This window comes from Electrona antarctica (assembly GCF_951216825.1).
Source record: "Electrona antarctica genome assembly, contig: scaffold_503, whole genome shotgun sequence".
NCBI lineage: Eukaryota > Metazoa > Chordata > Actinopteri > Myctophiformes > Myctophidae > Electrona > Electrona antarctica.
In genome coordinates, this window is record NW_027638567.1 from 1 (window position 1) to 60,000 (window position 60,000).

The following is a 60,000-nucleotide window of genomic DNA, read 5'->3' on the forward strand; positions in this document are numbered from 1 at the left end:
GACTGGGCCTGGCGTCGTCATGAAAGTGGGCAGGACTGCGACACTCTATAATGAACTTATACTGTGTGATAACATGTTTCAAAAAATCTCAAATAAAAACTAGACTAAAATGTTAGGAAGGGACTAGTGGACAAGAGATCCAGTATAAGTCATTTTACACTTGGTTTCATGCTGAAAATAGCAGACCTACAAGCTCACAACGCGTCGCAGTGTGACCATCCTGGGGCTCAGAGGTCCATCCTGGGGCTCAGAGGTCCATCCTGGGGCTCAGTGGTCCATCCTGGGCCGTGGCTCAGCGGTCCATCCTGGGGCTTAGAGGTCCATCCTGGGGCTCAGCGGTCCATCCTGGGCCGTGGCTCAGCGGTCCATCCTGGGGCTCAGAGGTCCATCCTGGGGCTCAGAGGTCCATCCTGGGCCGTGGCTCAGTGGTCCATCCTGGGGCTCAGAGGTCCATCCTGGGGCTCAGTGGTCCATCCTGTGGCTCAGAGGTCCATCCTGGGCCATGGCTCAGCGGTCCATCCTGGGGCTCAGCGGTCCATCCTGGGCTGTGGCTCAGCGGTCCATCCTGGGGCTCAGAGGTCCATCCTGGGCCGTGGCTCAGTGGTCCATCCTGGGGCTCAGAGGTCCATCCTGGGCCGTGGCTCAGCGGTCCATCCTGGGGCTCAGCGGTCCATCCTGGGCCGTGGCTCAGCGGTCCATCCTGGGGCTCAGAGGTCCATCCTGGGCCGTGGCTCAGCGGTCCATCCTGGGGCTCAGCGGTCCATCCTGGGGCTCAGAGGTCCATCCTGGGCCGTGGCTCAGCGGTCCATCCTGGGCCGTGGCTCAGCGGTCCATCCTGGGGCTCAGAGGTCCATCCTGGGCCGTGGCTCAGTGGTCCATCCTGGGGCTCAGAGGTCCATCCTGGGGCTCAGAGGTCCATCCTGCGGCTCAGTGGTCCATCCTGGGGCTCAGATGTCCATCATGGGGCTCAGAGGTCCATCCTGGGCCGTGGCTCAGCGGTCAATCCTGGGCCGTGGCTCAGCGGTCAATCCTGGGCCGTGGCTCAGTGGTCCATCCTGGGCTGTGGCTCAGTGGTCCATCCTGGGCCGTGGCTCAGTGGTCCATCCTGGGGCTCAGAGGTCCATCCTGGGCCGTGGCTTAGTGGTCCATCCTGGGGCTCAGAGGACCATCCTGGGCCGTGGCTCAGAGGTCCATCCTGGGGCTCAGCGGTCCATCCTGGGCCGTGGCTCAGTGGTCCATCCTGGGGCTCAGCGGTCCATCCTGGGCCGTGGCTCAGCGGTCCATCCTGGGGCTCAGCGGTCCATCCTGGGGCTCAGCGGTCCATCCTGGGCCATGGCTCAGCAGTCCAGGCACCTCGGCTGGCAATCCAGTCTGGCAGTGTGCCGCGGGTTCGACTCCCAATCCAGTCTGGCAGTGTGCCGCGGGTTCGACTCCCGATCCAGTCTGGCAGTGTGCTGCGGGTTCGACTCCCGATCCAGTCTGGCAGTGTGCCGCGGGTTCGACTCCCGATCCCGACGGCCTTCACCGCATATCACCCCCCCCCCCCCCCCCCATCTCTCTCCCTATTTTTGTCCGTCCATAAAAAATGTAAAATAAAGGCGAAAGCCACAAAAAGAAAACATTGAAAAAAAACCCCAAAAAACAAACAACACTGGATGGATGTGAGAACTTGCACACCTTCAGCTCGTCCTTCTCCCCGTTGTCCTTGATGAAGACCTTCTCCAGCTCATGGTTGATGCCCTCCATGCTGCTGGGGACCCTGGAGATGGAGGGCTTCGGCACCGTGACGTTGGTCAGCGGCATCATCTGGACCGACCTCCACAGGCAACACTGCTGAGGCAGAGGGGATACGACACGTTAGCATCTTAGCTTATCATCTGGGCCGACCTCCACAACGCTGCTGAGGCAGAGGGGATACGACACGTTAGCATCTTAGCTTATCATCTGGGCCGACCTCCACAACGCTGCCGAGGCAGAGGAGATACGACACGTTAGCATCTTAGCTTAGCATCTGGGCCGACCTCCACAACGCTGCCGAGGCAGAGGAGATATGACACGTTAGCATCTTAGCTTATCATCTGGGGCCGACCTACACAGGCAACGCTGCTGAGGCAGAGGGGATACGACACGTTAGCATCTTAGCTTATCATCTGGGCCGACCTCCACAACGCTGCCGAGGCAGAGGGGATACGACACGTTAGCATCTTAGCTTATCATCTGGGCCGACCTCCACAACGCTGCCGAGGCAGAGGAGATACGACACGTTAGCATCTTAGCTTAGCATCTGGGCCGACCTCCACAACGCTGCTGAGGCAGAGGGGATACGACACGTTAGCATCTTAGCTTAGCATCTGGGCCGACCTCCACAACGCTGCCGAGGCAGAGGAGATACGACACGTTAGCATCTTAGCTTAGCATCTGGGCCGACCTCCACATGCAACGCTGCTGAGGCAGAGGGGATACGACACGTTAGCATCTTAGCTTAGCATCTGGGGCCGACCTCCACATGCAACGCTGCTGAGGCAGAGGAGATACGACACGTATAATACTATAGGATTGCCGTGTTAAAATGAGATATAGTGTGTATGTCACGGAATTTTCTATTGAACGTGAACGTGGATGGTTGGCGTACCGTGAACTATCACCAGAGGGCGCTAGCGTCCTATGATTTAACTCCATTCAGGACGGGAGGGAGCCCCTTTTGGTGTTTTAAACATTATGATATATTTTAGCTGTTGAAAAATAGCAGATCTACAAGCTCATAGCGCGGCACCGAGTGCCGCACTACGTGAATGTAATGCACAATCTATGTAAAGGTGTGTGAATGTGTGTATGAATGGGTGAATGTAATGCACAATCTATGTAAAGATTGTGCATTACATTCACCCATATCTACTATGACTCTGCTGTGTCCTGGTCTAACCACTGGGTGTCACTGTTGGAGCGTGGTAGACATGACATGAGTCAGAATCATCACATGCTGTTGCTTTATGATCCATGAAAAGAATCCCCCAAAAATTGTTAAAGATACTTTAAATTAAAAAAGTAATTGAAAAAATGCGGCCACCTCACGTATTAGAAGGACAGTATCAGTCACGTATTAGAAGGACAGTATCAGTCACGTATTAGAAGGACAGTATCAGTCACGTATTAGAAGGACAGTATCAGTCACGTATTAGAAGGACAGTATCAGTCAGATTTGATGAATCACTCATGGTTAAAATGGAGTTTGAAGTTACACTGTGTACACGTGCGGTATGTGTGTGTGTGTGTGTGTGTGTGTGTGTGTGTGTGTGTGTGTGTGTGTGTGTGTGTGTGTGTGTGTGTGTGCATGCGTACCTCTTAGAGCTGCTCGGTGCTGCCCCCAGGAGGCAGAGCGCTGGTGTGACCTCCTCTGATGTCTGTCTGTTCACCCCAACACCAGGAGACTGTAACCCAAGAGGAGAATTAGCAAGAGAGGCCAACTTTGCTTTACTTCCTGTATCTGCGTGAGGTGGGCGGTAACATTATTAGGAGACAGGAAGAATGTTGGAGTCTATTCATTTCCAATGGGAGAATGAACGTGAACACAGCTTCTGAACAATTCCTTAACTCCATGGTCACTGAACTAAATACTGGACCAAATCATCACAAGGCACACAATATTTACAAGATATTCATAGTAAAATGGCTTCTTTTAGCGAGACAAATCAGGAGAAAATCTACTTTGTTAATGAGATTTCTTTATCCCAGTAACAAACTCTCGCGAGATTTGAGATGAGTCCGGAAGCCTCTCTCTGTCCATCTGCAATTTCACAGACAACACATAGGGGGCTCTGACCCCATATTTAAGATGATAATATGTGAATATTATAATGTGAAATGAATGGACATATTTAAAACGATTAGAAATTATCCTTATGTGCCCAAATTAGAGCTGGCATACTTGGTCTGCATATTGAGACAGGCAGATATGTAGGCACGGAGGATAGATTATGTGTAGTCTGTGTGATCTAAAGGAAATTGAAAATGAAAAGCATTTAGTTTTTTATTGTCCATTCTACAACTCTATTAGGGAGAGACTTTTTAATGAATCATGAATTTATATGGTTGGAGGTCTTCGAGAAACTAAAACGACTATTTCAAAAGTACACCTTGTCAGTTGTTTTCAATGTACTTTGTTAAATGACTTGTCAGTGTTGTTGTCTTCTTCTTCTATCGGGTTTCATGGCGGTTGGCAAACCTAAATGGTGCATTACCGCCACCTACTAGACTGAGTGTGGAAACAGTGTTGTTGTCAGGGGGGGAGGGTGGGGGTCGGGGAGAAGCAAACCACGGCTACTATATTTAGGAGACCATTTTGTAGGCTTTGTGTACCATTTCGCCTCTAGTGGCTCAAATGAAGTTGGCCCATCTTCATACATAAACCATCTTTGCTGTAACACATAAACTACAATGAACTACAACACCCATAAACACATAGACAATGTACTACAACACCCAGGATATTGTAACACATAAACTACAATAAACTACAACACCCATAAACACATGGACAATGAACTACAACACCCAGGATACTGTAACACATAAACTACAATGAACTACAACACCCATAAACACATGGACAAACAGGACAATAAACTACAACACCCAGGATACTGTAACACATAAACTACAATAAACTACAACACCCATAAACACATGGACAATAGACTACAACACCCAGGAGACTGTAACACATGAACTACAATAAACTACAACACCCATAAACATATGGACAATAGACTACAACACCCAGGAGACTGTAACACATAAACTACAACACCCATAAACATATGGACAATAGACTACAACACCCAGGAGACCGTAAGACATAATGATTAAAACATTGAGATGAGGTCGAGGTGTTTAATCATCCCGAACCTCGAATGACGTCACATTGTAGGCTCTACAGAGACGAACAGACCTTATTTGGCAATCCTGGTCTCTATACTGCCTCCCCCTGGCCAGCCGGGGCACCTGATGGAGGGAAAAGGAACTGGTCTCTATACTGCCTCCCCCTGGCCAGCCGCGTTTCTGACTTTCTGACTGAGGCTAAGACACTGATTGTTTTTGATTTTTATGTCATGTGAAAGCAGGGAATCATAGTTTCAAATTGACATATTGGTTGATTTGGAGATATGGCTTAATAGAGTAATGTCTTGCGGAGAAACAGCGAGTTGAGAAAACACGCTTGAAATGTTCACTTCTGTGGTCTGAGAGGCTAAATGTCATCAGATGGTGATCCGTGGCTCAAATGGGTCTGAGAGGCTAAATGTCATCAAATGGTGGTCCGTGGCTCAAATGGGTCTGAGAGGCTAAATGTCATCACATGGTGGTCCGTGGCTCAAATGGGTCTGAGAGGCTAAATGTCATCAAATGGTGGTCCGTGGCTCAAATGGGTCTGAGAGGCTAAATGTCATCACATGGTGGTCCGTGGCTCAAATGCGTCTGAGAGGCTAAATGTCATCAGATGGTGGTCCGTGGCTCAAATGGGTCTGAGAGGCTAAATGTCATCACATGGTGGTCCGTGGCTCAGATGGGTCTGAGAGGCTAAATGTCATCACATGGTGGTCCGTGACTCAAATGGGTCTGAGAGGCTAAATGTCATCACATGGTGGTCCGTGGCTCAGATGGGTCTGAGAGGCTAAATGTCATCACATGGTGGTCCGTGGCTCAGATGGGTCTGAGAGGCTAAATGTCATCAGATGGTGGTCCGTGGCTCAAATGGGTCTGAGAGGCTAAATGTAATCAGACGGTGGTCCGTGGCTCAGATGGGTCTGAGAGGCTAAATGTCATCACATGGTGGTCCGTGGCTCAGATGGGTCTGAGAGGCTAAATGTCATCACATGGTGGTCCGTGGCTCAGATGGGTCTGAGAGGCTAAATGTCATCACATGGTGGTCCGTGGCTCAGATGGGTCTGAGAGGCTAAATGTCATCAGATGGTGGTCCGTGGCTCAGATGGGTCTGAGAGGCTAAATGTCATCACATGGTGGTCCGTGGCTCAGATGGGTCTGAGAGGCTAAATGTCATCAGATGGTGGTCCGTGGCTCAGATGGGTCTGAGAGGCTAAATGTCATCAGATGGTGGTCCGTGGCTCAGATGGGTCTGAGAGGCTAAATGTCATCAGATGGTGGTCCGTGGCTCAAATGGGTCTGAGAGGCTAAATGTCATCAAATGGTGGTCCGTGGCTCAAATGGGCGATGGACGGACGGAGAGCATAAACTGACCGACACAACAGAAGGTGTGATAATAGCACAATATAAAACCACATATCCATCCCTCCATCACATATAGCAGCGTATAACCTCTCTCTCTCTCCCCTCCCCCTCCCCCCGGTCTACTGTAGCGTTCATAATGAGCCAGCCAATCGTGTTCCTTCGTGCAGGTTATTTATAGTAACCATGGGTGTTTATGTATCCAAGACGAGGGGGAGGGGGGAGGGGGGGAGGGGCTGCAGCATCATCACCAACGCTCACATGATGATATCATCCACACATCACTAAACACAGAGCGAACTTTGCTTCTGGGGGGGGTCTCTGGAACAACATATTTTCAGATGTTGGTCGGCAGGCAATTACATATAATCTTTGGGGTCCTTGACATGAAATTGTTTGAGCACCACTGACATAGAAACATCAGGATTTAGAAGCCTTTTTTCTGGCGGTTGAAATTTAAAAAAAATCTTAATCTGTAATAAAAATAATCTGTAATTGTCCTCCGACCCCCCCCCCCATCTGAAAATATGTTATTCCAGGGACACCCCTTCCTCAGAAGCAAAGATTTTAGTTAAAACGTTCGTTTTCACAGACCTACAAGCTCGTAGCGTGACACTAGCTTGTAGATCTGCTATTTTTCAATAGCTAAAGCATAAACGGGTTAATTTGCTGCTCAGGAGACTGTGGCGAGTGGAGACCAAATGGACCCTGAACGCTGTTCAGAGCAAAGACTTTACTCACAACGTGAGTCGTGAGTTGCTGTGATAGGAGAAGGATATCAAACGGAACACAACCACCCTAAAGACTAATCATTGTGTATATTCCTGCACTATACCTGCATCCAGTGATCTTGGTACAATATAGAAATTGATCTATTGAAGATTCTGACGTTCAAAAGTACATATATTTTGTTTTGATTGTATTGCTGTATTGTTGTATTGTGCTTTCTGCTTTGGCAATGTAAACTTATGTTTTCTCATGCCAATAAAGCCCTTTGAATTGAATTGAATTGCAACGGTATTACCATAACACAGACTTTACTAGTTAGTGCAACGGTATTACCATAACACAGACTTTACTAGTTAGTGCAACGGTATTACCATAACACAGACTTTACTAGTTAGTGCAACGGTATTATCATAACACAGACTTTACTAGTTAGTGCAACGGTATTATCATAACACAGACTTTACTAGTTAGTGCAACGGTATTATCATAACACAGACTTTACTAGTTAGTGCAACGGTATTACCATAACACAGACTTTACTAGTTAGTGCAACGGTATTATCATAACACAGACTTTACTAGTTAGTGCAACGACACAGATTACCATAACACAGATTCATAAATAAACATCAACTGATGCCAAATGAAATACCAATATTACTATAGCAGAACACTGCCTGCCTGCCTGTCTGCCTGCCTGTCTGTCTGCCTGTCTGCCTGCCTGCCTGTCTGCCTGCCTGTCTGTCTGTCTGCCTGCCTGCCTGCCTGCCTGTCTGCACACTCTTAAAAAAAAATGATGATTGCAAAGAAGTGGCTTCTGCATCTGTTATGATTATGAAAAATATATGACGATGCTTATTATTATTATGGCTCCACACACACACACACACACACACACGGGGGGGGGGGATCTGACCCCATTTAAAAGGTAGCTAGCAGCAGCACAGAGCTAGCCTCCTCCTCCATTCTACCTCTATGGCCTGCAGTGCTAGATGTAGCATCGATGCTAACTGACAGCAGAGCACCAACACAACCATCTATACGTGGATGGATGGATGTTGTTGTTATTTCCATCCATCCATCCGTCCATCTCAATTCAATTCAATCTCAAGGATTTTTATTGGCCTCATTGTATTAATAAACATAACGTTTACATTGTTGCCAACGCCAATAATGTGTCGAATTATATATATATATTTTTTTTAAACCGTTGAAATTGGATACAATGTATACAGCGTTGCGTTGGTGTTGTTATTATGTCACTTATAGCAGCCATTGACTCAGTCAGTCATTCATTCATGGTGCTTTATTTACCTTGTATAGCCGAGAAGATGTGGAGGTGTTGCCGGGAGGCAGGGTGCTGGTACCGGGGAAGGCAGTCCGTCGGCCCGGGGCAGGGAGGCTGCTTGTACCGGGGAAGGCAGTCCGTCGGCCCGGGGCAGGGAGGCTGCTTGTACCGGGGAAGGCAGTCCGTCGGCCCGGTGCTGAATGATGGATGGATGGACCGGTGCTTATAAGTTCCGACGGTAAATCCACCGAACGACCGGATTCCGTGCGCGCGTCGTAGCAGCAGCCGCCACGCGCACACACACGCACGCACAGCAGGAGGGACTGAGTGAGGAGGATGCTGGTCCTCCTCTGAGGAGGAGAGGAGAGGAGAGAGGGGAGAGGGGGAGAGGAGGGGAGAGGAGGAGGGGAGGGGAGGGGGGAGAGGAGAGGAGAGAGGAGGAGGGGGGGGAGGGGAGGGGAGAGGAGAGGAGGAGAGGAGGGGGGGAGGGGAGGAGAGGAGAGGAGAGAGGGGAGAAGGGGAGAGGAGAGGAGGAGGGGAGAGCAGGGGAGGGGAGGGGAGAGGAGAGAGGAGGAGGGGAGGGGAGGGGAGAGGAGAGGAGGAGAGGGGGGGAGGGGAGGAGAGGAGAGGAGAGAGGGGAGAAGGGGAGAGGGGGGGAGGGAGAGGAGGAGGGGAGGGGAGGGGAGAGGAGGGGAGGAGGGGGGGAGGGGAGAGGAGGAGGGGAGGGGAGAGGAGAGGAGATGAGGAGGAGGGGAGGGGAGAGGAGAGGAGAGGAGAGGAGAGGAGAGGAGAGGAGGGGGGGAGGAGGGGAGGGGAGGAGGGGAGGGGAGGAGGGGAGGGGAGGGGAGAGGAGGACAGGGGATAGGGGAGGAGAGGAGGAGGGGAGGGGAGAGGAGAGAGGGGAGGACAGGGGAGAGGGGAGGAGGGGAGAGGAGAGAGTACCACGGGTTGTTGTGGTTGTGTGTGTGTGTGTATGTGTGTGTGTGTGGGGGGGTCAGCACCACCCAATTGGTGGCACCGATATGTTTCTGATCAATGACCAGTAATCGATCATCAGTCATTTTTAAGGGGTGCTACTGCTAGCCCCTCCTATATACAGCTTTGAGGGGGCTTGCCCCTCCTATATACAGCTTTGAGGGGGCTTGCCCCTCCTATATACAGCTTTGAGGGGGGCTAGCCCCTCCTATATACAGCTTTGAGGGGGCTAGCCACTCCTATATACAGCTTTGAGGGGGCTAGCCCCTCCTATATACAGGAGACATTAGGTCTTAATGTCCGCCAAACATTAGTGGCGACACAAACATTAAACGCCATCGACGATGAAGGGAACATGTACGTCATGTATTGTAAGTATTGTAGACCAGTGGTTCCCAAACTTTTTCATGTCAAGGACCCCCACATTGACACTAATTGGCCCCGCGGACCCCCATTTGAAAAGACATGCCAAGGACCCCCATAAGAGAAGATTTGTACGGCTCTAGCAGTGATTCTCAAACATTTTCACCCCCAGTTTGACATGCATTAGTCTATGGGACCCCCAGTTTGACATGCATTAGTCTATGGGACCCCCAGTTTGACATGCATTAGTCTATGGGACCCCCAGTTTGACATGCATTAGTCTATGGGACCCCCAGTTTGACATGCATTAGTCTATGGGACCCCCAGTTTGACATGCATTAGTCTATGGGACCCCCAGTTTGACATGCATTAGTCTATGGGACCCCCAGTTTGACATGCATTAGTCTATGGGACCCCCAGTTTGACATGCATTAGTCTATGGGACCCCCAGTTTGACATGCATTAGTCTATGGGACCCCCAGTTTGACATGCATTAGTCTATGGGACCCCCAGTTTGACATGCATTAGTCTATGGACCATTTAATGGCATTTCTATCTCTAGGACCCCCAGTTTGACATGCATTAGTCTATGGGACCATTTAATGGCATTTCTATCTCTAGGACCCCCAGTTTGACATGCATTAGTCTATGGGACCATTTAATGGCATTTCTATCTCTAGGACCCCCAGTTTGACATGCATTAGTCTATGGGACCATTTAATGGCATTTCTATCTCTAGGACCCCCAGTTTGACATGCATTAGTCTATGGGACCATTTAATGGCATTTCTATCTCTAGGACCCCCAGTTTGACATGCATTAGTCTATGGGACCATTTAATGGCATTTCTATCTCTAGGACCCCCAGTTTGACATGCATTAGTCTATGGACCATTTAATGGCATTTCTATCTCTAGGACCCCCAGTTTGACATGCATTAGTCTATGGGACCATTTAATGGCATTTCTATCTCTAGGACCCCCAGTTTGACATGCATTAGTCTATGGGACCATTTAATGGCATTTATATCTCTAGGACCCCCAGTTTGACATGCATTAGTCTATGGGACCATTTAATGGCATTTCTATCTCTAGGACCCCCAGTTTGACATGCATTAGTCTATGGGACCCCCATTGAATGGCATTTCTATCTCTAGGCTCCCAATTTATATTGTAAAATCAATGTTAATTTAACTCTGAGTGTACAAATGGAACCAAATGGACCCGTTAGGGTCCATTTGGTTCCATTCGTACACTCTCAGAGTTACAGACCCATAAGGGTCCATTTGGTTCATAGCTATCATTTAGCTGGGGACCCCCTGGAACTCCCTCAGGTACCCCTGGGGGTCCCCGGACCCCCTGGAACTCCCTCAGGGACCCCTGGGGAACTCCCTCAGGGACCCCTGGGGGTCCCCGGACCCCCTGGAACTCCCTCAGGGACCCCTGGGGGTCCCCGGGACCCCTGGAACTCCCTCAGGTACCCCTGGGGGTCCCCGGACCCCCTGGAACTCCCTCAGGTACCCCTGGGGGTCCCCGGACCCCACTTTCGGAACCACTGATGTAGACGAGCCAATCACATGAATTGTTGTTCATGAGATGTATAATGACAAGAGTGCCCCTCACTTCACAGGGGTGTGATTTCATATATATATATATATATATATATATATATATATATATATCGAACATATTCTATTAAGTCAACGAAGTCTTGACTCCAAAGCCAGCGCTCACTTCACATTTGAATAAAGTTGGGGATACCTCATAATAATAATCTGTATTTTTATTTCATAAACGTGATCATTTCTCCACAGTGGTTGCCAATTAAAGGCATAATAATAACAGAAATCAAACTAATTATACCCACTTTAAAAAGGGAACGAGGGGGGGGGGGGGGGGGGGGGGTGTCTGGGTAAGGATGTGAGCGATTCTTTGCAAAGCATATTCAAGGGTTAGGGTTAGGGTTATTCAAAGCATATTCAAGGGTTAGGGTTAGGGTTAGGGTTATTCAAAGCATATTCAAGGGTTAGGGTTAGGGTTAGGGTTAGGGTTATTCAAAGCATATTCAAGGGTTAGGGTTAGGGTTATTCAAAGCATATTCAAGGGTTAGGGTTAGGGTTATTCAAAGCATATTCAAGGGTTAGGGTTAGGGTTATTCAAAGCATATTCAAGGGTTAGGGTTATTCAAAGCATATTCAAGGGTTAGGGTTAGGGTTATTCAAAGCATATTCAAGGGTTAGGGTTAGGGTTATTCAAAGCATATTCAAGGGTTAGGGTTAGGGTTATTCAAAGCATATTCAAGGGTTAGGGTTAGGGTTATTCAAAGCATATTCAAGGGTTAGGGTTATTCAAAGCATATTCAAGGGTTAGGGTTAGGGTTATTCAAAGCATATTCAAGGGTTAGGGTTATTCAAAGCATATTCAAGGGTTAGGGTTATTCAAAGCATATTCAAGGGTTAGGGTTATTCAAAGCATATTCAAGGGTTAGGGTTAGGGTTATTCAAAGCATATTCAAGGGTTAGGGTTATTCAAAGCATATTCAAGGGTTAGGGTTAGGGTTATTCAAAGCATATTCAAGGGTTAGGGTTAGGGTTATTCAAAGCATATTCAAGGGTTAGGGTTATTCAAAGCATATTCAAGGGTTAGGGTTAGGGTTATTCAAAGCATATTCAAGGGTTAGGGTTATTCAAAGCATATTCAAGGGTTAGGGTTAGGGTTAGGGTTATTCAAAGCATATTCAAGGCACAGAAAGTTCTTCTTGTAAATTAAGCAATGCAGATGCTGTGTCTTGACCCTTACGGGTCCATTTGGTTTCATGTTACGCTCATCATTTAACATGGGGACCACCTGGAAACCCCTCAAGGACCACTGGTGGTCCCCGGACCACCTGGAAACCCCTCAAGGACCACTGGTGGTCCCCGGACCACTGGTTGAGAACCACTGAACTAAAGACAAGCATAACTAAAAAGGAAATAAAAAAAGAGAAAGAAACAATAAAAACACAGTCTCACTACAGCCTCTTAGTTCTATCATCAAAACACAGTCTCACTACAGCCTCTTAGTTCTATCATCAACAACGTAAGGAAAACGATCATGCAACCAACAGCCAGAACCTCACAGAGAAACACCACTCAAACGATAAGAAGCAAAGAATGGAAACAGAATTGAAACGCTGAAAACAAGACACAAACACCATGCATCAGAAACAGAAAGGGTTAACCTCGTACAGTGTAGCATCAGAAACAGAAAGGGTTAACCTCGTACAGTGTAGCATCAGAAACAGAAAGGGTTAACCTTGTACAGTGTAGCAGAGTCCTGAAACATGTGGGTTTTTTTTTTTACAAATCATATAGAGCAAACCAAGTGACTCAATAAAACCACTTGAGCCCTATTTAAAATATAAATAAAACTAGAAAGGTCGCAATATTTAACATTTTCAAAGTGTGGTTGCCGCAATCGCTTACATAGGCCCCTCCTAGTGACTCAGTAAAACCACTTGAGCCCTATTTAAAAATATAAATACAATTAGCCGTTCTAACTTCTACAAGCTCACAACTCGTCGCATCGGCTATTTAGAGAGAGAGAGAGAGAGAGAGAGAGAGAGAGAGAGAGGTTGTCCAAACTTCGATGTGCTAGTTGGTGCCTTGCATGGTTTCCGCTGTCATCGGTGTATGAATGTGTGTGTGAATGGGTGAATGTAATGTACAATCTATGTAAAGCGCCTTGGATAAAGGCGCTATATAAATGCACCATTTGTATAGATCGGCGATTTTCACAATGTTTATCCGTGGAACCGAGTCAAACTATAAATGTAAGTTCGAATATGATTATTTTGAGGGCGTTGCAGCTTGAAAATGTTGAGATGGAGAACCACCTACACAACTGATAAGAGTTGTTCCGATGCCGGGTCGGGTCGATACCACCCTCAAATACTCGTACTCGGTACCGGCCCCGATACTCTGACCCGAGCCAAAAACATCCAATTGACACTATACTGTAGGCTGAACGAATGCAACGGGAGCAAGTCTGACCCAACACTGACCCAACACTGCAGCACATCGCCCAAAAACAGCCGATCTACAAGCATACATGACAACTGACAAGTGTAGATCGGAGATCCATCTGATCTATAGATCCATCTGCATCTATGAGGAAAAGGCGGTAAAATAAGTGGTTACTCAACATAAATAAAGTACTCGTATCGGTGAGTGCTAAAAATGAAGTACTATTTTTAGTCGGTCTGGAAAAAAATGGTATGGGGACAACATTAGGTTATCAGTAGACCGCTGAAGGTTATCAGTAGACCGCTGAAGGTTATCAGTAGACCGCTGAAGGTTATCAGTAGACCGCTGAAGGTTATCAGTAGACCGCTGAAGGTTATCAGTAGACCGCTGAAGGTTATCAGTAGACCGCTGAAGGTTATCAGTAGACCGCTGAAGGTTATCAGTAGACCGCTGAAGGTTATCAGTAGACCGCTGAAGGTTATCAGTAGACCGCTGAAGGTTATCAGTAGACCGCTGAAGGTTATCAGTAGACCGCTGAAGGTTATCAGTAGACCGCTGAAGGTTATCAGTAGACCGCTGAAGGTTATCAGTAGACCGCTGAAGGTTATCAGTAGACCGCTGAAGGTTATCAGTAGACCGCTGAAGGTTATCAGTAGACCGCTGAAGGTTATCAGTAGACCGCTGAAGGTTATCAGTAGACCGCTGAAGGTTATCAGTAGACCGCTGAAGGTTATCAGTAGACCGCTGAAGGTTATCAGTAGACCGCTGAAGGTTATCAGTAGACCGCTGAAGTGGTTATCAGTAGACCGCTGAAGGTTATCAGTAGACCGCTGAAGGTTATCAGTAGACCGTAACATTAGGTTATCAGTAGACCGCTGAAGTGGTTTCATAGAAGTTCACCTATTATTAAACATGAATCAATACATTAGGTTATCAGTAGACCGCTGAAGGTTATCAGTAGACCGCTGAAGGTTATCAGTAGACCGCTGAAGGTTATCAGTAGACCGCTGAAGGTTATCAGTAGACCGCTGAAGGTTATCAGTAGACCGCTGAAGGTTATCAGTAGACCGCTGAAGGTTATCAGTAGACCGCTGAAGGTTATCAGTAGACCGCTGAAGGTTATCAGTAGACCGCTGAAGGTTATCAGTAGACCGCTGAAGGTTATCAGTAGACCGCTGAAGGTTATCAGTAGACCGCTGAAGGTTATCAGTAGACCGCTGAAGGTTATCAGTAGACCGCTGAAGGTTATCAGTAGACCGCTGAAGGTTATCAGTAGACCGCTGAAGGTTATCAGTAGACCGCTGAAGGTTATCAGTAGACCGCTGAAGGTTATCAGTAGACCGCTGAAGGTTATCAGTAGACCGCTGAAGGTTATCAGTAGACCGCTGAAGGTTATCAGTAGACCGCTGAAGGTTATCAGTAGACCGCTGAAGGTTATCAGTAGACCGCTGAAGGTTATCAGTAGACCGCTGAAGGTTATCAGTAGACCGCTGAAGGTTATCAGTAGACCGCTGAAGGTTATCAGTAGACCGCTGAAGGTTATCAGTAGACCGCTGAAGGTTATCAGTAGACCGCTGAAGGTTATCAGTAGACCGCTGAAGGTTATCAGTAGACCGCTGAAGGTTATCAGTAGACCGCTGAAGGTTATCAGTAGACCGCTGAAGGTTATCAGTAGACCGCTGAAGGTTATCAGTAGACCGCTGAAGGTTATCAGTAGACCGCTGAAGGTTATCAGTAGACCGCTGAAGTGGTTATCAGTAGACCGCTGAAGGTTATCAGTAGACCGCTGAAGGTTATCAGTAGACCGTAACATTAGGTTATCAGTAGACCGCTGAAGTGGTTTCATAGAAGTTCACCTATTATTAAACATGAATCAATACATTAGGTTATCAGTAGACCGCTGAAGGTTATCAGTAGACCGCTGAAGGTTATCAGTAGACCGCTGAAGGTTATCAGTAGACCGCTGAAGGTTATCAGTAGACCGCTGAAGGTTATCAGTAGACCGCTGAAGGTTATCAGTAGACCGCTGAAGGTTATCAGTAGACCGCTGAAGGTTATCAGTAGACCGCTGAAGGTTATCAGTAGACCGCTGAAGGTTATCAGTAGACCGCTGAAGGTTATCAGTAGACCGCTGAAGGTTATCAGTAGACCGCTGAAGGTTATCAGTAGACCGCTGAAGGTTATCAGTAGACCGCTGAAGGTTATCAGTAGACCGCTGAAGGTTATCAGTAGACCGCTGAAGGTTATCAGTAGACCGCTGAAGGTTATCAGTAGACCGCTGAAGGTTATCAGTAGACCGCTGAAGGTTATCAGTAGACCGCTGAAGGTTATCAGTAGACCGCTGAAGGTTATCAGTAGACCGCTGAAGGTTATCAGTAGACCGCTGAAGGTTATCAGTAGACCGCTGAAGTGGTTTCATAGAAGTTCACCTATTATTAAACATGAATCAATACTTTAGGTTATCAGTAGAGCGCTGAAGTGGTTTCATAGAAGTTCACCTATTATTAAACATGAATCAATACTTTTTGGCAGGTAAATACAATGTCGGGACATGTGGAGTTTGCTTTGGAGTTGCCCAAACTGCAAGTGCACATTTGAGTGAGGAGTCTGCTATAAACACAACACCAGACGGAGATATATAGCTAGATAGCTGTAAACACAACACCAGATATATAGCTAGATAGCTGTAAACACAACACCAGATATATAGCTAGATAGCTATAAACACAACACCAGATATATAGCTAGATAGCTATAAACACAACACCAGATATATAGCTAGATAGCTATAAACACAACACCAGATATATAGCTAGATAGCTATAAACACAACACCAGATATATAGCTAGATAGCTATAAACACAACACCAGATATATAGCTAGATAGCTATAAACACAACACCAGATATATAGCTAGATAGCTATAAACACAACACCAGATATATAGCTAGATAGCTATAAACACAACACCAGATATATAGCTAGATAGCTATAAACACAACACCAGGTGTATAGCTAGATAGCTATAAACACAACACCAGATATATAGCTAGATAGCTATAAACACAACACCAGATATATAGCTAGATAGCTATAGACACAACACCAGATATATAGCTAGATAGCTATAGACACTATTCCCGGTCAGTGGACTTCAAAATAAGATGTTTTTTCTTTTTGTATTACTATAAATATTATTCTCTGGTATCGGCTAACACAGAAATGATGGGATCGGATCGGAAAGGAAAAAAGTGTATCGGGACATCCCTACTCATTATTACACATGAATCAATACATTCACCAGACGTTTTACAAACATTTTGTCACAAACAAACAAACAAATTGGTGTAGAAATTAATCATTAATCATTCCATCCAAACAACAAACAAAATTTAAAATGTATCTTATTTTTGGCAAGTATAACTGTTATAGTAGGGTAGGGACTGTATTTAGTTGAATCAATTAATTGATTAGTTGTTAATAAATGAACTAAAGTACAGATACCAAGTATGCTGTCCTGATGCATTGAACTGAATATGAACTGAATATGACGACATTGAATATGACGACATTGAATATGACGATGACGTTGAAACGACATTATACATAAACACAATAAATACGATAGATGCTTGAACACAAAAAAACAAAATAAAACACGCCAACGTTGTGTTAAACTGGAAGGCCGTGTTAATGAAACAAAAAACAAATCACATTCATTTCCAAACCGACCAAACCGTTTGGTTTGCGGAGCAGTGAGCAGCCTGGACTTAAACGTGGAGAGACTGCCTTATTATCCCCAAACTGCTTTTACTTTTTTGAGTGGTGCAGCCACAGTACAGTACAGCACAGCACAGCACAGCACAGCACAGCACAGCACAGCACAGCGCAGCTGCGCAGCGCAGCGCAGCGCAGCACAGCACAGCACAGCACAGCACAGCACAGCGCAGCGCAGCGCAGCTGCGCAGCGCAGCACAGCACAGCACAGCACAGCACAGCACAGCACAGCACAGCACAGCACAGCACAGTACAGTACAGTACAGCACAGCACAGCACAGCACAGTACAGCACAGTACAGCACAGCACAGTACAGTACAGCACAGTACAGTACAGTACATTTCATCACAATCTACTCCAGCCAATTGAAGTGACTATACTATAGTAACTTGAAAATGACTGAAAAATACATGATGTTTACTGTAAGCTTACATCGATTTTTGGAAATTATGAATCGATTTTGAATCGTTCATAACGGGAATCACGATTCTAATTCGAATCGATTTTTTTGCGTTGAACAAATTCGTTTAGAAATCCACAGTCGTACACACCACATCTCCAGTAGATAAAGAGTGCTGGGGTTGCGCCCCGAAAATAGCAGATCTACAAGCTCTCAACGTAAAGTAAAGAGTAAAATAATGGTTTGTTTTTGGAACCAGAACCTTCAAGATCTCTTCCAGATCCGTCAACAAGGCCTGCCGTAGCACTGGAAACATATGTGCGTGACATTTGTTTTTAAAAACACTGTTTTATCATATAGGAAAACTATTGGTGGAGAGATTTGTCTAACAGTTAGACAAATCTCTCCACCAATCACAGCTAAGCATAACATGGGTTAGACTCTAACCCATGTTATGCTTAGCTGTGATTGGACCATAGCAGTTTGGGGAGGGGCTTAGCTATAGGTCAATTTAACAGGCTTTTACTTTGAAAACCCAGAAAACCACAACGATTGAATCTGCAGAAATCTCTAATCGCCGTCGCTTACGCGATCACACTTCAGCGCACAGAGTTGTCCTCCAGGGGGCGCTCCTGGCCGCACAGCAGAGTTCTCCCCCAGGGGGCGCTCCTGGCCGCACAGCACAGAGTTGTCCTCCAGGGGGCGCTCCTGGCCGCACAGCACAGAGTTGTCCTCCAGGGGGCGCTCCTGGCCGCACAGCACAGAGTTGTCCTCCAGGGGGCGCTCCTGGCCGCACAGCACAGAGTTGTCCTCCAGGGGGCGCTCCTGGCCACACAGCACAGAGTTGTCCTCCAGGGGGCGCTCCTGGCCGCACAGCACAGAGTTATCCTGTTGACCATAGACATATATACATAGACGCCCCTTCCGGCTCTGAGGCGTGTGTCACCATTGAAGGCACTATTTTCCCGACATTCCTTGCGAAGAATAGCGGAAGCAAAGCGGAAGCTTGTCAAGCTTCCGCGTGCGTAACATAAGTCCCGGAAAAGACGCGCTGTGATTGGCCAGTAGTCACTTGAGTGACAGCGAGAGACATGGAGGAGTCACATGAGTGACGTCACTTGGGCAGCGACGCAGTCGCCTTCAGCAAATGCCTTCAGCACTTCTAAATAAGAAAGCTGCGGAGAACTGTTGCTTTGTGTTCACTCTTTAATGTTTTCTGTTAGTAATCTAATCCCCCCTGCCATGTTGTATTGTTAATAACTTTGTTGTTTGTGTTTGTTTGTTTGTCTTGTTTTGTAATGTATATTGTCATGACTGTTATAAAGATTTGTTAAAAAAAAAAAAAAAAAAGCCTTCAGCACTGCACTTCCGCCTTCATTGCGATACACGTCGCTCCAATGAACTGCAGCGGCAAATGAGGCATCTATTTCTTAATATCTATGCTGTTGACCATAATATGCAGACGGCGGCCATCTTGCCATCAGAGTTTGGAAGCGCTCATTTTCAGCAAAGCAACGTCCCGCTGCCTCCTGCATTATGTGCACATTCAAACCAGGCGGTACGCAATGGGCCGCTGAGTGATATCTAACGAGCGCTTCTAAACTCCAACAAAAAGAATCACCTGCAAGGACAGGAAGTAGCTCATAACAACATGTCTACGGTGGATGTTATGAAACAAACACCTTATGCTGATGGAAAGAGGATCATTCTAGCTTTTTATACAGCTGCAATGTTGGTGAGTTTGACGTTGTTTAATACGGTGGTTCCCAAACTTTTTCATGTCAAAGACCCCCCAAATTGACACTAATCAGCCCTGCAGACCCCCATTTAAAAACATATGCCAGGGACCCCCATAAGAGGAGAATTTTACGGCTCTAGCAGTGATTCTCAACACGTCTAATTTCAAGGACCCCCAGTTTGACATGCATTAGTCTACGGACCCCCATTTAATGGCATTTCTATCTCTGGGACCCCCAATTTATATTGTAAAATCAATGTTAATTTAACTCTGAGAGTGTCCTAACGGGTCCATTTGGCTCCATTTGTACATTTCCATTTGTACACTCTCAGAGTTACAGACCCATAAGGGTTCATTTGGTTCCTAACTATCATTTAGCTGGATACCCCCTGGAACTCCCTCAAGGACCTCTGGGGGTCCCCGGACCCCACTTTGGGAACCACTGGTTTAATTCAATCAGATCAGGACTTTTCTGTTTGGATGTATGGGGCTGTCAATGTTTGGATGTATGGGGCTGTCAATGTTTGGATGTATGGGGCTGTCAATGTTTGGATGTATGGGGCTGTCAATGTTTGGATGTATGGGGCTGTCAATGTTTGGATGTATGGGGCTGTCAATGTTTGGATGTATGGGGCTGTCAATGTTTGGATGTATGGGGCTGTCAATGTTTGGATGTATGGGGCTGTCAATGTTTGGATGTATGGGGCTGTCAATGTTTGGATGTATGGGGCTGTCAATGTTTGGATGTATGGGGCTGTCAATGTTTGGATGTATGGGGCTGTCAAAGGGAAGTTGCACCGAATTACCACCCTGCCATTAACTTATATATATATATATATATTATGTCAAGATGGCTGCGGTGTGCCATGCGGCCACTAGGGGGCGCTACTGGCTGCACAGCACAGAGTTCTCCAGGGTGAAGTCGTAGTGGAAGCTGGCCAGGTTGTGGTTGAGGTCTCGGGACAGGGCGTCGACCCCCCCTCCCCCCCACAGGACCCCCCCTCCCCCTCCCCCCTGCATCAGGGCCAGAATGTGGGGCGCCAGGCCGAACGGGACGTCCGTCAGGAGGTCCGGGAGGGGCCCGCCTCCGGGGGGCGCGGCCTGGGCGGGGTCAGTGGGCGGGGCCTGCAGGGGGGCCGGAGGAGGAGGAGGAGGAGCGGCTGGGGCGGGACGAGCTGGCGTGGCGTAAGGTGACTGCAGAGAAACAAACACACACACACACACACACACACACACACACACACACACACACACACACACACACACACACACACACACACACACACACACACACACACACACACACACACACACCACACACACACACACACACACACACACACATTTTTTATACCAGGATTTTTGCAACCCATAGTTTCACCCAGTTTAATTTACATTACTACTAATATTACAATTACTACTGTAATTAGACATACCACCAGTCCTACAGTCATCAGTCAGACACCCTGTACCCAAAACACCACCCGAACCCCATAACCGCACACAGCCGGACGCCACGGGGGACTTTTAACCTGCCACGGGTTAGTTTCAACCCGCCACGCATGTCGGAAGCCACGGGTAATATTTAACCCGCAGCACGGGTGTTTTTTTAACCCGCAGCACGGGTGTTTTTTTTAACCCGCAGCACGGGTGTTTTTTTAACCCGCAGCACGGGTGTTTTTTTTAACCCGCAGCACGGGTGGTTTTTTTAACCCGCAGCACGGGTGGTTTTTTAACCCGCAGCACGGGTGTTTTTTTAACCCGCAGCACAGGTGGTTTTTTAACCCGCAGCACGGGTGTTGTCGCCTGTAGGACTGTTGGTGTGTCTGACCAACGTATGCACCCCCTGTAAACCTGGGCTCTACACTCCCTCTGCCAACCTGGGGAGAGCAACGGACTGACCTCATGCTTCCTCCTATGCGTGAGGAGTCCAAGCCCGCTTCTTTTCACCTGACAGGAGGGGGAGAGAGTTTCCCCGGCCGGACGTAGCGCGTGGAAGGAACACGTCATTCCGACCGGTTCCTTTCCCCTCCATCAGGCGCCCCGGCTGGCCAGGGGGAGGCAGTATAGAGACCAGTTCCTTTCCCCTCCATCAGGCGCCCCGGCTGGCCAGGGGGAGGCAGTATAGAGACCAGTTCCTTTCCCCTCCATCAGGCGCCCCGACTGGCCAGGGGGAGGCAGTATAGAGACCAGTTCCTTTCCCCTCCATCAGGCACCCCGGCTGGCCAGGGGGAGGCAGTATAGAGACCAGTACCCTTCCCCTCCATCAGGCGCCCCGGCTGGCCAGGGGGAGGCAGTATAGAGACCAGTACCCTTCCCCTCCATCAGGCGCCCCGGCTGGCCAGGGGGAGGCAGTATAGAGACCAGTTCCCTTACCCTCCATCAGGCTCCCCGGCTGGCCAGGGGGAGGCAGTATAGAGACCAGTACCCTTCCCCTCCATCAGGCGACCCGGCTGGCCAGGGGGAGGCAGTATAGAGACCAGTACCCTTCCCCTCCATCAGGCGACCCGGCTGGCCAGGGGGAGGCAGTATAGAGACCAGTTCCCTTACCCTCCATCAGGCTCCCCGGCTGGCCAGGGGGAGGCAGTATAGAGACCAGTACCCTTCCCCTCCATCAGGCGACCCGGCTGGCCAGGGGGAGGCAGTATAGAGACCAGGATGATTATTTTACTTTACCTTGTTTGGCAGAACGATGACGTTGCCGGAGCAGGACGACAGCGATGTGTTCATGTTCTGCTTCTTCCTCCTCTGTTCCTCCACCGTCTCTCCTACACAGAGGACACACATTATACCGGTCACACATTCCCTCACTACACCGTCTCTCCTAAACAGAGGACACACATTATACCGGTCACACATTCCCTCACTACACCGTCTCTCCTATACAGAGGACACACATTAAACCGGTCACATGTTCCCTCACTACACCGTCTCTCCTATAGAGGACACACATTAAACCGGTCACACATTCCCTCACAACACCGTCTCTCCTAAACCGAGGACACACATTATACCGGTCACACATTCCCTCACTACACCGTCTCTCCTAAACAGAGGACACACATTATACCGGTCACACATTCCCTCACTACACCGTCTCTCCTAAACAGAGGACACACATTAAACCGGTCACACATTCCCTCACTACACCGTCTCTCCTAAACAGAGGACACACATTAAACCGGTCACATGTTCCCTCACTACACCGTCTCTCCTAAACCGAGGACACACATTATACCGGTCACACATTCCCTCACTACACCGTCTCTCCTAAACAGAGGACACACATTATACCGGTCACACATTCCCTCACTACACCGTCTCTTACATAGGACACACATTAAACCGGTCACACGTTCCCTCACTACACCGTCTCTTACAGAGGACACACATTAAACCGGTCACGCATTCCCTCACTAGACAGTCTCTCATATAGAGCGTCGCAGTCCCGCCCCCTACCATGGACCAGGAAATGAATCCCAATGCATTTTTATTATATTTATTTAAATATGGTTACGCCGCGGACAAAGCCAACTGGAGTCGTGACAACTCATGACAACACAAACAATATTTTGGACCAAACAAATAATTACAAAGAAGAAAAACAAAACAAAAAAAGTGTTGTAACCTGCCGTTCTTCTTTCTAATAATTTTTTCGGCCCCAAAAATTTTGTTTGTTGTCATGATTTGTCACGACTCGAGTTGGCTTTGTCCGCGGCGTAAACGTCTTTAAATAAATACTTTCTGAAATGTCTATGAGGAAAATGAACGGAGAATCATTTCCTGGTCCATGGTAGGGGGCGGGACTGCGACGCTCTATAGAGGACACACATTAAAGCGGTCACACATTCCCTCACTACACCGTCTCTTACAGAGGAACACACACGACAATAGAGCCCTACGGGCTGTGTACAGTATGACAGACAGTACAGTAACCATGCTGTGTACAGTATGACAGACAGTACAGTAACCATGCTGTGTACAGTATGACAGACAGTACAGTAACCATGGTGTGTACAGTATGACAGACAGTACAGTAACCATGCTGTGTACAGTATGACAGACAGTACAGTAACCATGCTGTGTACAGTATGACAGACAGACAGTACAGTAACCATGCTGTGTACAGTATGACAGACAGTACAGTAACCATGCTGTGTACAGTATGACAGACAGTACAGTAACCATGCTGTGTACAGTATGACAGACAGTACAGTAACCATGCTGTGTACAGTATGACAGACAGTACAGTAACCATGCTGTGTACAGTATGACAGACAGTACAGTAACCATGCTGTGTACAGTATGACAGACAGTACAGTAACCATGCTGTGTACAGTATGACAGACAGACAGTACAGTAACCATGCTGTGTACAGTATGACAGACAGTACAGTAACCATGCTGTGTACAGTATGACAGACAGTACAGTAACCATGCTGTGTACAGTATGACAGACAGTACAGTAACCATGCTGTGTACAGTATGACAGACAGTACTCTAACCATGCTGTGTACAGTATGACAGACAGTACAGTAACCATGCTGTGTACAGTATGACAGACAGTACAGTAACCATGCTGTGTACAGTATGACAGACAGACAGTACAGTAACCATGCTGTGTACAGTATGACAGACAGTACTCTAACCATGCTGTGTACAGTATGACAGACAGTACAGTAACCATGCTGTGTACAGTATGACAGACAGTACAGTAACCATGCTGTGTACAGTATGACAGACAGTACAGTAACCATGCTGTGTACAGTATGACAGACAGTACAGTAACCATGCTGTGTACAGTATGACAGACAGTACAGTAACCATGCTGTGTACAGTATGACAGACAGTACTCTAACCATGCTGTGTACAGTATGACAGACAGTACAGTAACCATGCTGTGTACAGTATGACAGACAGTACAGTAACCATGCTGTGTACAGTATGACAGACAGACAGTACAGTAACCATGCTGTGTACAGTATGACAGACAGTACTCTAACCATGCTGTGTACAGTATGACAGACAGTACAGTAACCATGCTGTGTACAGTATGACAGACAGTACAGTAACCATGATGTGTACAGTATGACAGACAGTACAGTAACCATGCTGTGTACAGTATGACAGACAGTACAGTAACCATGCTGTGTACAGTATGACAGACAGTACAGTAACCATGCTGTGTACAGTATGACAGACAGTACAGTAACCATGCTGTGTACAGTATGACAGACAGACAGTACAGTAACCATGCTGTGTACAGTATGACAGACAGTACAGTAACCATGCTGTGTACAGTATGACAGACAGTACAGTAACCATGCTGTGTACAGTATGACAGACAGTACAGTAACCATGATGTGTACAGTATGACAGACAGTACAGTAATCATGCTGTGTACAGTATGACAGACAGTACAGTAACCATGCTGTGTACAGTATGACAGACAGACAGTACAGTAACCATGCTGTGTACAGTATGACAGACAGACAGTACAGTAACCATGATGTGTACAGTATGACAGACAGACAGTACAGTAACCATGCTGTGTACAGTATGACAGACAGACAGTACAGTAACCATGCTGTGTACAGTATGACAGACAGACAGTACAGTAACCATGCTGTGTACAGTATGACAGACAGACAGTACAGTAACCATGCTGTGTACAGTATGACAGACAGACAGTACAGTAACCATGATGTGTACAGTATGACAGACAGACAGTACAGTAACCATGCTGTGTACAGTATGACAGACAGACAGTACAGTAACCATGCTGTGTACAGTATGACAGACAGTACAGTAACCATGCTGTGTACAGTATGACAGACAGTACAGTAACCATGCTGTGTACAGTATGACAGACAGACAGTACAGTAACCATGCTGTGTACAGTATGACAGACAGTACAGTAACCATGCTGTGTACAGTATGACAGACAGTACTCTAACCATGCTGTGTACAGTATGACAGACAGTACAGTAACCATGCTGTGTACAGTATGACAGACAGTACAGTAACCATGCTGTGTACAGTATGACAGACAGTACAGTAACCATGCTGTGTACAGTATGACAGACAGTACAGTAACCATGCTGTGTACAGTATGACAGACAGTACAGTAACCATGCTGTGTACAGAGGTCAGGATTATGTGTGCTCAACGCCTGCCGGTCCGTCCTGATCACATTAATGGATTAGAACGCTTCAACTAAGACTCCTGGGAGAACAGCGTTATATTATCATTAAAACACATTTCACATTTTTGTGGGGGCTCACTTTCAATACCCCCCCCCCATGTCGACTTAAGCCTCTCCAACTGATCCAAAATGCCGCAGCTCGTTTGGTCTTCAACCAGCCAAAACTATCACATGTCACCTCCCCCACACACACACACACACACACACACACACACACACACACACACACACACACACACACACACACACACACACACACACACACACACACACACACACACACACACACACACACACACACACACACACACACACACACACACACACACACACACACACACGCTCAGATCAGCTAACACAAGGGAAGCTGTCCGAACCTTGGCTGGAACAGCCGGGACAACGCTCCACTTGTCCCAGACTCTTCTCCCTTCTGGCTCCCAGACTGTGGAATGAAATCCCCATCGCAGTCAGAACTGCAGACTCACTCACCGTCCTAATCCCAATCTGCCGCCATAATCTGAAGACTCACCTCTTCAGACACAACCTTAAGCCCGTAGCACTAGCGCTACGGGGGGTAGCGTGTAGCGTCTCAGTAAACTATAGGATCATAGAATGCAGAGAGACAGTGTAGCGTCTCAGTAAACTATAGGATCATAGAATGCAGAGAGACAGTGTAGCGTCTCAGTAAACTATAGGATCATAGAATGCAGAGAGACAGTGTAGCGTCTCAGTAAACTATAGGATCATAGAATGCAGAGAGACAGTGTAGCGTCTCAGTAAACTATAGGATCATAGAATGCAGAGAGACAGTTTAGCGTCTCAGTAAACTATAGGATCATAGAATGCAGAGAGACAGTGTAGCGTCTCATTAAACTATAGGATCATAGAATGCAGAGAGACAGTGTAGTGTCTCAGTAAACTATAGGATCATAGAATGCAGAGAGACAGTAAACTATAGGATCATAGAATGCAGAGAGACAGTAAACTATAGGATCAAAAATCTCCGCTCATACCAAAAACAAAAAAGGTGGACTACTAAGTATTTATTTACTGAAATCAGAGGTAATAATAACAACATATAACCTTACCGGCTTGTCAAAACAATGTTTTGCCATTTGTGAATACGTTCAAGTTTCATGTCATGTTCATATTGCTTAATGTATTTTTTATCTATAATTTTTTTATCCCACGATTTTTGTAACTTTTTTCATTATTATTATCTAATGTGATCCTGGGCTCTACACACCCTCCGCCAACCTGGTCCCCATATATGGGGGACATGGGGAGAGCAACGGACTTGAACTCATGCTTCCTTCATGCCCGAGTGTTCAAGTTGCTCCTTTACACCTGTCAGGGGGGAGTTTCCCTGGTTGGACGTAGCGCGTGGAAGGAACGCGTTATTCCAACCAGTTCCTTTCCCCTCCATCAGGCGCCCCGGCTGGCCAGGGGGAGGCAGTTTAGAGACCAGGATTACTGCATGTTTTTTGTGAGGGTACGTACCCTAGGGGACACGGGGAGAACATGTGAGGGTACCTACCCTAGGGGACACGGGGAGAACATGTGAGGGTACCTACCCTAGGGGACACGGGGAGAACATGCAAACTCCACACAGAAAGGCCCTTTCGGCAACCCCGCCTCGGGTATGGGCACCGATGACGCGGAGGAGGAAACACGCCGCCAGCACCCATAGCGGACCTTCTAGCTGTGAGGTGACAGCACTACCGACTGTGGGAATGGAACCCAGGAACTTCTAGCTGTGAGGCGACAGCACTACCGACTGTGGGAATGGAACCCAGGACCTTCTAGCTGTGAGGCGACAGCACTACCGACTGTGGGAATGGAACCCAGGACCATCTAGCTGTGAGGAGACAGCACTACCGACTGTGGGAATGGAACCCAGGACCTTCTAGCTGTGAGGCGACAGCACTACCGACTGTGGGAATGGAACCCAGGACCTTCTAGCTGTGAGGCGACAGCACTACCGACTGTGGGAATGGAACCCAGGACCTTCTAGCTGTGAGGAGACAGCACTACCGACTGTGGGAATGGAACCCAGGACCTTCTAGCTGTGAGGCGACAGCACTACCGACTGTGGGAATGGAACCCAGGACCTTCTAGCTGTGAGGAGACAGCACTACCGACTGTGGGAATGGAACCCAGGACCTTCTAGCTGTGAGGCGACAGCACTACCGACTGTGGGAATGGAACCCAGGACCTTCTAGCTGTGAGGCGACAGCACTACCGACTGTGGGAATGGAACCCAGGACCTTCTAGCTGTGAGGAGACAGCACTACCGACTGTGCCACCGTGCCCCTGATTAATGTCTTGATTCTGTTCCAGTTGTGTTCTGTTTGTCGGCCAACATGGACCTCCTCACAGTTTTGTTTTAGTCGACTAATACTATGACGAAAAATGTTTTGTCGACTACCTTTTCTCACTGACGAAAACTACATAAAAACCAAATAAAAACTAAGCCATGATGACTAAAACTATGACTAAATATACTGTTGATTTTGTCAATAAATAAAAACTAGACTAAAATGTTAGGAAGGGACTAGTATAGTATAAGTATAATGACTTATACTCCAGTATAAGTCATTTTACACTTTGTTGCATGCTGAAAATAGCAGATCTACAAGCTCACAGCAAGTGTAAAATCAGCCATTACGACAGCAAAACAAGGCCCGCCAAAACACATTTTAGTCGACTAAAATCTCATGATATTTAGTCGACTAAAACTAGACTAACCTAAAACATTCCGGGTGACTAAAATGTGACTAAAACTAAATTAAAGCTATTCAAGAGACTAAAACTAAAATAGAAATGTTCTGCCAAAAACAACACTGCTTCCTCATTCCCTTTGGTTAGGGTGCAGCCAGTGAGGTGTGTTTTGGTTAGGGTGCAGCCAGTGAGGTGTGTTTTGGTTAGGGTGCAGCCAGTGAGGTGTGTTTTGGTTAGGGTGCAGCCAGTGAGGTGTGTTTTGGTTAGGGTGCAGCTAGTGAGGTGTGTTTTGGTTAGGGTGCAGCCAGTGAGGTGTGTTTTGGTTAGGGTGCAGCCAGTGAGGTGTGTTTTGGTTAGGGTGCAGCCAGTGAGGTGTGTTTTGGTTAGGGTGCAGCCAGTGAGGTGTGTTTTGGTTAGGGTGCAGCCAGTGAGGTGTGTTTTGGTTAGGGTGCAGCCAGTGAGGTGTGTTTTGGTTAGGGTGCAGCCAGTGAGGTGTGTTTTGGTCAGGGTGCAGCCAGTGAGGTGTGTTTTGGTTAGGGTGCAGCCAGTGAGGTGTGTTTTGGTTAGGGTGCAGCCAGTGAGGTGTGTTTTGGTCAGGGTGCAGCCAGTGAGGTGTGTTTTGGTCAGGGTGCAGCCAGTGAGGTGTGTTTTGGTTAGGGTGCAGCCAGTGAGGTGTGTTTTGGTTAGGGTGCAGCCAGTGAGGTGTGTTTTGGTTAGGGTGCAGCCAGTGAGGTGTGTTTTGGTTAGGGTGCAGCCAGTGAGGTGTGTTTTGGTTAGGGTGCAGCCAGTGAGGTGTGTTTTGGTTAGGGTGCAGCCAGTGAGGTGTGTTTTGGTTAGGGTGCAGCCAGTGAGGTGTGTTTTGGTTAGGGTGCAGCCAGTGAGGTGTGTTTTGGTTAGGGTGCAGCCAGTGAGGTGTGTTTTGGTTAGGGTGCAGCCAGTGAGGTGTGTTTTGGTTAGGGTGCAGCCAGTGAGGTGTGTTTTGGTTAGGGTGCAGCCAGTGAGGTGTGTTTTGGTTAGGGTGCAGCCAGTGAGGTGTGTTTTGGTTAGGGTGCAGCCAGTGAGGTGTGTTTTGGTTAGGGTGCAGCCAGTGAGGTGTGTTTTGGTTAGGGTGCAGCCAGTGAGGTGTGTTTTGGTTAGGGTGCAGCCAGTGAGGTGTGTTTTGGTTAGGGTGCAGCCAGTGAGGTGTGTTTTGGTGCGTTGAAAACGCTTGTCTGGGCCAGAAACTGCCCCTCAATGTCGTTTCTGAGATACAGGGCTTTGAATGCCGGGCTTAGAATGGAAGTGGATGCACGCGCATCTTCAAAATCATACCTTTTTTATTTTTGGTATGAGCAGATATTTTTGATCCTATAGTTTACTGTCTCTCTGCATTCTATGATCCTATAGTTTACTGAGACTCTACACTGTCTCTGCATTCTATGATCCTATAGTTTACTGAAACGCTACACTGTCTCTCTGCATTCTATGATCCTATAGTTTACTGAGACGCTACACTGTCTCTCTGCATTCTATGATCCTATAGTTTACTGAGACGCTACACTGTCTCTCTGCATTCTATGATCCTATAGTTTACTGAGACGCTACACGCTACCCCCCCATAGCGCTAGTGCTACGGGCTTAAGGTTGAGTCTGAAGAGGTGAGTCAATTTATTTTGGGGGGTCCCCAAATTATTTTTTGCAACTGAAAGGCTGGAAAGTGGAAATGAAGAGTTTACATATAGTACACATAGTACATGCATACACCTTCCATAATGATTATATCTGGTTTCAGTATTTATTTATGGTGTATTGTCTCTATTATTAAGGTTATTGTAGCAGTCAATTTATATTGGGGGTCGGGAAGGGGCGGGGCAGGGGTCCCGAGACATTGCCAAATCTTTTCCGGGGGTCCCCTGCAGCCTGTCCTGTTGGATCCTATCTATAACCTGCATTACTAACACTGCGCAAAAAGCATGGAATACGGATGTGTATATTACTGGAAACTCCCGTTAAACTTTCCAACAAACTCCGCTAAACTCCTGAACTGTACCAGGTCCATCACACCTGTATATTAGCGTATATTAACTGTATATGTACCATCACACCTGTATATTAGCGTATATCAACTGTATATGCTGCTAAACTTGAGGTTAGCGGGCAAAATACAGTGCCCATAATTGCCCGTTAACTCCTCTTTTCACACAGTGTAAATTCACACGAAGTCGACACGATTAGAGAATGTAGTAGAATTGTTATTTTGATCGACGTTTGCCTGTTTGTCTCTCCTATTAATGGTACCAACATCAATACAGCCTGTTGTCTCTCCTAATGGTACCGACGTCAATACAGCCTGTTGTCTCTCCTAATGGTACCAGCATCAATACAGCCTGTTGTCTCTCCTAATGGTACCAACATCAATACAGCCTGTTGTCTCTCCTAATGGTACCAACATCAATACAGCCTGTTGTCTCTCCTAATGGTACCAACATCAATACAGCCTGTTGTCTCTCCTAATGGTACCAACATCAATACAGCCTGTTATCTCTCCTAATGGTACCAACATCAATACAACCTGTTGTCTCTCCTAATGGTATCAACATCAATACAGCCTGTTATCTCTCCTAATGGTACCAACATCAATACAGCCTGTTATCTCTCCTAATGGTACCAACATCAATACAACCTGTTGTCTCTCCTAATGGTATCAACATCAATACAGCCTGTTATCTCTCCTAATGGTACCAACATCAATACAGCCTGTTATCTCTCCTAATGGTACCAACATCAATACAGCCTGTTGTCTCTCCTAATGGTACCAACATCAATACAGCCTGTTGTCTCTCCTGATGGTACCAACATCAATACAGCCTGTTGTCTCTCCTGATGGTACCAACATCAATACAGCCTGTTATCTCTCCTAATGGTACCAACATCAATACAGCCTGTTATCTCTCCTAATGGTACCAACATCAATACAGCCTGTTGTCTCTCCTAATGGTACCAACATCAATACAACCTGTTGTCTCTCCTAATGGTACCAACATCAATACAGCCTGTTGTCTCTCCTAATGGTACCAACATCAATACAGCCTGTTGTCTCTCCTAATGGTACCAACATCAATACAGCCTGTTGTCTCTCCTAATGGTACCAACATCAATACAGCCTGTCGTCTCTCCTAATGGTACCAACATCAATACAGCCTGTTATCTCTCCTAATGGTACCAACATCAATACAGCCTGTTGTCTCTCCTAATGGTACCAACATCAATACAGCCTCTTGTCTCTCCTAATGGTACCAACATCAATACAGCCTGTTGTCTCTCCTAATGGTACCAACATCAATACAGCCTGTTGTCTCTCCTAATGGTACCAACATCAATACAGCCTGTTGTCTCTCCTAATGGTACCAACATCAATACAGCCTGTTATCTCTCCTAATGGTACCAACATCAATACAGCCTGTTGTCTCTCCTAATGGTACCAACATCAATACAGCCTGTTGTCTCTCCTAATGGTACCAACATCAATACAGCCTGTTGTCTCTCCTAATGGTACCAACATCAATACAGCCTGTTGTCTCTCCTAATGGTACCAACATCAATACAGCCTGTTGTCTCTCCTAATGGTACCAACATCAATACAGCCTGTTGTCTCTCCTGGAATCCTAATGCGCAGCAAAGAACCGCATTCTACTCTGACCAAAAACGGGGGTTTCGCTTCGCTTCCAATCGCACTTGATTTCGATTCGGTGCAGGTGGGAATGCAATCCGCAGCAAATAAAGGAAAGTAAGCAAACTATGTGGCGGATAAGGAGCTGCACAGTTGGAGACGGAGAAGGGATGTTAATTTTACGCAGTACAAAGCATAAAAAACACTGCAGTGTACAGAATATTCTGTCTGTCTGTCGTGCTTAAACATGGAGGGGTGTCACTGTGTGTGGGGATCCGAGTGGAGACTTTCTTCATCTGGTTTAAATATAAATACTTCAAAATTAACACATGTTTAGCTCAGCATGATCTATAAAACTGTATAGCTAACATGGCATATGCATAATAATTGTAGGCTATATGGTGATCGGATCATCAATGGGACTCTGGGAGTAGCTATTGTAAACTTTGGATCATTTTGCGCTCCCGTCTCCGCTGTGCCTCGTTCATGTGCCCAAAAGAACAGTGGCTCACTCACTCACTCACCCACCCACCCATCCACCCACCCACTCTTATGGGTGAGTGGGTGGGTGACTTATGGGTGACTTATGGGTCTGTAACTCAGAGAGTGTACAAATGGAACCAAATGGACCCTTATGGGTCTGTAACTCAGAGAGTGTACAAATGGACCCTAAAGGTTCCATTTTTATACTCTCAGTTACATTAACATTGATTTTACAATATAAATCGGGGGTCCCAGAGATAGAAATGCCATTAAATGGGGGTCCGTAGCCTAATGCATGTCAAACTGGGGGTCCTTGAAATTAAACGGGTTGAGAATCACTGCTAGAGACGTACAAATCTTCTCTTATGGGGGTCCCTGGGATGTCTTTTCAAATGGGGGTCCACGGGCTATATTGTTGTTTAGGGGTCCTTATGGGGGTCCCTGGGATGTCTTTTCAAATGGGGGTCCACGGGCTATATTGTTGTTTAGGGGTCCTTATGGGGGTCCCTGGGATGTCTTTTCAAATGGGGGTCCACGGGCTATATTGTCGTTTAGGGGTCCTTATGGGGGTCCCTGGGATGTCTTTTCAAATGGGGGTCCGCGGGCTATATTGTTGTTTAGGGGTCCTTGACATGAAAAAGGTTTGGGAACCTTTAAGCATGGAACTACTAACTAAGCCTAAAGCCACATGCATGGTGAGCTCCATGAGCCTCTGCTCCACCTAGTGGCAGGAGTTGATAACGCACACGCAGCCTCCTCAACCAAGAATAACAACAGCACGCAACTCCTCCTCCACACCATCTGTGTGTCAGATGGAGACATGTGCACGCGCGCGCACGCACGCACGCACGACACGCACGCACGCACGCACGCACGACACGCACGCACGCACGACACGCACGCACGCACGACACGCACGCACGAACGACACGCACGCACGCACGCACGCACGCCACGCACGCCACGCACGCACGCACGACACGCATGCACGCACGAACGCACGCACGCACGCCACGCACGCCACGCACGCACGCACAAGCATGACACGCACACACGCACGCACGCACGCACGCACGCACACACACGCACGCCACGCACGCCACGCACGCACGCGCAAGCATGACACGCACACACGCACGCACTGGATTTGCTATTTTCATAATAATACTGTATTAATTAGTTAGATAGTTCCATACGATCTCGAGGCATTCCATTTATATTGTGATTCTTAACCCATTTTGACCTGAGATCAGATTCTAAAAAGGTCTTCTACATCCTGACAGTTTTCTGAAAAAGCTATGTTTCTGTCAGTCGTTCTTCGATTTTTCAAAATGTGCAGACCTACAAGCTCGTAGGTCTGCTATTTTTCAATAGCTTGTAGCAACTGCCACACATGTTATACAATGATTTATTTTAATATCAACATTTAAAAGTGCATGTTGTATTATTTAATATTTCTGAATTAACGCCATCTGTCAAGGGTAAGGTCCTATATATATTCTGTGCTGTCTACGTTGTGATTTTGTTATTATTTGGGGGGTTTTAAAGACTATGTTTATGATTTGATATCTTTTTGATTGACACGGGTCTGGAGTTGGCCCAACGCCCATAAAGTAGGCGGAGGTTACCGGCCTGAGAGAGACCTGGAGAGACAAACAAACAGGGAGTCTACGTGGGACCTGGACATGTTTGTCTCTGTACCAAAGCTATAGCTACAAGAACGATTGTGCTCATTATATGAAGCGGCTCGAGACGTCCTTCTGAATTGGTGAGATCGTTCGTCTTTTATTTATTTATTTATTTACTTCTTCGTCCCGCGAGGATCCGAGGTGTCGTTCTTCCTCTTCCTTTGGAGTGGATTCAGTTGGATTACGTCGCTACGGGGACTTACTATCAGTGGCGTGCACAGACATTTAGAGGGGCAGGTGCTCAAGTTAAAAAAGGGCACCTTGTGCAGCGCGTGGAACCGGCCGGTTGCCTTAATCCATTTTGGGCGGGAACCCCTTTTGGTGTTAGCATTATGTTATGCTTTAGCTATTGAAAAATAGCAGATCTACAAGCTCATATCACGCCACCGAGTGGCGCGCTATGAGCTTGTAGATCTGCTATTTTTGAAAAATCAAAAAAAAAGGGCACATTGCCAAAAGGGCAGGGGGTGCTCTAGCACCCCCTAGTGTCTATCTGTGCACGCCACTGACTCGGACCATTCATTCATCATTCAACTCGCTGTGTAACTCTGTCTGTATAACTGTATTTTGATTTCTTGCATTGATTAGATAAAAGGTTAACGTGAGCTTTGTTTCTGACTGTGTTTACTGCTGCTTATTTAGGCCAATTCTTTACATTCCACTTTATCAGATTGTATCCTAAGAGGAGATCATTCGCAATTTAAATAATGGTAACAGTGATAGTAATATCTGATCGTTACAAGCTAAAGCATAACATAATGATAACACCAAAAGGGGTTCCCGACTTCCCGCCCAGAATGGGTTAATTATTATCATTAAGATTCTGCATGCAATCACGACTTAGCTTCTAGAACATTGTAAGAGTTGAATCATACACTATATAACCGTCAGTCAGTCTCTATGACATGATTTTTACTTTCATTTAGAGTTTTGTTGTTGCTAGTATTAATTTAGACTTTTCCTTATTTCCCTAATTTTTGGCTGACTTTCCCTGATTTTAGGCTTGGTTAATTATTATATATATATATAATGGGTTAATTTAGAGTTTTCCTTGACATGAACATGTTTGAGAACCACATGTTGCCATGTAAGCCCCATCGTAGCTTCAGGGCAACATTTGTATTTTATTCAATTACTTAAAGGACCACTTCACCACTTTTCAACCTTCATATAATAGGTCCTCACTAAAAATCATGATAAAATGGCACAATTTTTTTCTACTCAGTCTGTGTCTCATAGGAGGGCTGTGGGCAGTTCAGAAACCCGTCCACCAGTGACATCATCGTTAGGCAATTTATTTTTTTACAAAAATGTTTAGATTTTTATTATCGTGAGAATGATGGCTTCCATTTTCGCATTGCAACTTTTCAGGACTAGAAAGCCTGCAGTTTCTATTAGCTTGGATTCCCCATTGATGATGTCACTGGTGGACGGGTTTCTGAACTGCCCACAGCCCTCCTAAGAGACACAGACCGAGTAGAAAAAAATGGTGGTGTTTTATCATGAATTAGTGAGGACCAATTATATGAAGAGATGTTGAAAAGTGGTGAAGTGGTCCTTTAATTCATAAATATATTTTCTGTTCTTTTTTTTCACCTAAACGCCATCATTGATGTTCATCGTTTAGTCTTGCAATGCCATTGGTCATGATATCTGCATATAAATACCCCCCCCTCAATGCCATTGGTCATGATATCTGCATATAAATACCCCCCACAGAGGCTTCAAAATCTCTAGGGCTGCACGATTATGAAATTATGACCGATATCCGACCTCCGTGCAGGGTCAGGATCTGCCGATACCGATTCGAGGACCACAATGGAAACAAGCCTATAGGCCCTATAGGGCAGGGTTCCCCAATAGGCGGCCCGCGGGCCATTTGCGGCCCACGGAGCGCCCCCTTGTGGCCCCTGGAACAATTTCCACAAAAAAAAAGGTTTTTTGTTTTGTCTTGGGGGAGTGTCCCAGATATAAATGGCATTAAATGGGGGTCAGTAGCCGATGCATGTCAAACTGGGCACCCCCTCAAGGACCACTGGTGGTCCCCGGACCACTGGTGGTCCCCGGACCACTGGTTGAGAACAATTTTTGATTAATTAATGAAAAAAATAAAAAACCCAATTTTCGCGCGTGCGGACTCGGCCCACAGCCTGGTTCCCTAGTCAAAATATGGCCCTTGAGGAAAATGTATTGGGGAACCTTGCTATAGGGGCTGATTGGCCCATAGCCTGTTAACCCATTTTGACCTGAGATCAGATTGTAAAAATGTCTTCTACATCCTGACAGTTTTCTGAAAAAGCTATGTTTCTATGTCAGTCGTTCTTCGATTTTTCAAAAATAGCAGACCTACAACCTCGTAGCGCGCCACTCGGTGGCGCGCTACGAGCTTGTAGATCTGCTATTTTTCAATAGCTAAAGCATAACATAATGCTAACACCAAAAGGGGTTCCCGCCCAAAAATGGGTTAATAAAGTATTCAATCAATCAATAAACAGCCTGTACTCTCTTCCAAGTGTCTGTTTTCACAACTGAATGAGACGAGAACACACATTAAATGTAGAATGTTTTTTCATTTTTACATTTTTTCGCTGGTGAAAACCGATTAAATAATCTGTATTATTTTGAGACCAATATGGTATTTTTTATGGACGATTATGCTACAGATTAATCGTGCATCCCTAAAAATGCCTGTAATATATATATATTTTAGATATCTCCCACATGTAAATTATTAATTTATTATTATTATTTTAATAATTATTATAAATGTGCATACATTTTTTTCTTTTTTTAGCATAATTTCCTCTGCAAAGTCCTAGTAGTACAAACTAGTAGTAAGGTTGAAATCTCTCTTTTTTTGCAACTATAAATGTATCCGGGTGTTGCAGGGTTGGCTAAACAACATTTAGGAGCCAAATAAGCAACTACGCTTTAGAAACAAGCCCCCGAAAAACACACAACCACCAATATATACACACGAGAAAAAAACAAGGCCAAAGTCCCTTATAATAAGCAGACCTGGCAACACCGATAGCAAATAAGGAGATACAATGTGCAAACACTGCACCTAAATGTTAATACAGAAACATTCCTGTTCGATGTTGTGCAACCACTCACACGGTACCAGTTGGTCCCTGGAGTAACATATTGTCAGATGGGGGTCCCCGGCAAATACAGATCATCATTCTGGGGGTCCCTGGAGCAACATATTGTCAGATGGGGGTCCCTGGAGCAACATATTGTCAGATGGGGGTCCCTGGAGTAACATATTGTCAGATGGGGGTCCCTGGAGTAACATATTGTCAGATGGGGGTCCCTGGAGTAACATATTGTCAGATGGGGGTCCCTGGAGTAACATATTGTCAGATGGGGGTCCCTGGAGTAACATATTGTCAGATGGGGGTCCCTGGAGTAACATATTGTCAGATGGGGGTCCCCGGCAAATACAGATCATCATTCTGGGGGTCCCTGGAGTAACATATTGTCAGATGGGGGTCCCTGGAGTAACATATTGTCAGATGGGGGTCCCTGGAGTAACATATTGTCAGATGGGGGTCCCCGGCAAATACAGATCATCATTCTGGGGGTCCCTGGAGCAACATATTGTCAGATGGGGGTCCCCGGCAAATACAGATCATCATTCTGGGGGTCCCTGGAGTAACATATTGTCAGATGGGGGTCCCCGGCAAATACAGATCATCATTCTGGGGGTCCCTGGAGCAACATATTGTCAGATGGGGGTCCCTGGAGTAACATATTGTCAGATAGGGGTCCCTGGAGTAACATATTGTCAGATGGGGGTCCCTGGAGTAACATATTGTCAGATGGGGTCCCTGGAGTAACATATTGTCAGATGGGGGTCCCTGGAGTAACATATTGTCAGATGGGGGTCCCTGGAGTAACATATTGTCAGATGGGGGTCCCTGGAGTAACATATTGTCAGATGGGGGTCCCCGGCAAATACAGATCATCATTCTGGGGGTCCCTGGAGTAACATATTGTCAGATGGGGGTCCCTGGAGTAACATATTGTCAGATGGGGGTCCCTGGAGTAACATATTGTCAGATGGGGGTCCCCGGCAAATACAGATCATCATTCTGGGGGTCCCTGGAGCAACATATTGTCAGATGGGGGTCCCCGGCAAATACAGATCATCATTCTGGGGGTCCCTGGAGTAACATATTGTCAGATGGGGGTCCCCGGCAAATACAGATCATCATTCTGGGGGTCCCTGGAGCAACATATTGTCAGATGGGGGTCCCTGGAGTAACATATTGTCAGATAGGGGTCCCTGGAGTAACATATTGTCAGATGGGGGTCCCTGGAGTAACATATTGTCAGATGGGGTCCCTGGAGTAACATATTGTCAGATGGGGGTCCCTGGAGTAACATATTGTCAGATGGGGGTCCCTGGAGTAACATATTGTCAGATGGGGGTCCCTGGAGTAACATATTGTCAGATGGGGGTCCCTGGAGTAACATATTGTCAGATGGGGGTCCCTGGAGTAACATATTGTCAGATGGGGGTCCCTGGAGTAACATATTACAATTACAATTTAGGCATTTAGCAGACGCTCTTAATCCAGAGCGACTTACAATAAGCAAGAACAAAAAGCATGGGAATACATCACATATGTAAAACTTATTGTGCTGTCTACATGACATGCTATAAGTCTGTTTCAAATGCTATATAAGTCTAAGAAGTGCTGTCTAAGGGGGGTAGGGTAAGTGCTATGGGCCATGATGGAGTCTGAAAAGGTGGGTTTTCAGACTACGGCGGAAGATCGGGAGTGATGCTGTACTCCCGATATTGTCAGATGGGGGTCCCTGGAGTAACATATTGTCAGATGGGGGCCCCCGGCAAATACAGATCATCATTCTGGGGGTCCCTGGAGCAACATATTGTCAGATGGGGGTCCCTGGAGCAACATATTGTCAGATGGGGGTCCCTGGAGCAACATATTGTCAGATGGGGGTCCCCGGCAAATACAGATCATTCTGGGGGTCCCTGGAGTAACATATTGTCAGATGGGGGTCCCCGGCAAATACAGATCATTCTGGGGGTCCCTGGAGTAACATATTGTCAGATGGGGGCCCCCGGCAAATACAGATCATCATTCTGGGGGTCCCTGGAGTAACATATTGTCAGATGGGGGCCCCCGGCAAATACAGATCATCATTCTGGGGGTCCCTGGAGCAACATATTGTCAGATGGGGGTCCCCGGCAAATACAGATCATCATTCTGGGGGTCCCTGCCGTGAAAAAGGTTGACCACCACTGACATAGAAACATAAGGTTTTTTTTCAGAAAACTGTCAGGATTTAGAAGACATTTTTTCTAAATGGATTAAATGGGTGATCACCCCCCTTATTTTTCCACCCAATCCTGAAATGATTTAGATTTGTTGTTAGTGATACACCGAATATTCGGCCGCAGAAAATATTCGGCAGAAAATATTCAGCAGAAAATATTCGGCAGAAAATGGCTAAAAATGCATTTTCGTTCTATTCGGTTTCGGCCCGAATAGGCAGAAAATATATCACCGAATAGTGTATGCAATTAATGCATTCAAAAGAGCTGAATAAATGTTTTATGGACCCATAATAATAATAATAATAGTGATTATTATTTAAGTTAAGTTTTGCCATAACCATTTCTTCATGCCATGTATGACTGCATAGGACCTAAATGGAAACATTATTTTTGTTGTGCTATCCCTTTAGGACTGAGGGTTCTGCCATTCCATATGTTGATCTGACCTCATCAAACCCTGTAAACTCAAGACACGCTCCATATATGGCCAGTGCAGAATTCATTCCATATGTTGATCTGACTTCATCAAACCCTGTAAACACAAGACACGCTCCATATATGGCCAGTGCAGAATTCATTCCATATGTTGATCTGACCTCATCAAACCCTGTAAACTCAAGAGACGCTCCATATATGGCCAGTGCAGAATTCATTCCATATGTTGACCTGACCTCATCAAACCCAGTAAACTCAAGACACGTTCCATATATGGCCAGTGCAGAATTCATTCCATATGTTGATCTGTCCTCATCAAACCCTGTAAACATGCCAAAGCGCCAGCACTCGCCCAGCAGTCTGCCGTCACCCAGGCGGCTGCGTGCACACCACCTCGCCATCAAGGCTGTGTGTCCATGTGTGATAAAGATTTCAGTGTGTGTGTGTGTCTCTCTCTCACCAACGATGACGAAGCCTCCATCTGTCTCTCTCTCAGACGACGTCTTCTTAGAATCCTTACTGCGGAGACCCAGGAAACTGAACATCCTGTCTGTCAGCCTGTCTGTCAGCCTGTTGGACGCGCGCGCGCGCGCACACACACACACACACACACACACACACACACACACACACACACACACACACACACACACACACACACACACACACACACACACACACAGCCTGTCATATTTTTGAGGGGTGCTAGCTCCTCCTATACCATACGTTTAATGTTTGTCTTTAGTTCAATGTTTGTTTAGTAAACGCTATTGAACAATGAAGGGAACATTTACGTCATAATGTGTCGTTTACGTCATATTGTCTCTTTATTGTTAATGGCGTTTAATGTTTGTTTTACATCACCATTACATCACCTAATCAACATGAGATAGACTTTAATATATTAGCGCCGCCCACTCACTTCACACAGGTGTGATTTTTACTTTCTTCAGGACTTTGTGTCCAGGTAGCTCAGTACTACCTACTTCTTCTTCACTATTTACAATATTCAGTACTTTTACTCTCAGAAGGAAATATTGTACTTATCTACAATCTACATTAAGCTCACAATGTGTCACATTGTGAGCTTGTAGATCTGCTATTTTCAGAACAGTTGTATTCTATACATTTTTGAACTTTCGAAAAGGGACATTCTGCATAATGAGATAAATAACTACTGTTGGTACTTTGTTGTACATTTTTAAACAAATACGTTTGTACTTTCACTCAAGTACATGATTGTTGATTGATTGATTGATTGATTCTTTATTTAAGTGTCATGCTTCCGAAGAAGACACTTTTTACACTTTACATAAACAATGACAATAAACCAACATGGCGGTTTGCAAACAATGATCAAGTGAATACCAAACTGACTGATACACCCCAGATCCTAACGAGGCAGATTACATAATATACAACATGAAATACAATACCATAAAATGAAATCCACCATTAGGCCTGTAACAGGAGACACATGGACCTGCTTGGAGAGCTGGGATTGTTCTTCTACTCCAAGTTAAAGTAGTACATTTTGAATTTCCTACTTTAACTTGTAAACAAAGTATAGCCTATTGCAGCATTGATACATTGACCGACAGACAGGCAGGCAGGCAGGCAGGCAGGCAGGCAGGCAGACAGACAGACAGACAGACAGACAGACACCTACCTTGTCAATAAAGTTGTGTGAATGTTCAGGGAGTGACTAATAATTGTCAGTTAAACATTAAACAATAACATTCACATCATAATGATATACAGTCATATTAATACTATGAATATTAATGAGACTAACAAGTGTCACTTGTTTCCGTGTTGGTTGTTATTGTTTGTTGACTGTGTGAGGCTTCAATCCCGTCCGTGTAGAAACCGCATCTCTCCCCACTATTAGTTCCGGACTCTGGTTGAATCCAACTCTAAAGCGGAACTAAAAAGAAAAACTATAAATAAATCCACACAGCCGTGTTCATTTCCGGTGGGGGGGACCCGACCGGGCCGGATGTGTCGTAGCGGGGTGTCACGTGGTGTTGGGGGAGGGGGGGGGGTTCGTTGGGTTTTTAGTCATCAGATAAACCGCCGTCTGTTAAACACAGGCTGTGTTCCACCGCCCCCGCCCGCCCGGGACGCGCCGTACTGTTCCCGCGAACACAACGCGACCACTGGGCAGCTTTTCGCGGGTAAGTAACATTCGCGGCAGTTGTGTGTGTTGTGTGTTCATTATTTCCCCGCGCCCGCCACAGACAGGACAGATTTATAGGAGATAATCTGACAAAACAACACCTTATAATTAGACATTAGATCATATAAAGAGACTTCCCGCCACGGACAGACAGGAGGACATCATAGAAGAGACATCCTGACAGAATAGCATAATTTATTAAAGTAGATATCGCTCCATTCCTCCATCATGTCCAGCGTGTATGAGTCTCCTAAGACCAGGGTCAACTCCTCCATGCTCAACCAGTACACCAACAAGCCTGTGTCCTTCATAGGACGAGTGGACAAGGTGAGACGATTAACATGGTCTGTGTGTGTGTGTGTGTGTGTGTGTGTGTGTGTGTGTGTGTGTGTGTGTGTTCGTGTTCGATCTTATGTCTCCCTTAGTGTAGGACAGACCCTCATTTCCAATATGTTTTAGGAGTCCCACGAATTGAGACCCTGTCTGTCCCACATTGTGACTGACAGGCATCAGTGTTCACATTGAGACCCTGTCTGTCCCACATTGTGACTGACAGGCATCAGTGTTCACATTGAGACTGTGACTGACAGGCATCAGTGTTCACATTGAGACCCTGTCTGTCCCACATTGTGACTGACAGGCATCAGTGTTCACATTGAGACCCTGTCTGTCCCACATTGTGACTGACAGGCATCAGTGTTCACATTGAGACTGTGACTGACAGGCATCAGTGTTCAAATTGAGACCTTGTCTGTCCCACATTGTGACTGACCGGCATCAGTGTTCAAATTGAGACCCTGTCTGTCCCACATTGTGACTGACAGGCATCAGTGTTCACATTGAGACCCTGTCTGTCCCACATTGTGACTGACAGGCATCAGTGTTCAAATTGAGACCCTGTCTGTCCCACATTGTGACTGACAGGCATCAGTGTTCAAATTGAGACCCTGTCTGTCCCACATTGTGACTGACCGGCATCAATGTTCAAATTGAGACCCTGTCTGTCCCACATTGTGACTGACAGGCATCAGAGTTCACAATGAGACCCTGTCTGTCCCACATTGTGACTGACAGGCATCAGAGTTCACAATGAGACCCTGTCTGTCCCACATTTAGCCAGTCTCCGGACCCCCCGGGTTGAGCTCCTTTGGACCCTACGTAAAGTCATCAAAATGTCAGAAACTTTAACGTAGGGTTCCGAAAGGAGCTATCCCACATTGTGACTGACAGGCATCAGAGTTCACAATGAGACCCTGTCTGTCCCACATTGTGACTGACAGGCATCAGTGTTCAAATTGACTGAGCTACAGTACCATGTCAGATATTAAAATATCCTCTAGTCCAGCGGTTCCCAAACCTCTTTGACCATGCACCCCCTGTTACCTCCTGACCTAGCTGATGCACCCTGTTACCTCCTGACCTAGCTGATGCACCCTGTTACCTCCCGACCTAGCTGATGCACCCCGTTACCTCCCGACCTAGCTGATGCACCCCCCACATGGAAATATAAATTGTGTAAGCTATATAGAGACATATATTTCCTTTTTGTCCACATATATGAACCTGAATATGGCATAATATATGCAGCATAGGCTATATTCTGCAATATTTGCCATATATTGGCATAATGTTAATATATTTAAAATAAACCCATAGCACAACTATTAGACTTTTCATGTTGCACACCCCCTAGTCCCCCCATGTCAGATGGGGGTCATGTTGCACACCCCCTAGTCCCCCCATGTCAGATGGGGGTCATGTTGCACACCCCCTAGTCCCCCCATGTCAGATGGGGGTCATGTTGCACACCCCCTAGTCCCCCCATGTCAGATGGGGGTCATGTTGCACACCCCCTAGTCCCCCCATGTCAGATGGGGGTCATGTTGCACACCCCCTAGTCCCCCCATGTCAGATGGGGGTCATGTTGCACACCCCCTAGTCCCCCCATGTCAGATGGGGGTCATGTTGCACACCCCCTAGTCCCCCCATGTCAGATGGGGGTCATGTTGCACACCCCCTAGTCCCCCCATGTCAGATGGGGGTCATGTTGCACACCCCCTAGTCCCCCCATGTCAGATGGGGGTCATGTTGCACACCCCCTAGTCCCCCCATGTCAGATGGGGGTCATGTTGCACACCCCCTAGTCCCCCCATGTCAGATGCCACCCCCTAGTCCCCCCATGTCAGATGCCACCCCCTAGTCCCCCCATGTCAGATGCCACCCCCTAGTCCCCCCCATGTCAGATGCCACCCCCTAGTCCCCCCATGTCAGATGCCACCCCCTAGTCCCCCCATGTCAGATGCCACCCCCTAGTCCCCCCATGTCAGATGCCACCCCCTAGTCCCCCCATGTCAGATGCCACCCCCTAGTCCCCCCATGTCAGATGCCACCCGTGACCAAAATTAGCATTTTAAAACGACAATGTGAGACACTGAATCACTAATAGTTGGGCTGGTGTTGTTTTGTGTTGATGTGTTGTTGTCATGTTGTGATGTGATGTGATGTCATGATGTGATGTCATGTGGTTGTCTGCAGGTCCATCCAAGCGGTAAAACCTTCACTCTGTCGGATGGAGAAGGGAAGGTCGCTGTGGTCGAACTCAACCAACCTGTGAGTGGAATGACTGAATGAATGACACCATTTTAATGTAATAATCACGTCCGTCATTATGGTGTTACCGCTTTGGCGTTTCATCTCAGAAGTGCAGTACAGTACAGTACAGTACAGTACAGTACAGCACAGTACAGTACAGTACAGGCCTTGGTGTCCCTCATAAATGCCCACTTATGAACACTACGTCATTCTATAAATATAAGTCAGACTGAGATAATACATTTATCTAGGGATGCTCCGATGAGGATGAGTTTGTTTTTTGGACCGGGGGGGGGGGGGGATATTATACTGTGGATATATATACTGTGTTGACATTTATACCACTCTAAATGATATTATACTGTGTTGACATTTATACCACTCTAAATGATATTATACTGTGAGTGTGTTGACATTTATACCACTCTAAATGATATTATACTGTGTTGACATTTATACCACTCTAAATGATATTATACTGTGTTGACATTTATACTACTCTAAATGATATTATACTGTGTTGACATTTATACCACTCTAAATGATATTATACTGTGTTGACATTTATACCACTCTAAATGATATTATACTGTGTTGACATTTATACAACTCTAAATTATATTATACTGTGTTGACATTTATACAACTCTAAATGATATTATACTGTGTTGACATTTATACAACTCTAAATGATATTATACTGTGTTGACATTTATACAACTCTAAATGATATTATACTGTGTTGACATTTATACCACTCTAAATGATATTATACTGTGTTGACATTTATACCACTCTAAATTATATTATACTGTGTTGACATTTATACAACTCTAAATGATATTATACTGTGTTGACATTTATACAACTCTAAATTATATTATACTGTGTTGACATTTATACCACTCTAAATGATATTATACTGTGTTGACATTTATACAACTCTAAATTATATTATACTGTGTTGACATTTATACAACTCTAAATGATATTATACTGTGTTGACATTTATACCACTCTAAATTATATTATACTGTGTTGACATTTATACAACTCTAAATGATATTATACTGTGTTGACATTTATACAACTCTAAATTATATTATACTGTGTTGACATTTATACCACTCTAAATTATATTATACTGTGTTGACATTTATACCACTCTAAATTATATTATACTGTGTTGACATTCATACCACTCTAAATTATATTATACTGTGTTGACATTTATACCACTCTAAATTATATTATACTGTGTTGACATTTATACCACTCTAAATTATATTATACTGTGTTGACATTTATACCACTCTAAATTATATTATACTGTGTTGACATTTATACAACTCTAAATGATATTATACTGTGTTGACATTTATACAACTCTAAATGATATTATACTGTGTTGACATTTATACCACTCTAAATGATATTATACTGTGTTGACATTTATACCACTCTAAATGATATTATACTGTGTTGACATTTATACAACTCTAAATTATATTATACTGTGTTGACATTTATACCACTCTAAATGATATTATACTGTGTTGACATTTATACAACTAAATTATATTATACTGTTGACATTTATACAACTCTAAATTATATTATAGTTTCCAACAGCTGGAAGAGGAGCTGAGCGGGCGGTGGAGGTGATAGGGATGTTTTATATATTTTAATATGTTTCCTACAGCTGGAAGAGGAGCTGAGCGGGCGGTGGAGGTGATAGGGATGTTTTATATATTTTAATATGTTTCCTACAGCTGGAAGAGGAGCTGAGCGGGCGGTGGAGGTGATAGGGATGTTTTATATATTTTAATATGTTTTCCTACAGCTGGAAGAGGAGCTGAGCGGGGCGGTGGAGGTGATAGGGATGTTTTATATATTTTAATATGTTTTCCAACAGCTGGAAGAGGAGCTGAGCGGGCGGTGGAGGTGATAGGGATGTTTTATATATTTTAATATGTTTTCCTACAGCTGGAAGAGGAGCTGAGCGGGCGGTGGAGGTGATAGGGATGTTTTATATATTTTAATATGTTTCCTACAGCTGGACGAGGAGCTGAGCTGGGCGGTGGAGGTGATAGGGATGTTTTATATATTTTAATATGTTTTCCAACAGCTGGAAGAGGAGCTGAGCGGGGCAGTGGAGGTGATAGGGATGGTGTCCAACAAGGGGACCATCATGGCCACCGCCTACACTGTGCTGAGAGAGGACAAGGGCATCACTTTTGGTACGTTTATCAACCCATTGAAGAATGAGGCCGATTCTAAAGGTCGTCTAAATCCTGACCGTTTTCTGAAAAACCTCATGTTTCTGAGGGGCGATTCACAGTCACACTATGGTCCCGGGTGCGCACTCGGGACCACTTGGCAGATGTTGTGGTAGTGTGTGAACCACTCGGGACCACTTGGCAGATGTTGTGGTAGTGTGTGAACCACTCGGGACCACTTGGCAGATGTTGTGGTAGTGTGAATGATGCGTACCGTTCCCGGGAGCGGATGCCCAACCGTCCCCGAGACCGCATGGGGGGCGGATCTCTGGAACGTTGAAGTGTATTCAGATACGGATCTCTGGACCGTTGAAGTGTATTCAGATACGGATCTCTGGACCGTTGAAGTGTATTCACATACGGATCGTTCCAATGTGAATGCATGCGTACCTAAAGAAGGAAGTGGACTGTTTTTTTTTTTAGAACGTGACATGATCTCTAGTCGACGAGCCAAGCGCCAACAAAAAAAAACACAGACGCTGCACGAAGCGTAACACCAGCTCATTTCTCAACGCCGCCCGTCTCCTGTTGAATCTGCTATACACGCAGCACCGCAGTACGCGCTGATCTTGGACTACACGTGGCTCTTGGGCTTTGCTTGGCATAGTTTCCAAAGTAAAACAAAATAATAATAATAATGCTAAAGTAGAATCCATTAAACTAATATCAAACACGACACTGGAGCACAGAACTGACTGACACAGTGAATAGCAGGCAGGCTGACAGTGAAGTAGTATAACGGCAAAGAGCCAAAAGAGGCAATGCAATACAGTGTGTCTGGATTTATTGGAGACAATGTCGCAGAGTTGATGGTCATTGTCCGTGCGCACCAGCCATCAAGCACACCGCCATATGGAGGATCAAAGTGTGTTATGCAAGTGTACCCGGGTGCGCTGTTGAATCTCGGGCAATGTGAATCATGGCCATCGGGGACCAGGCAACCGTATTCGGAAACGGTTCCAATGAAACGGATTCAGTCCCTCTCAGTGTGAATTGCCTATATGTTTCTATATCAGTGGTGCTCAAACTGTTTCATGTCAAGGAGCCCCAGAATAATATTATGTAATTGGCCGCCGACCCCCATCTGAAAATATGTAGTTCCAGGGACCCACCCCCACCCCCAGAAGCAAATATTTGAGTTAAAAACGTTCGCTGTGAAATTATATATATATATATTCAAAGATTTGCACATTTTCACGATTTTTCCAAAAGGTTGCAGATCTACAAGCTCGTAGCGCGGCACTCTGTGGTGCGCGATGAGCTTGTAGATCTGCTATTTTTCAATAGCTAAAGTATAACATCCACTCCACATTGATCCACCAATACCCTCCATTGACTCCACATTGATCCACCAATACCCTCCATTGACTCCACATTGATCCACCAATACCCTCCATTGACTCCACATTGATCCACCAATACCCTCCCTTGACTCCACATTGATCCACCAATACCCTCCATTGACTCCACATTGATCCACCAATACCCTCCCTTGACTCCACATTGATCCACCAATACCCTCCATTGACTCCACATTGATCCACCAATACCCTCCCTTGACTCCACATTGATCCACCAATACCCTCCATTGACTCCACATTGATCCACCAATACCCTCCATTGACTCCACATTGATCCACCAATACCCTCCATTGACTCCACATTGATCCACCAATACCCTCCATTGACTCCACATTGATCCACCAATACCCTCCATTGACTCCACATTGATCCACCAATACCCTCCCTTGACTCCACATTGATCCACCAATACCCTCCATTGACTCCACATTGATCCACCAATACCCTCCATTGACTCCACATTGATCCACCAATACCCTCCATTGACTCCACATTGATCCAAATTGCATTTGCGATCTGCTTGTATTAAACAGCGTTAAACTCCCCAACATTGCAGCTGTGGGGAAAACCTCTTTCAATCTGCAAAGCGTTGGTTTCATAAAAATCCCCCGTAGACATGTTATGAACTTTCTGTCAAGGAATTATGTGCAGGTGATTCTTTTTCTAAGTGCTGGAATTTGGAAGCGCTCGTCGTAAGTCACTGGACGGCCCTGCTTACCACCTGGAATTTGCACATAATGCAGGAGGCAGCAGCACGACCCGTTAATAAAAAACGAGTGCTTCCAAACTCCAACACTTAGAAAAAAATGATCACGGCACAGAATTTCTTAGCAGAAAGTAGCATCATAACGTGTCTACGGTGGAGTTTTATGAAACCAACACTTTGAAAGACGGTAATTCAAGCTTTTCGTACAGCGGCAATGTTTGAGTTTAATTCTGTTTAATCCATTTAGGCCTGACGTTGAAATTTAAGAAATGTTTTCTAAATCATGACAATTGTCTGAAAAAACTCGTGTTTCTATATCAGTGGTTCTCAATATTTAATCTCAAGGACCCCAAAAAATATATGTAATTGTCAGCTGACCCCCATCTGAAAATATGTTGTTCCAGAAGCAAATATTTGAGTTAAAAACGTTATGCTCTGAAAGAATATATATTCAAAGATTTGCGACACATTTTCATGATTTTTCAAAAATAGCAGACCTACAAGCTCGTAGCGTGGCACTCGGTTCCGCGCTAGATCTGCTATTTTTCAATAGCTAAAGTATAACATAATGCTTTTAAACACCAAAAAGGGTTCCCGCCCCAAAATGGGATAAGAGATGTGTGCCGTGAGCGAGGGGCGGTGCACGCAAGATATGTTTTCTTTCATATATTTCCTTTGACCCCCCTGGCTGTTAGTAGAGGCAAAAATCACCCATGGGTCGTCTCATGGAAGAAAACATTAGAGTTTGTAGATCGGCTATTTTTGGACGATTGTTTTAAATTATTTCTTTGGTAACTTTTGATCTAAAATGCATGTTGTTTTTCCCTCTGCTTTGCAGATCTGGAGCTGTACAACGAAGCGCTCAAAGTCATCCACGACTTCCCTCAACATTATCCCTTTGAAATGCCCTCCAGCAGCTAATGACCCTGGAGAAGCCCTTCTGTTGTTCCCTCTGACCCTGGAGAAACCCTTCCGTTGTTCCCGCTGACCCTGGAGAAGCCCTTCTGTTGTTCCCTCTGACCCTGGAAAAACCCTTCTGTTGTTCCCTCACCCTCCAGCAGCTACTGACCCTGGAGAAGCCCTTCTGTTGTTCCCTCTGACCCTGGAGAAACCCTTCCGTTGTTCCCTCTGACCCTGGAGAAACCCTTCCGTTGTTCCCTCTGACCCTGGAGAAACCCTTCCGTTGTTCCCGCTGACCCTGGAAAAACCCTTACGTTGTTCCCTCTGACCCTGGAAAAACCCTTACGTTGTTCCCTCTGACCCTGGAAAAACCCTTACGTTGTTCCCTCTGACCCTGGAAAAACCCTTCCGTTGTTCCCTCTGACCCTGGAAAAACCCTTACGTTGTTCCCTCTGACCCTGGAAAAACCCTTCTGTTGTTCCCTCACCCTCCAGCAGCTACTGACCCTGGAGAAACCCTTCCGTTATTCCCTGATGTTGTTTAGTTGTCTCTGATTTCACATTTATTTTGTTATTAGAAAACGTTGTAAAAAAACTATTTGTACAAAGATTGCGTGTCTTTCTAATAAATATAATCAGGTTGTTTTTGTTGGCACAGCATCTGACTCTGGTGGTGCCTTCCTTGGCCTCAAAACATTTTAGGCATTTATCAGACGCTCTTAATCCAGAGTGATTTACAGTAAGCAAGAACAACACATGGTGATACATCACATACATAGAGACAGAACAACACATGGTGATACATCACATACATAGAGACAGAACAACACAAGGTGATCCATCACATACATAGAGACAGAACAACACATGGTGATACATCACATACATAGAGACAGAACAACACAAGGTGATCCATCACATACATAGAGACAGAACAACACATGGTGATACATCACATACATAGAGACAGAACAACACAAGGTGATCCATCACATACATAGAGACAGAACAACACATGGTGATACATCACATACATAGAGACAGAACAACACAAGGTGATACATCACATACATAGAAATAGTCATCAAGAATCATAAGAAACTCCCCCCTGTCAGGTGTAAAGGAGCGACTTGGACACTCAGGCATGAAGGAAGCATGAGTTCAAGTCTGTTGCTCTCCCCAGGTTGGCGGAGGGTGTGTAGAGCCCAGGATCACATTAGATAATTGACACGGGTGAAAAATGGGTTACAAAATTGTGGGATAAAAATTATTAAGTAAAAAAAAAAGAAAAGAATCATAAGCAAGCTAAGAACCTAACATAACAGTAGAATATCTGTATAATGAAACTGAGTCTACACTATAGAGTGCAGTATGTCTGCATAACATGATATCTAAATAACATAAGTTTAGTCTTTGCATACGCCTGTAAGGTCGTTGAGGTTCATGTAAGTGCTACGGGGCTCAACCTTTTTCATGTCAAGGACCCCCAGAATTATTTCTATTGGGCTACGGACCCCCATCTCAAAATATGTTGTTCCAGGGACCCTCCAGAAGCAAATATTTTAGTTAAAAATGTCCGCTCTGAAATATATATTCAAAGATTTGCACCACATTTTCACGACTTTTCAAAAATAGCAGACCTACAAGCTCGTGGCGTGCTATGAGCTTGTAGATCTGCTATTTTTCAATAGCTAAAGTCTAACATAATGCTTAAAACACCAAAAGGGGTTCCCGCGCAGAATGGGTTAATATTTCACCAAAACCAGAGCAGAACTCCCACCACGGGACTCGGGCCAATAAATCAATACAGTTGCAACCACTATATTAATGGCAAGCATTTCATACAGCTTAAGTTAACAACAAATCTGAACTATCCCTTCATGGTTCTCTTGAAAAGTTGTTCTGTAGGTTTGATGACTGTTGTAGCAGCAAATGCTTGTGAAACATATTCTTTGTGTGATAACTCGATAGTGGTAACCATGATAATAATAATGAGCATCCACTTCACACGGGTGTGAACGAGCTAGCACGAACGCGGCTACAGTTTGGGTCTCGGCCTGCAGGGAGACGTCGATTATTTTATTTATTTTTTTAATACAGCTTTGCAAACCACCCGCACTATACCGTGTGTAGGAGCCATAGTGTGATCTCTACACCCGCACTATACCGTGTGTAGGAGCCATAGTGTGATCTACACCCGCACTATACCGTGTGTAGGAGCCATAGTGTGATCTACACCCGCACTATACCGTGTGTAGGAGCCATAGTGTGATCTACACCCGCACTATACCGTGTGTAGGAGCCATAGTGTGATCTACACCCGCACTATACCGTGTGTAGGAGCCATAGTGTGATCTACACCCGCACTATACCGTGTGTAGGAGCCATAGTGTGATCTCTACACCCGCACTATACCGTGTGTAGGAGCCATAGTGTGATCTACACCCGCACTATACCGTGTGTAGGAGCCATAGTGTGATCTACACCCGCACTATACCGTGTGTAGGAGCCATAGTGTGATCTACACCCGCACTATACCGTGTGTAGGAGCCATAGTGTGATCTACACCCGCACTATACCGTGTGTAGGAGCCATAGTGTGATCTACACCCGCACTATACCGTGTGTAGGAGGCATAGTGTGATCTACACCCGCACTATACCGTGTGTAGGAGCCATAGTGTGATCTACACCCGCACTATACCGTGTGTAGGAGCCATAGTGTGATCTACACCCGCACTATACCGTGTGTAGGAGCCATAGTGTGATCTACACCCGCACTATACCGTGTGTAGGAGCCATAGTGTGATCTACACCCGCACTATACCGTGTGTAGGAGCCATAGTGTGATCTACACCCGCACTATACCGTGTGTAGAAGCCATAGTGTGATCTACACCCGCACTATACCGTGTGTAGGAGCCATAGTGTGATCTCTACACCCGCACTATACCGTGTGTAGGAGCCATAGTGTGATCTACACCCGCACTATACCGTGTGTAGGAGCCATAGTGTGATCTACACCCGCACTATACCGTGTGTAGGAGCCATAGTGTGATCTCTACACCCGCACTATACCGTGTGTAGGAGCCATAGTGTGATCTACACCCGCACTATACCGTGTGTAGGAGCCATAGTGTGATCTACACCCGCACTATACCGTGTGTAGGAGCCATAGTGTGATCTCTACACCCGCACTATACCGTGTGTAGGAGCCATAGTGTGATCTACACCCGCACTATACCGTGTGTAGGAGCCATAGTGTGATCTACACCCGCACTATACCGTGTGTAGGAGCCATAGTGTGATCTACACCCGCACTATACCGTGTGTAGGAGCCATAGTGTGATCTCTACACCCGCACTATACCGTGTGTAGGAGCCATAGTGTGATCTACACCCGCACTATACCGTGTGTAGGAGCCATAGTGTGATCTACACCCGCACTATACCGTGTGTAGGAGCCATAGTGTGATCTACACCCGCACTATACCGTGTGTAGGAGCCATAGTGTGATCTACATGCAAAGTCTAGGGTTTTTGCGTATGTCACTTTATTGGGCACTGCACTGGTACTAGGTGGTGGGCGTGGTCACTGGGGCTGGGCGCTGCCAAAGCAAAGCAAAGTTACTATATTTTACCCAGGGTAACTGGACTAAGCATCAGATACTTGTTTACAGCCAGGCCCTGCTCATAGAACATTTCATGGTAGTGGTTCAATGCCTTGCTCAAGGACACTTCAGCGGTGGTAATTTTAACGTGCCGGTCCGGGGATACGAACTGGCGACCTTCCGGTATCAAGACCGCTCCGCAAACCGTTCGGCGGCCACGCTAATAACTATGCGTCTACCTGGCTGGCACTAGAGTTGAGGAAGTTGGAAGGATTTTGATGAATTGAACATGGTGGACGCTGTTGTAAACAAGTGTAATGCTTAATTGGGTCGTCCACTCACAGTTAACAGCCTTTGTATTGAGTTTGTGCTTGAAATGTACTGTAATTCTGCAAACTGTTAATACAATTTTCAATCAATCAAAAAAAAGGAGACATTTTCTGTTGACCGCAACAACACCTTTTAACATCCACGGTAGTATAGTAGTTTAGCTGGGTGTAACTGTTGTACTTTACCTGTGCTGAGAAGAATACATGGTCAAACTGACGGCTTGGACCTGAATTATTTTACGTGCGCGTCATACAAGTGTCTACTACTCTCATGCTTAGCTCCTCGGCTCACTTTGAACAGCCTACAGCCGCAATACCGTGTACTTGAGTAAATTGCGGTCGCTTTGCAGCGCTGCCTTTTCAAACACATTCCTTCCTGCGTCTGTCATAATATTCACACGCAGTGAAGCTCAGCGTTCACACATACTGTACGCTTATGATGGACATGTCGAAGCTGCTCCCCAGGCCCCTGCCTGTCCTGTACGGTTACAGTAGTCTGCGGAACACTGTAATTATTACTGTTATTATCACTTTAACCCATTCAGACCTGAGACCTCAGAGCTTTAGAACCACGTCTGACACATTCACTGTTTTAATCTTTAGCCGTTGGAAAAAAGAATAGCAGATCTACAAGCTCGTAGCGCGGCACCGAGTGCCGCGCTACGAGCTTGTAGGTCTGCTTCTTTTGAAAAATCATGAAAATGTGGCGCAAATCTTTGAATATATATATATATATAGATCTATATATATAGATCTATATCTATATATATAGATGGTAATATATAGATGGGGGTCGGCGGCATATATTACATATAATTCTGGGGGTCCTTGACATGAAATAGTTTGAGAACCACTGACAGAAACATGGGGTTTTTCAGAAAACTCAGGATTCAGAAGACATTTAGTAGAATCGGTTGTCAGGTCTCAATGGATTAATCATGTAGGCCTATACACTGTCATCATGTTAAATATCTATTCCATACGGCTGTTATTATTATCATTATTATTATTATTCGAGTCGCAGTGTTTTTTGGCCAGAGATCAACATGTGCCACGCCCACGGTGCATTTCAATTTCCATGACCCAAATGAAGTCGTCACCTCGACCTTTGCCCTTTTGTCAAATAAAGTGTCATCGGTACTTCATTGTTTCAGGAGGTGAACGTAGCCATTTATTAATTGTTTCAGGAGGTGGGGGGGGGGGGGGGGGGTGAAAGCGGGCGCAGCAGGTGCTCAGAGGGTTTGATTATAGGCAGCGGTCTGTTATAGAGCGGAGCGGTCTGTTATCCAGAAATAATGACCGGCGATTGACCAATCAGAATCAAGCATTCGACCAAGCCATGTAAGAAATGCTAATAATAATATGGGACAATACATAGAGATCTCTATAATATGAATAATGACTCTCAGGCTGTGAGATAGAAGCTTCTGTCTCGTCTCATCCTCAGGCCACACTCAGTCAGTCAGTCAGTCAGAGCTCACACAACTATTTACAACTTACAATGGAACCTGTTCTTGTCAGGAAATCTACAGAAACACCGCCCTCTGCTGGTCGTAAAGGGTCAACACAAGTTTGATTGATCGATTGAAATATGTATTAACAGTTTGCAGAATTACAGTACATTTCAAGTACAAAGTCAATACAACGACTGTTAACTATGAGTGGACGACGCAATTAAGCATTACACCTTGTTCAATTCATCATAACATTTAGAGACATACAAATAGACACTTCTATATAGTCAAAGAACAGAACAGGAATTCATCATAAAGGAGGTAAAAAGGGAAAAGAAACATACTGTATACAGTGAGGGGAAAAGGGTGGGGAGGGATTCAGAATTTACGGGGAAAGGTTTGGAATAGGCCTATCTCACAGCCCGTTTTTCACGCCCACTTCCGGTAAATAGTGGTGACTTTAACATGGGCATTTACACGTTTTTTTCTCTGGAGAATCTAAGTACATTTTCTAATGTAAAAATGTGACAGACCAATATTATTATGAAGCAAACAAGATGGTAAATCAGGTCGAACAGATAGAACAAACCTTACCTTGAGAAAACAAAAGTTGTAGACTTCTTAAATAACCTCTGTTAACATGTAGCGTCTATGGAGTGACGTCACGCTATCACCACTAACCCCGAAAGGGGGCGTATTTAGGGGGGCGGGGAAATTCTGTGAGATAGACTTATTGCAGCCGTCCGTAGTGCCCCTTGTTGCTACAGCATCGTTAAAAGTCAATGCATTGTCACTTTATAAATGTGCAGATAACAGCCAGCCTACATACATTATTAGTCCATGGGCAGAGCCAGGTTCTGGTACCAATAACCATTATTAGTCCATGGGCAGAGCCAGGTTCTGGTACCAATAACCATTATTAGTCCATGGGCAGAGCCAGGTTCTGGTACCAATAACCATTATTAGTCCATGGGCAGAGCCAGGTTCTGGTACCAATAACCATTATTAGTCCATGGGCAGAGCCAGGTTCTGGTACCAATAACCATTATTAGTCCATGGGCAGAGCCAGGTTCTGGTACCAATAACCATTATTAGTCCATGGGCAGAGCCAGGTTCTGGTACCAATAACCATTATTAGTCCATGGGCAGAGCCAGGTTCTGGTACCAATAACCATTATTAGTCCATGGGCAGAGCCAGGTTCTGGTACCAATAACCATTATTAGTCCATGGGCAGAGCCAGGTTCTGGTACCAATAACCATTATTAGTCCATGGGCAGAGCCAGGTTCTGGTACCAATAACCATTATTAGTCCATGGGCAGAGCCAGGTTCTGGTACCAATAACCATTATTAGTCCATGGGCAGAGCCAGGTTCTGGTACCAATAACCATTATTAGTCCATGGGCAGAGCCAGGTTCTGGTACCAATAACCATTATTAGTCCATGGGCAGAGCCAGGTTCTGGTACCAATAACCATTATTAGTCCATGGGCAGAGCCAGGTTCTGGTACCAATAACTATTATTAGTCCATGGGCAGAGCCAGGTTCTGGTACCAATAACCATTATTAGTCCATGGGCAGAGCCAGGTTCTGGTACCAATAACCATTATTAGTCCATGGGCAGAGCCAGGTTCTGGTACCAATAACCATTATTAGTCCATGGGCAGAGCCAGGTTCTGGTACCAATAAGGTGTTTTGTATTTTTGTATTCCTATGTCTATAGTTTATATTTTGGTATGATTGATAACTCCTCCAATTCAGTAGCTTGATGCTGGTTATATGCCAGTTATTGCCAGTTTACATAGATGGTGCATTGCATTCACCCATTCACTCACACACACACACACACACACACACACACACTGCATTACTTCACACACACACCGATGGTGGAGGAAACCATGCAAGGCACCAACCTGCACATCAGGAGCAATCAGGGGTTCAGAGTCTTGCTCAAGGACACACTAACTCTGGGGGAGCCCTCAGGGATCGAACCGGGAACCTCACGTTTTTCCCCAGCCTGCTGTTCTATAGCCTACCGGCCACTCTAGCGCTCAGCCACTGCCGGCCCCGCCCCTATTATTTAGACCAGTGGTTCCCAAAGTGGGGTCCGGGGACCCCCAGGGGTCCTTGAGGGAGTTCCAGGGGGTCCCCAGCTAAATGATAGTTTGGAACCAAATGGACCCTTATGGGTCTGTAACTCTGAGAGTGTACAAATGGGTCCATTTGTACACTCTCAGAGTTAAATTAACAGTGATTTTACAATATAAATTGGGGGTCTCAGAGATATAAATGTCATTAAATGGGGGTCCGTAGACTAATGCATGTCAAACTGGGGGTCCTTGAAATTAAACGGGTTGAGAATCACTGCTAGAGCCGTAAAGCGAACCATCGGACCATAGTATGAACCAATGCTCCGTCGGACCATAGTATGAACCAATGCTCCATCGGACCATAGTATGAACCAATGCTCCGTCGGACCATAGTATGAACCAATGCTCCGTCGGACCATAGTATGAACCAATGCTCCGTCGGACCATAGTATGAACCAATGCTCCGTCGGACCATAGTATGAACCAATGCTCCGTTGGACCATAGTATGAACCAATGCTCCATCGGACCATAGTATGAACCAATGCTCCATCGGACCATAGTATGAACCAATGCTCCATCGGACCATAGTATGAACCAATGCTCCGTCGGACCATAGTATGAACCAATGCTCCGTCGGACCATAGTATGAACCAATGCTCCGTCGGACCATAGTATGAACCAATGCTCCGTCGGACCATAGTATGAACCAATGCTCCGTTGGACCATAGTATGAACCAATGCTCCATCGGACCATAGTATGAACCAATGCTCCATCGGACCATAGTATGAACCAATGCTCCGTCGGACCATAGTATGAACCAATGCTCCGTCGGACCATAGTATGAACCAATGCTCCGTTGGACCATAGTATGAACCAATGCTCCGTCGGACCATAGTATGAACCAATGCTCCATCGGACCATAGTATGAACCAATGCTCCATCGGACCATAGTATGAACCAATGCTCCATCGGACCATAGTATGAACCAATGCTCCATCGGACCATAGTATGAACCAATGCTCCGTCGGACCATAGTATGAACCAATGCTCCGTCGGACCATAGTATGAACCAATGCTCCATCGGACCATAGTATGCCTCTCCATTTGGACGTCAGCGTCTATGAGTCTCCTCTCCAACCCTGCCCTGCATGGCCATCCAACCAGCTAGCACCACCTCACCGTGTGGGCGGGGTTTGGAGCTGTCATGGTGGAGTGATTGATTGATTGATTGGTGGGTGGGTGGGTGGATCGCTGCCACTTCACAAGGTACTCTCGTAAAAAGGCAATCAAGGGGGCGTGGCCAAACGATGGCTGTAAAACTGTGTTTTATGGGCTATGTATGTATGTACTGTGCGCGTGCGTGCGTGTGTGTGCGTGCGTGTGTGTGTGTGTGCGTGTGTGTGTGTGTGGGCCTGATGAGTAATGAGAACTGCAACTGTGTGCTTTCTGTTGGCAGACAATGTGTTTCAGCTTCAAGGTTGTGAGATGAGAGATAGTTTATTGTCCCACAGGAGGGGAAATTTGTCCTCGGCAAAGTGCACTATATATATATATATATATATATATATATATATATATACACACACACCATAGTACATCAACGTTTTAAAACACACACACACAGACAAAACACCGATAGCAGCATTGTACAAACAGACATTGTACAGATATTTTACAGACATTGCAGAGAGACAGACAACCCAGGCATATAAGCCATCTCCATAATAAGTACACTAATACACAAGTAGAATGCAATTTAGAAAATTGTACTTTATTGTTCCATCTTGACCCCTCCCATCAGGTAGGACTGAAGGTAGGAGGTCCTGACCCCTCCCATCATGTAGGACTGGAGGTAGGAGGTCCTGACCCCTCCCATCAGGTAGGATGGAGGTAGGAGGTCCTGACCCCTCCCATCAGGTAGGACTGGAGGTACGAGGTCCTGACCCCTCCCATCAGGTAGGACTGGAGGTAGGAGGTCCTGACCCCTCCCATCAGGTAGGACTGGAGGTACGAGGTCCTGACCCCTCCCATCAGGTAGGACTGGAGGTACGAGGTCCTGACCCCTCCCATCAGGTATGGACTGGAGGTAGGAGGTCCTGACCCCTCCCATCAGGTAGGATGGAGGTAGGAGGTCCTGACCCCTCCCATCAGGTAGGACTGGAGGTAGGAGGTCCTGACCCCTCCCATCAGGTAGGACTGGAGGTACGAGGTCCTGACCCCTCCCATCAGGTAGGACTGGAGGTAGGAGGTCCTGACCCCTCCCATCAGGTAGGACTGGAGGTAGGAGGTCCTGACCCCTCCCATCAGGTAGGACTGGAGGTACGAGGTCCTGACCCCTCCCATCAGGTAGGATGGAGGTAGGAGGTCCTGACCCCTCCCATCAGGTAGGATGGAGGTAGGAGGTCCTGACCCCTCCCATCAGGTAGGATGGAGGTACGAGGTCCTGACCCCTCCCATCAGGTAGGATGGAGGTACGAGGTCCTGACCCCTCCCATC

General features: G+C 46.0%; 2 protein-coding genes across 5 annotated transcripts; one reads left to right on the top strand and one right to left on the bottom strand.

Moving 5' to 3' along the window:
* Positions 1 to 18,253: 18,253 nt before the first annotated feature.
* On the bottom strand, positions 18,254 to 41,891 carry umad1 (UBAP1-MVB12-associated (UMA) domain containing 1). 3 transcript variants are annotated; one of them, XM_079530844.1, is made up of 4 exons: positions 41,801 to 41,891; positions 40,466 to 40,575; positions 22,188 to 22,279; positions 18,254 to 20,705 (listed from the first exon to the last, which is right to left on the bottom strand). In XM_079530844.1, the coding sequence occupies exons 2-4, from the start codon at positions 40,548 to 40,550 to the stop codon at positions 20,397 to 20,399; spliced, it is 486 nt and encodes a 161-aa protein (XP_079386970.1). In that variant the 5' UTR covers positions 40,551 to 40,575; positions 41,801 to 41,891; the 3' UTR covers positions 18,254 to 20,396. The 3 variants fall into 3 exon arrangements, with proteins under 3 accessions (XP_079386970.1, XP_079386969.1, XP_079386968.1); XM_079530843.1 differs by having other exon boundaries at positions 41,675 to 41,855; XM_079530842.1 differs by lacking the exon at positions 41,801 to 41,891 and adding an exon at positions 41,442 to 41,506.
* Positions 41,892 to 42,169: 278 nt separating this feature from the next.
* Positions 42,170 to 50,680, top strand: rpa3 (replication protein A3). 2 transcript variants are annotated; one of them, XM_079530841.1, is made up of 5 exons: positions 42,170 to 42,511; positions 44,720 to 44,794; positions 46,620 to 46,649; positions 46,935 to 47,016; positions 49,962 to 50,680. In XM_079530841.1, the coding sequence occupies exons 1-5, from the start codon at positions 42,413 to 42,415 to the stop codon at positions 50,042 to 50,044; spliced, it is 369 nt and encodes a 122-aa protein (XP_079386967.1). In that variant the 5' UTR covers positions 42,170 to 42,412; the 3' UTR covers positions 50,045 to 50,680. The 2 variants fall into 2 exon arrangements, with proteins under 2 accessions (XP_079386967.1, XP_079386966.1); XM_079530840.1 differs by lacking the exon at positions 46,620 to 46,649 and having other exon boundaries at positions 42,173 to 42,511; positions 46,905 to 47,016.
* Positions 50,681 to 60,000: the final 9,320 nt, after the last annotated feature.

Coding starts and splice junctions, on each gene's coding strand:
- rpa3 (XM_079530841.1), top strand. CDS start 42,413: ATGTCCAGCGTGTATGAGTCTCCTAAGACCAGGGTCAACTCCTCCATG. Junction 42,512..44,719: donor TCATAGGACGAGTGGACAAG/GTGAGACGATTA, acceptor GGTTGTCTGCAG/GTCCATCCAAGCGGTAAAAC. Junction 46,650..46,934: donor AGCTGAGCGGGGCGGTGGAG/GTGATAGGGATG, acceptor GGGGCAGTGGAG/GTGATAGGGATGGTGTCCAA.
- umad1 (XM_079530842.1), bottom strand. CDS start 41,461: ATGGTGGATTTCATTTTATG. Junction 40,576..41,441: donor ATGGTGGATTTCATTTTATG/GTATTGTATTTC, acceptor CGCGTCCAACAG/GCTGACAGACAGGCTGACAG. Junction 20,706..22,187: donor TCATCGTTCTGCCAAACAAG/GTAAAGTAAAAT, acceptor GTTTCTCTGCAG/TCACCTTACGCCACGCCAGC.